The sequence below is a fragment of the Eleutherodactylus coqui genome, chromosome 1 (genome assembly GCF_035609145.1).
Source record: "Eleutherodactylus coqui strain aEleCoq1 chromosome 1, aEleCoq1.hap1, whole genome shotgun sequence".
Taxonomy (NCBI): Eukaryota; Metazoa; Chordata; class Amphibia; order Anura; family Eleutherodactylidae; genus Eleutherodactylus; species Eleutherodactylus coqui.
Genome location: NC_089837.1, coordinates 199,162,950 through 199,235,038, shown reverse-complemented (window position 1 = coordinate 199,235,038; position 72,089 = coordinate 199,162,950). Strand labels below are relative to the sequence as shown.

At 45.1% G+C, this 72,089-nt stretch overlaps 2 protein-coding genes across 3 annotated transcripts; both read right to left on the bottom strand.

Moving 5' to 3' along the window:
* Window positions 1-17,323: 17,323 nt before the first annotated feature.
* On the bottom strand, window positions 17,324-55,023 carry GNG4 (G protein subunit gamma 4). Its single transcript, XM_066605406.1, has 4 exons — window positions 54,786-55,023; window positions 54,520-54,609; window positions 28,042-28,149; window positions 17,324-19,580 (listed from the first exon to the last, which is right to left on the bottom strand). Exons 3-4 carry the CDS (start codon window positions 28,138-28,140, stop codon window positions 19,452-19,454), a joined length of 228 nt encoding a protein of 75 aa, XP_066461503.1. The 5' UTR covers window positions 28,141-28,149; window positions 54,520-54,609; window positions 54,786-55,023; the 3' UTR covers window positions 17,324-19,451.
* A 7,789-nt stretch (window positions 55,024-62,812) lies between these two features.
* On the bottom strand, window positions 62,813-71,009 carry LOC136629230 (uncharacterized). 2 transcript variants are annotated; one of them, XM_066605403.1, is made up of 3 exons: window positions 70,970-71,009; window positions 66,013-66,136; window positions 62,813-64,788 (listed from the first exon to the last, which is right to left on the bottom strand). In XM_066605403.1, exons 2-3 carry the CDS (start codon window positions 66,079-66,081, stop codon window positions 62,878-62,880), a joined length of 1,980 nt encoding a protein of 659 aa, XP_066461500.1. In that variant the 5' UTR covers window positions 66,082-66,136; window positions 70,970-71,009; the 3' UTR covers window positions 62,813-62,877. The 2 variants fall into 2 exon arrangements, with proteins under 2 accessions (XP_066461500.1, XP_066461501.1); XM_066605404.1 differs by lacking the exon at window positions 70,970-71,009 and having other exon boundaries at window positions 63,395-63,524; window positions 63,705-64,788; window positions 66,013-66,904.
* Between the last annotated feature and the right edge of the window lie 1,080 nt (window positions 71,010-72,089).

Here is a 72,089-nt window from a genome sequence, read left to right as displayed (position 1 = left end):
CCTTGGCGAGATGGATCCATTGGGCACACACCTGCAGCTACACCATGCCAGAGATGCTGCTGCCGGAGCCTCTCCCAGAAGACAATCCCTTTAGCGGGAAGAAAATCCTCAGCTAATATGTCTGCCTTCCAGCACTCCCACCTCTTCGCTACCTAATGTGGCCACTGGAGGGGCAGAATTCAGAGATTCAGTTGAACCTTCTTGTCCTATATACACTTTCCGGAAAGAAAATGTTACCACCCAGGCGGAATACCCTCCGTGGATACTCGTTCACCGACGCAAGGCTGTGGTGCGAGACTATATCCCAGAACTGTTGAGATCTTTTGTTATCCCTTTTCTATGATGATAACTTTGAGTTCAATTTTGTTGGAAGGTGTTCAATGGTGCCTAACCCACCTCTGCGGCCACCTCAACATAGATCAGCTACGTCCCCGCTGACTATACAGGACTCTTCCTCTTCAGAAGTAGACTCAATGCAGGCCTCTCCTTCCACCACCAGCACCGCTCTGTCTGAATATGATGAAGAGGTCGGTCAGATCCTGCAGAGCAGCTGGACCAAAGGCTCAGTAGTGGAAGTGTCGGTAACCAGCAGACCGTTTTGCACAGAGAATCTACATAAGACATACATGTATGACATTATGGAGAGGGCCAAGAGAGCACGTACTAGGCCACGACACACCGCCTTAGCAACCATAAACCCCTCTCTGCCCTCTCAGTAACTTATTAGCCTAGTTGTACCACCTGAGGCACTACTAAGACCCCATTGTCCCCTCCAAGACATTTATGGACCCCACTGTGCTTCGGCAATAAAATAAACTCGCTCACCTCCATCATGTTGCCACGGCTTCCTCTGTCCTCTGCCTTAGACTCTTTTGGCCAAGATTCTGCAGAATGATACTGGCTGCTTGACGATATCATTATTCCCCTGTGTAACAAAGAAGGCACCAGGCAGAGGAACAGGAAGTACTCGGCTCCCGGCAGTGCTGCTGTCAGCAGGGGTAGGCTGGGGGTCTGAAAGCATGTGCCCCCTGCAGATGTCTAGGGCCGCCATGCCTCCACTACTACAATTAGAGCCCTACAGCATCTCCACTACATGCATGCACAAAGGTCTGACAGCCGATGCCGCTCCACACTATACAGCATAATCCCACTATTGCCTCTCAGCTCCAGCTTAGACTGACCAAGCTGCAGGGAAGAGGAGCATGGTTATGCTGTATAGCGCGGTGCAGCGTAGGACGTCAGACCTTTGCATGCATTTAGTGGAGATGCTGTAGGGTTCTATCAGCCATTGAAATCAGCAAGAAAGTTGACAGCCTGGCTGGAACACTCATCTGTAAGGCTGCGTTCACACAGCGGAGGGCAAGTTGTGCCTGAGATTCTCTGGTGCAACTTGCATTGCACAGCACATGGACACCCCAGCTGTGTGCTGTGCAAGGTGTCCATTATATGTCCTATTATCATGCGAGACTCACAAGAAAATAGGACATGTGGCAATTTTTAAATCTAAGACTGGCTTTATATGGGTGTCAAAATCGTGTGAGATTTTTGCGCTACAAGACGAACCCAATTCTTTTGAATGGGGTCATACAGATGATCGATGTTTTCCTACATGGCCCCGTGATGCTATGCGGGAAACAAATCGCTGCATGCTGTATCTTGCTGCGTGCTCTCGCATTGTAGCTTCATTGCTTTCAATGGGGTCGGTGGCAGCAGCGCTGGCCCCATTGAACGCATTGGAAGAAACTCTGCGATCGTTTGCAGTGGCTGTCACATGAAAATACCTCGCATCCCTGGGGAATTTACATGGTGGGGAGAACGATATGAGGGTGGGATTCACGGCCCATACCACACTCGCCCACATGAACTAAGTGCAAAAACTATGTGCGCTAAATACAGAGAATAGATCCCATTGATTTCAATGGATTTATTCCCATAAGCATGTTTTATATGCAGAAAAAAATAGGTCCTGCTCTATAAGGGCGCCCACCCACTGGCGATTTTTTTTCCCTGTGAAATTCGCAGCATTTTTTTCTCTGCAGTGGTCTATGGGACTTGTAATGTTAAAATCTCGAACGCGCAAAATCGCAATTTACCGCGAAATCGCGATTTTGCGCGATCGCGATTTTAACATTACAAGTCCCATAGACCCCTGCAGAGAAAAAAATGCTGCGAATTTCGCAGGGAAAAAAATCGCCAGTGGGTGGCCGCCCTTAGGGCGCCCACCCACTGGCGATTTTTTTTTCTTTGCGTTTTGCGTTTTTTCTCAAGAGCAATTAGAATTGAATGTACTCCTGTCCACTGGCGTTTTTTTTTGCGGTGCGTTGCGATTTTTAGGAACTGTCAGTTGCATATGTGTCCTTATTTTTCTCCTAATACACCCATGAATGTCAATGGAAATTAATGGAAAAGCCGCGAAAACGCCGCGAAAAACGCACGGAAAACGCGGCAAAAACGCTGCGTTTTTCACGCACAAAAATCGCAAACGCCAGTGGGTGGGCGCCCTTATTCTGCGTTTTGTGCAGTGAAATTTCCATAGAAGTCTATGGGAGATGCGTAAATATTTAAGGCGAAGGATGAAACACTGCGCAAAATGCAGGAAAAGAAGACAGCTGGCCCTTATTAGGCTTTAATAGCCATTCAATTCTACAATAAGGGTGTGTGACTCACGCATGTGAACTGGCCCTGCTGTGAGGGTATATGTATATATTGCCATATGTTTTTATGCTTTTATACCTGTATGCAAGTTCTATTCAATTCTAAAATGAGAAAAACTTAATCTGCCGCCTTACATCAGATATTCCAAAGGCCTTGCAAGGCGAAGACAAAATGTATCTTAAACACCGCAAGGAAGAACCAGATACAAGGCCGTGTGCTTGGCTGTTTTCCCAGAAGCGCCGTATCTAGATAACGACTGTTCAACTACGTATATAACTTTCATTGTCTCAGGCCGGAAATCCGGACTTTACATATATGGTTATGCGGTGAATTTGAGCCAATGAGACCATCACCCATTCCTAGTGATGAGACCAAAGGGTATAAGATCCCATGTAATCTGTAATAAAGTGCGCAGTCATGTCCCCGTGTGAGGAACTATACCAGACCTCCGTGTGTGGTGTCTCTTCTTTACCACCGGCAGCGGGGCATTGGGGTGGGCCTGATTGGTGCTGTACGCAGAAATTTCCCTGACACTGCAGGCGCAAACATTACAGTACTATGAATCAACGTAAGTAAAACCCTGATTGTAGCCCTCTCCAAAACTAATTCATCCGCAAACACGTCGCGCTGCCGTGAGCATATTTGTGCAAATATTTGAGTGAAGCTGCCCTAAAACCATCGGTTCAAAAATCGCTCAATTGAATGGGTTCATTTTTCATGCAAGTCCTGACCACATCGGACATTGATAGAACTCGCACATGTCTTATGAATGCCGCCTAAAGGGCACCCTTAACACGCTATTTTGAAACTTGCCATACGCAGAAGAAAAATAGTTCTTGGTAACTGATAAAATTGAGACACACAAATCTTTTGAATACGGTTATATAAATGAACGATGCAGGGGAAAAAAAATCGAGGCATGTCCTATCTTTGTACCCTCAGAACTCATCGCCCTTTGTTTTTAATAGGGCTGGGAAAAGCATCACAAGTAGAGATGAGCGAACGTACTCGTCCGAGCTTGATGCTCGGGCGAATATCAGGGTGTTTGGGATGCTCGTTACTCTTAACGAGCACCACGCAGTGTTCGGGTTACTTTCACTTTCATCTCTGAGACGTTAGCGCGCTTTTCTGGCCAATTGAAAGACAGGGAAGGCATTACAACTTCCCTCTGTGACGTTCAAGCCCTATACCACCCCCCTGCTGTGAGTGGCTGGCGAGATCAGATGTCACCCGAGTATAAAAATCGGCCCCTCCCGCGGCTCGCCTCAGATGCGTTGTGAGTTAGCTGAGGGAAAGTGCTGTTGTGTTGGAGCTGCTGTAGGGAGAGTGTTAGGAGTGAGTGTAGGCTTCAAGAACCCCAACGGTCCTTCTTAGGGCCACATCTATCCGTGTGCAGTAGTGTGGAGGCTGCTGTTAGGAGTGTTGCACATTTTTTTTTTTTTTCAAAATCGGCTGTGCAGAGCATTGCGCCCTGCAGTAATACTACAGGGACAGAAGTGGTGGTTAGGCAGGGAGAGTGTTAGGAGTGAGTGTAGGCTTCAAGAACACCAACGGTTCTTCTTAGGGCCACATTTAACCGTGTGCAGTACTGTGCAGGCTGCTGTTAGCAGTGTTGCATTTTTTTTTTTTTTTCAAAATCGGCTGTGCAGAGCATTGCGCCCTGCAGTAATACTACCGGGACAGAATTGTGTAGGCAGGGCCAGAAGACATATATTATTGATTGAATATAGTCAGTGGGCCTTTTCTTTAAAAAAAAAAAGGGAAACATTCTATTTGGCCTGCCTCTGACAGTCCTCAGCGTTCTGGGTACGTGTGTGGTGGGTGGAGAACGTAAAGAAATCATACGCAGCCAGCTACGTTTAACAGCAGGCTTGCGCCAATTTATTTCCTGCCTGGGAAAAATCACCGCTCTGCTGCACTTCATATAACACTGCAGTTCTGTGGAACACATTTCTAATCTTATCTGATTGAATATAGTCGGTGGGCCTTCCCTTTAAAAAAAAAAGGGAAACATTCTATTTGGCCTGCCTCTGACAGTCCTCAGCGTTCTGGGTACGTGTGTGGTGGGTGGAGAACGTAAAGAAATCATACGCAGCCAGCTACGTTTAACAGCAGGCTTGCGCCAATTTATTTCCTGCCTGGGAAAAATCACCGCTCTGCTGCACTTCATATAACACTGCAGTTCTGTGGAACACATTTCTAATCTTATCTGATTGAATATAGTCCGTGCGCCTTCCCTTTAAAAAAAAAAAGGGAAACATTCTATTTGGCCTGCCTCTGACAGTCCTCAGCGTTCTGGGTACGTGTGTGGTGGGTGGAGAACGTAAAGAAATCATACGCAGCCAGCTACGTTTAACAGCAGGCTTGCGCCAATTTATTTCCTGCCTGGGAAAAATCACCGCTCTGCTGCACTTCATATAACACTGCAGTTCTGTGGAACACATTTCTAATCTTATCTGATTGAATATAGTCAGTGGGCCTTCCCTTTAAAAAAAAAAAGGGAAACATTCTATTTGGCCTGCCTCTGACAGTCCTCAGCGTTCTGGATACGTGTGTGGTGGGTGGAGAACGTAAAAAAATCATACGCAGCCAGCTACGTTTAACAGCAGGCTTGCGCCAATTTATTTCCTGCCTGGGAAAAATCACCGCTCTGCTGCACTTCATATAACACTGCAGTTCTGTGGAACACATTTCTAATCTTATCTGATTGAATATAGTCAGTGGGCCTTCCCTTTAAAAAAAAAAGGGAAACATTCTATTTGGCCTGCAGGCTTGCGCCAATTTATTTCCTGCCTGGGAAATCACTGGTAATACAGCATGCTGAGGGGTAGGGGTAGGCCTAGAGGACGTGGACGTGGCCGAGGACGCGTAGGCCCAAGTGAGGGTGTGGGCACAGGCCGAGCTCCTGATCAAGGTGTATCGCAGCCGACTGCTGCGCGATTAGGAGAGAGGCACGTTTCTGGCGTCCCCACATTCATCACCCAATTAATGGGTCCACGCGGGAGACCTTTATTAGAAAATGAGCAGTGTGAGCAGGTCCTGTCGTGGATGGCAGAAAGTGCTTCGAGCAACCTATCATCCACCCACAGTTCTGCGCCGTCCAGTGCTGCAAATCCGAATCCTCTGGCTGCTGCTCCTCCTTCCTCCCAGCCTCTTCACTCCACTACAATGACACATGCTCAGGAGCGGGAAGACTCCCAGGAACTGTTCTCGGGCCTCTGCTCAGATTGGGCAGCAGTGGTTCCTCTCCCACCAGAGGAGTTTATCGCCACTGATGCCCAACCATTGGAAAGTTCCCGGGGTCCGGGGGATGAGGCTGGGGACTTCCGGCAACTGTCTCAAGACCTTTCAGTGGGTGAGGAGGACGATGAGACACAGTTGTCTATCACTGAGGTAGTAGTAAGGGCAGTAAGTCCGAGGGAGGAGCGCACAGAGGATTCTGAGGAAGAGCAGCAGGACGATGAGGTGACTGACCCCACCTGGTTTGCAACGCCTACTCAGGACAGGTCTTCAGAGGGGGAGGCAAGGGCAGCAGCAGGGCAGGTTGCAAGAGGCAGTGCGGTGGCCAGGGGTAGAGGCTGGGCCAGACCGAATAATCCACCAACTGTTTCCCAAAGCGCACCCTCGCGCCATGCCACCCTGCAGAGGCCAAGGTGCTCTAAGGTCTGGCAGTTTTTCACAGAGACGCCTGACGACCGACGAACAGTGGTGTGCAACCTTTGTCGCGCCAAGATCAGCCGGGGAGCCACCACCAACAGCCTCACCACCACCAGCATGCGCAGACATATGATGGCCAAGCACCCCACAAGGTGGGACGAAGGCCGTTCACCGCCTCCGGTTTGCACTGCTGCCTCTCCCCCTGTGCCCCAACCTGCCACTGAGATCCAACCCCGCTCTGAGGACACAGGCACTACCGTCTCCTGGCCTGCACCCACACCCTCACCTCCGCTGTCCTCGGCCCAATCCAGCAATGTCTCGCACCGCACAGTCCAGCCGTCGCTAGCGCAAGTGTTTGAGCGCAAGCGCAAGTACGCCGCCACGCACCCGCACGCTCAAGCGTTAACCGTTGACATAGCCAAATTTATCAGCCTTGAGATGCTGCCGTATAGGGTTGTGGAAACGGAGTCCTTCAAAAGTATGATGGCGGCGGCGGCCCCGCGCTACTCAGTTCCCAGTCGCCACTACTTTTCCCGATGTGCCGTCCCAGCCCTGAACGACCACGTCTCCCGCAACATTGTACGCGCCCTCACCAACGCGGTTACTGCCAAGGTCCACTTAACAACGGACACGTGGACAAGCACAGGCGGGCAGGGCCACTACATCTCCCTGACGGCACATTGGGTGAATTTAGTGGAGGCTGGGACAGAGTCAGAGCCTGGGACCGCTCACGTCCTACCCACCCCCAGAATTGCGGGCCCCAGCTCGGTGGTGGTATCTGCAGCGGTGTATGCTTCCTCCACTAAAGCACCCTCCTCCTCCTCCTCCAACGCAACCTCTGTCTCGCAATCAAGATGTGTCAGCAGCAGCAGCGCGTCGCCAGCAGTCGGTGTCGCGCATCGTGGCAGCACAGCGGTGGGCAAGCGTCAGCAGGCCGTGCTGAAACTACTCAGCTTAGGAGATAAGAGGCACACGGCCCACGAACTGCTGCAGGGTCTGACAGAGCAGACCGACCGCTGGCTTGCGCTGCTGAGCCTCCAACTGGGCATGGTCGTGTGTGACAACGGCTGTAACCTGGTGGCGGCTCTGCAGCTCGGCAGCCTCACGCACGTGCCATGCCTGGCCCACGTCTTTAATTTGGTGGTTCAGCGCTTTCTGAAAAGCTACCCACGCTTGTCAGACCTGCTCGTAAAGGTGCGCCGGCTCTGCGCACATTTATGCAAGTCCCACACGGACGCTGCCACCCTGCGGACCCTGCAACATCGGTTTACTCTGCCAGTGCACCGACTGCTGTGCGACGTGCCCACACGGTGGAACTCTATGCTCCACATGTTGGCCAGGCTCTATGAGCAGCGTAGAGCTATAGTGGAATACCAACTCCAACATGGGTGGCGCAGTGGGAGTCAGCCTCCTCAATTATTTTCAGAAGAGTGGGCCTGGTTGGCAGACATCTGCCAGGTCCTTCGAAACTTTGAGCAGTCTACCCAGGTGGTGAGCGGCGATGCTGCAATCATTAGCGTCACCATTCCTCTGCTATGCATCTTGAGAAGTTCCCTGCAAAGCATAAAGGCAGACGCTTTGCGCTCGGAAACAGAGCCGGGGGAAGACAGTGTGTCGCTGGATAGTCAGAGCACCCTCCTGTCTATATCTCAGCGCGTTCAGGAGGAGGAGGAGCATGAGGAGGATGAGGAGGAGGGGGAAGAGACAGCTTGGCCCACTGCTGACGGTACCCATGCTGCTTGCCTGTCATCCTTTCAGCGTGTATGGCCTGAGGAGGAGGAGGATCCTGAAAGTGATCTTCCTAGTGAAGACAGCCATGTGTTGCGTACAGGTACCCTGGCACACATGGCTGACTTCATGTTAGGATGCCTTTCTCGTGACCCTCGCGTTACACACATTCTGGCCACTACGGATTACTGGGTGTACACACTGCTCGACCCACGGTATAAGGAGAACCTTTCCACTCTCATTCCCGAAGAGGAAAGGGGTTCGAGAGTGTTGCTATACCACAGGACCCTGGCGGACAAGCTGATGGTAAAATTCCCATCCGACAGCGCTAGTGGCAGAAGGCGCAGTTCCGAGGGCCAGGTAGCAGGGGAGGCGCAGAGATCGAGCAGCATGTACAGCACAGGCAGTGCAACAGTCTTTAAGGCCCTGGACAGCTTTATGGCTCCCCAGCAAGACTGTGTCACCGCTCCCCAGTCAAGGCTGAGTCGGCGGGAGCACTGTAAAAGGATGGTGAGGGAGTACGTAGCCGATCGCACGACCGTCCTCCCTGACGCCTCTGCCACCTAACACTACTGGGTGTCGAAGCTGGACACGTGGCCTGAACTCGCGCTGTATGCCCTGGAGGTGCTTGCTTGTCCTGCGGCTAGCGTCTTGTCAGAGAGGGTGTTTAGTGCGGCTGGGGGAATCATCACAGATAAGCGTACCCGCCTGTCAACCGACAGTGCCAACAGGCTTACACTCATCAAGATGAACAAAGCCTGGATTTCCCCAGACTTTTCTTCTCCACCAGCGGACAGCAGCGATACCTAAACAATACGTAGGCTGCACCCGCGAATGGAAGCATCATTTTCTCTCACCATCCAAAACGGGGACATTTCTGCTTCATCAATCTGTGTATAATATTCCTCCTCCTCCTCCTGCTCCTCCTCCTGAAACCTCACGTAATCACGCCGAACGGGCAATTTTTCTTAGGGCCACAAGGCTCACTCATATAATTTTTCTAAACAATTTTTATACGTTTCAATGCTCTTAAAAGCGTTGAAACTTTAACTTGAACCAATTTTTCGTTAAACTGGGCTGCCTCCAGGCCTAGTTACCACTTAAGCCACATTAACCAAAGCGATTAATGGGTTTCACCTGCCATCTTGGTTGGGCATGGCCAATTTTTTCTGAGGTACATTACTACTGTTGGTACACCAATTTTTTTGGGCCCTCACCTACAGTGTAATCAATCATAGTAATTTCTATGTTCTTCGCCTGCACTCATGGTACAGAAAGGTGTGTGGGGTTGGCCTACACTTTAGCTACATAAATGTAACTGGGGCCTTGTCTATACTGCAGCTACTGAAATGTGAAAGAGACTGTTATCTCCCTAAACTGCTGCAATGGGAATGTTACTGGGGCCTGTCTTGAGTGCTACTATTACTGAAATGGAACTAAGACTGCGCTCCCCCTATACTGCTGCTAGTGATATGTTAGTGGGGCCTGTCCCTAATGCTACCGCTGAAATGGTAATAATTCTGGGCTCTGCCTACACCGCTGCTAATGGTATGTCACTGGGGTGTGGAAACAGAGGCTTCACAAAGACATGATGGCGGCGAGGCCATTTCCCACCAACGCTGTTACTGTTAAGGTGCATATAACCACGGACACGTGTAGAGGACACATAGTGCCTCCAAAACATCCCCCTCCTCCTCCAACAATGAAAACATTCTTGGCAAATACCTTTGCATTGGTCCGTCTGGTGGCAGTCCAAGAATTTCACCTTTAACGACACAACAAGAGAGCACCACCACCATCCCCCTGCCACGGCCCACTTAATCCTGACCACATTCCGAAAACCAACTACATAAAACCGCGCTACCAGGTCCGCAGTCACCACCACATTACCACCAACGAGGTTACTGTTAAGGTACATATTACCAGTCAGACTGGGGCATGCAGTGTGGGCCGAAGCCCACCTGTATTAAGCACGACATTACTACCTCAGCTGTGTTGGGCAATGCAATGGGATATTTTTATGTACCGCCGGTGGGTTCCAGGGAGCCACCCATGCTGTGGGTCCACAGGGAATTATAAATGCATCTGTTTCCACTTCTAAAGAACCCCAGTCTGACTGGGGCATGCAGTGTGGGCCGAAGCCCACCTGCATTAAGCACGACATTACTACCTCAGCTGTGTTGGGCAATGCAATGGGATATTTTTATGTACCGCCGGTGGGTTCCAGGGAGCCACCCATGCTGTGGGTCCACAGGGAATTATAAATGCATCTGTTTCCACTTCTAAAGAACCCCAGTCTGACTGGGGCATGCAGTGTGGGCCGAAGCCCACCTGCATTAAGCACGACATTACTACCTCAGCTGTGTTGGGCAATGCAATGGGATATTTTTATGTACCGCCGGTGGGTTCCAGGGAGCCACCCATGCTGTGGGTCCACAGGGAATTATAAATGCATCTGTTTCCACTTCTAAAGAACCCCAGTCTGACTGGGGCATGCAGTGTGGGCCGAAGCCCACCTGCATTAAGCACGACATTACTACCTCAGCTGTGTTGGGCAATGCAATGGGATATTTTTATGTACCGCCGGTGGCTTCCTGGCACCCACCCATGCTGTGGGTCCACAGGGAATTATAAATGCATCTGTTTCCACTTCTAAAGAACCCCAGTCAGACTGGGGCATGCAGTGTGGGCTGAAGCCCACCTGCATTAAGCACGACATTACTACCTCAGCTGTGTTGGGCAATGCAATGGGATATTTTTATGTACCGCCGGTGGCTTCCTGGCACCCACCCATGCTGTGGGTCCACAGGGAATTATAAATGCATCTGTTTCCACTTCTAAAGAACCCCAGTCTGACTGGGGCATGCAGTGTGGGCCGAAGCCCACCTGCATTAAGCACGACATTACTACCTCAGCTGTGTTGGGCAATGCAATGGGATATTTTTATGTACCGCCGGTGGCTTCCTGGCACTTACCCATGCTGTGGGTCCACAGGGAATTATAAATGCATCTGTTTCCACTTCTAAAGAACCCTAGTCAGACTGGGGCATGCAGTGTGGGCCGAAGCCCACCTGCATTAAGCACGACATTACTACCTCAGCTGTGTTGGGCAATGCAATGGGATATTTTTATGTACCGCCGGTGGCTTCCTGGCACCCACCCATGCTGTGGGTCCACAGGGAATTATAAATGCATCTGTTTCCACTTCTAAAGAACCCCAGTCTGACTGGGGCATGCAGTGTGGGCCGAAGCCCACCTGTATGTATTAAGCACGACATTACTACCTCAGCTGTGTTGGGCAATGCAATGGGATATTTTTATGTACCGCCGGTGGGTTCCAGGGAGCCACCCATGCTGTCGGTCCACAGGGACTTCACAATAGGGAGTTGTACCTGCCTGTGTCTATAAATTAAAAACCGCGGTCTGACTGGGGCATGCAGACACCTTGACAGAATGAATAGTGTGTGGCACATAGGTTCCCCATTGCTATGCCCACGTGTGCAGCTCCTGATGGCGGTGGCACAGGATTATATTTCTCATTGCTTCTGTACAGCATTGTGGGCTATCGCCCCGCCCCTTTTAAAGAGGGTCGCTGCCTAGCTGTGCCAACCCTCTGCAGTGTGTGCCTGCGGTTCCTCCTCATGGCAGACGCACTTATAAATAGACATGAGGGTGGTGTGGCATGAGTGCAGCTGAAGGCTGCGCAGGGACACTTTGGTGTGCGCTGTGGACACTGGGTCGTGCGGGGGGGTTGGGCAGCATGTAACCCAGGAGAAGTGGCAGCGGAGTGTCATGCAGGCAGTGATTGTGCTTTGTTGGAGGTAGTGTGGTGCTTAGCTAAGGTATGCATTGCTAATGAGGGCTTTTCAGAAGTAAAAGTTGTTGGGAGGGGGGGGGGCCCACTCTTGCCGGTATTGTGGCTTAATAGTGGGACCTGTGAACTTGAGATGCAGCCCAACATGTAGCCCCTCGCCTGCCCTATCCGTTGCTGTGTCGTTCGCATCACTTTCTTGAATTGCCCAGATTTTCACACATGAAAACCTTAGCGAGCATCGGCGAAATACAAAAATGCTCGGGTCGCCCATTGACTTCAATGGGGTTCGTTATTCGAAACGAACCCCCGAGCATCGCGATAATTTCGTCCCGAGTAACGAGCACCCGAGCATTTTGGTGCTCGCTCATCTCTAATCACAAGTCGTGTGAGGTGCACGTGATGCAATGTTTCCCATTGAAAACAATAGCAAACACTTGCCAATCCTCCAGTGCGGCTGACAGCTGCGCCAGACGTTCGCCACTTTCCTAAAGTGATGTGATCACAATATCGGGTCGAGTTTCTCAACACAATATTGCTCTGGTCCGTGTGAAATTAGCATAAGGATGAGCCACTGCTGTGTGCTTACCCCCAGGTAAAATTTGTGCAGGGGTCCCACGGTCAAATCCCACCAACATTTGCATAGACTTTTAAAAACTCCATGCAGATGTTGCCCTTGGTTAGATTTGAACCTACAACTCCAGCACTGCAAAGCAGCAGTGCCAACAACTGAGCCACCACAACCATCCTTTCTGCTTCAGAGGAGGAGAACAACAGGAAGAATAAATACAAAGAGTAAAAAAACATCCATATGTTGCCTTACAATGCTGGAATTCTAGGTTCAGATCTATTCAAGGGCAATATCTGGATGGGGTTTTTATATTCTGTTCTCCTGTTTTGGGGCTGAACAGACAAGTGTCGTGGCTTAGTTGTTAGTGCTGCTTTGTAGTTGTAGCTTCAAATCTGTTCAAGGGCAACATCTGCATGGAGCTTTACAAAGTACAGGCAGATGCTAACCTTGATAGGATTTGAACCTAGAACCCTAGCACTGAAAGGCAAAAGAAAATATCTTTTGTTTATGGATTTTGGATATTTTAATAATTGCTCAACACTAGTCATGTGCCCCTAGACCTCTTTTGATGCCCCCATTATCCTATTTGCCTTGGCAGCGTCTGCCTGACACTGGTTGCTCCAGTTAAATTTACAGTTAACTGAAACCCCCAAGTCCTTTTCCATGTCAGTGTTCCACAGTGCTTTCCCGGGTACTCGAGATGCTCGTTACTCGAGACAAACACCACGCGGTACTCGAGTCAATTTAATTTCCCTTCCCCTCATGTTTAGCGCCATTTTCTAGCCAATAAACATGTGGGGAAGGCATTACCACTTCGTGCTGTGATGTGGCTGGCGGGATCAGGTGACCGCCAAGTACTTAAACTAGTCCTAGCTCAGACGCATGCTGGCAAAGGTTAGGAAAAGTGTGGATGCGGATATAGGGAAAGTGTTAGAGTAGCATCCTCTCTTCAAGAACCCCAACGATCCTTCTTAGCGCTACTCCTCATTGTGTGCATTACTGTTGTGGCTGGCTGGGAGCAGTAGTGCACCAATCTAAGCCTGTGTAGGCCATTTCAGCTATACTGTTCTGTGTGTGCAGTGCATTAGGCAGAGGTCTCACTGCTAAACAGTTCTCTAATATTTCCTAAGCCACTGCAGACCATTTCAGCTTTACCGTTCCATGTGTGCAATGCATTAGGCAGAGGTCTCATCGCTAAATAGAACGCAAATATTTCCTGGGCCACTGCAGAACAGCATTTCTGTTATTCCGTTCCATGTGTACAGTGCATTAGGCAAAGCTCTCATCGCTAAATAGTACGCAAATATTTCCTGGGCCACTGCAGATCATTTCAGCTTTTCTGTTCTATGTGTGCAATACATTAGGCAGAGGTCTCATCGCTAAATAGTACGCAAATATTACCTGGGCCACTGCAGATCATTTCAGCTTTTCTGTTCTATGTGTGCAATACATTAGGCAGAGGTCTCATCGCTAAATAGTACGCAAATATTACCTGGGCCACTGCAGAACAGCATTTCTGTTATACTGTTCTATGTGTGCAGTGCATTCGGCAGAGGTCTCATCGCAAAACAAGACGCAAATATTTCCTGGGCCACTGCAGATCATTTCAGCTATACCATTCTATGTGTGCAGTGCATTAGGCAGAGGTCTCATCGCTAAATAGTACGCAAATATTTCCTGGGCCACTGCAGAACAGCATTTCACAGATACCATTCTCTCTGTTGGGTGAAGTAGCCCCATTTATTAGCACTATCCACTGGCTGTATAGCTTTCTGCCCCTGTGCAGAGCGTCTCACAATACCCTTTCCTTGGGTGCGGTGAAGTAGCCGCAGATATTAGCACTGTCCACTGGCTGTATAGCTTTCTGCCCCTGTGCAAAGCATCTCACAATTCCCTTTCCTTGGGTGCGGTGAAGTAGCCGCAGTTATTAGCACTGTCCACTGGCTGTATAGCTTTCTGTCCCTGTGCAGAGCGTCTCACAATACCCTTTCCTTGGGTGTGGTGAAGTAGCCGCGGTTATCACCACTATCCACTGGCTGTATAGTTTTCTGCCCCTGTGCAGAGCGTCGCACAATACCCTTTCCTTGGGGAATTGAGTTAGCCGCAGTTACCAGTACTATCCACTGGTTTTAGAGTTTTCTCCCACTCCATACGGCCTCTCTTATCTCTGTGAGCGGTAAATGACCCCCAGGTATAAGCGCAAGACAGCAGTTTAATTTTTTCCAGTCACAGCATAGAGCCTCTACTATCTACAAGTCTCTGTGTGCCGTGAATTAGCCACAGTTCTCAGCGCTATACAGTGGGGTAATTTATTGGGGCCCTGCTCTATTCTTAATACCACATGATGAGGAGAAGGGATAAGAGTCGAGGACGTGGCTGCGGACGTGGTCATCCAAGTGAGGGTGTGGGCACAGGCCGAGGTCCTTGGCGGGGTGAATCACAGCTGGCTGCTGACGGATTAGGAGAGCGCCAAGTCCATATGCTCCCCAGATTGATATCACAATTTGCGGTTCCGCGTGGTAGACCTTTATTACAAGCAGAGCAGTGTGAGCAGGTCCTGTCATGGATGGCAGAAAACGCGTCCAGCAATGAATCGACCCCCCAGTCTTCTACGCAGTCCACTACTCCCAGCCTAGGCACTGCACCTCTGAATCCTCTGGCTGCTCCTCCCTCCTCCCAGCCTCGTCACTCCAGGAAAATGACATATTCTGAGCAGGCAGACTCCCAGGAACTGTTCTCGGGTCCCTGTCCTCAGTGGGAAAAAATGGTTCCTCTCTTACCTGAGGAGTTTGTCGTGACCGATGACCAACATTTGGAAAGTTCCCAGAGTCCAGGTGATGAGGCTGGGTACTTACGGCAACTGTCTCAAGAGCTTTTTGCCTATGAAGATGATGAGCCTCAGTTGTCTGTCGTTGAGGTAGTAGTAAGGGCAGTAAGTCCGAGGGAGGAGTGCACAGAGGATTTGGAGGAAGAGCTGCTGGACGATGAGGTGACTGACCCCACCTGGCTTGCTAAGCCTACTGAAGACAGGGCTTCAGAGGGGGAGGCAAGTGCAGCAGCAGGACAAGTTAGAAGAGACAGTGGGGTGGCCAGGGGGAGAGGCAGGGCCAGAGCAAAGAATCCCCCAACTGTTTCCCACAGCATCACCTCACGGTCGACAGACCTTTCCTTGTGGAAGTAGTGGCGTTGTCCCTTTCAGGACAGGTGCTTCGCTGCGAAGTGGGTTCTATTTTAGGGGATCAGGGTCTCCTGCACTTAACACTACCTCTTGTGTATGTCTGCTACTACCTCTAGCCACCTGTATAGCAAGTCTACACGTCTGTCCTGACTGCTCAGGTACCAAATCTCCACTTGGTTTTGTTGCAGTCCAGGACGAACATAATAATCCCATAATTCTGCTCCTCTGCTCCATATATTTCAGATAGGAACCCTAAACTGAGCCCTAATGCGGGTGTGATTTTACGCTTAGAAATCCTTTTCCGATTGCTTTTTACTGGATCCATTTTTTTGTTTGAAAAATAGTTCTATTTTACAGCTGCACATGCGCAGTTGTATTAAACAGACCTTAAGTAAGATACAAACAAAATATTTTCAATTTGTGTTCGTTCCCCATGGAGCACAATGTAAAAAAAATGTAAAAAAAATTTTTGGAAATTTCCATTTTGCCCAGTTTTCATTTTTTTGGATTAAAGAAAAAAGTCATGCATTTTTTGGTTTCTATCAAAAAAAACGGCCACCAGATAGAACTGAGGCAAACTAAAACTGAATAAATAAGTCCCATTGACATAAATGGAGATTTTATTGGATCCGTTTTTCTGCTCTCAGAACAGGAAAATAAAATGCTGATGTGAATAACTAGCTTTGGTTGGGTTCTCCAGATTACACACACTTCTAGTCCAAGCATTCTCATTTAATTTTGCTCAATATCAAATGCCTTTGAAAAGTCTAGATACAGAACATCCATAGCTTTACCCAAGATCGAGTCTAGGATGTATATCATAGGAAAATCCTGGATGCCGTACTTCCCATTCATAGTCTTGCCATTTCATTTTCAGGAAAATAAAGTAACTTTGGGCAAGCAGTTTCTCTGACCCTGGATGCCAGTCCAGGAGTATGGCTGACCACTGCAGCAATACTAGCAATGGGGCCATGTGATCACTTTGCCATATTAATATATCAAATAAAATTGTAGGACTTTCTTCACTCCCAAGTTGGGTGGGCTTAAAGGGGTTCTTGCAGAAAATGTGTACTGTGTACTGTGGATAACAGTAAATTCTCTTGACAGTCCCCATTGAATGACTAAATGCAGACACCTTTAAAACCATGAGTAATTGCTAATATATTATATAATTAGTAATTCCCTTTTAGTGTTAAAAATGTAAGAACAATAACATGCTTGAAATTTCTATCCATACACCCTTGGGCGGGATTCACACAAGCATATTTGCAAACGTATTTGTGCACCAAAAACTTGCTTATGCAATATGCAGTGAAAAGAACCCATTGACCTCAATGGGTTTATTCACATAGGCGGATTTTGTACACGCAAAAAAATAAAAAAACATGCAGCACGCCCTATTTTTCTGTGTATTTGCGCAAGGAAGCAGCACATATTGAACTAATTAGACTATTTGCCAATTTCAATGAATAGGAGAATTGGTGCGTGTTTTTAGAAATCACAAAAAGTACAGTTAAATTAACAGATGCACACACAAATACACAATACTTATTCTGCAAAAACGTGCCGCAAAAATACACGCAAATACGCGTATGCTAGTTTGAATCCGGTTTAAATTTTTTTTTGGCCTTTTTGCCTAATTTGAGTTGAAACCAATCATGCAATATGTCAAAGAAGAGGAAGGGATAAGTGTTCCTAAAAAAAGGTAACTCCACACAAGATGCATAATTCCAATATCTTTATTGTATCTCTGGTATACCTGTGCAGGCATTTTACATTACGGCCTGGAAACACTGACATCCCCAAGATAGCAAACTTTTCCCCTCCCTATTTAAGTTTAAAATATAAAACAGGTACAATTTTTGTATTGCTAAAAATTGACATTTAAAGTGCACCTCGGGTTCTAAACAAATTTCCATAAAGTGAATATAAGAAACTTCGTAATATATCTTCTTAGAAGAAATGTCTCTTTTGCCACTTATCAAGCTCCTTTCATCACTCACCCAGCATCCCTAAATATTAACTCATTCTGACTACACAGATAAAATAATCAGTCTCCAGAGAAAATACAGCTTTTCAGCTTCATAAAAATCAAATTACAGTTGTTTAGAGAGGTCTATAGAGAGGGAGGGGAGGGAAAAAGAAGGGAGCAGGAGACTAAATGCTATGTTGTCTCTAGGCACACAAAGAGAAGAGGAGACCCTGCTCCCCTACCTCTGTTGCACACCCTCATAGGAAGCATGAATGACATTATACAGCAGTACTGAGCAGTGTAGTTGTGAATCCAGCACTTGGGCGAAATAGAAAACATACCAGAGCTGTCAACAGCAGCATTTATGCGTCTCTGTCTCTCACTATTCAGCTATTCCTTCTCTCATTCAATTCTATGGACAACTGTAATCTGATCTCAGTAAAGCAGTCTTCCTTCTGGAGACAGATTCTGTCGGTGAATTCCAAGTCAGTGAACTGCTAAAGGGACAAGGGAAAAGAGGATAAGTGGCGAAAGATGGATTTTTTTCTAATAAGCTATATTACAAAGTTTTTTTGTATTTGCATGTACTATTGTTTTTACATTGCAAAGTTTCTTGTATCCACTTGTACTACCCTGTTTCCCCAAAAATAAGACCTACCCAGAAAATAAGCCCTAGCTGCATTACATTAAAAAAACCATTACGGAGCAGGCTCGGTCCACGTCCTCCCACTACTCTCCAGAGCTCCAGCGCGCTTGCTGCAGTCCTCAGTGCCCACAGAAGATCGCTTTCTGGTTATGGGATACATGAATCCTGCCTCCAGGAAGTTAAGCTGTGACTTGTTTATCAAGCGCTGCATTGATTGGCTAAGCAGTACTCGAGAACCAATGCGATAACTGTGATTGGTTCATCGAGTGCTGCCAATCAATGCAGGGCCCAAGAACCAATCACAGCCATCGTGTTGTGGAGGTGGGATTTATGAATTGGCCAATCAATGCCATGGCTTAGCGAATTCATAAATCCCACCTCCACAAAGCTATGGCTGTGATTAGTTCATATAGCTCTGCATTGATTGGTTCTCGAACACTGCTCAGCCAATCACAGCAATCGCTTCTTGAAAGCGGGATTTATAAATTCTGTAACCAGGAAGTGATCTTCTGTGGGCATTTGAGGACTGCAGCAAGCGCGCTGGTGCTCCAAAGACCAGTGGTAGGACCCGGACCAGGCCTGCTTGGTAAGTATAATAAGACATTCCCTGAAAATAAGACTCAGTGCCTCTTTTGGGGCAAAAATTAATATAATTGGGGGGGAAGCACAGTATTGTTTTATGGAAAGTTGTTTGTAATTGGAGGTACACTTTAATTCCTACTGGTGACAATCACAATTGCTTCAATTTTCCTAAGAACCACACTTTTTTTAACCAACATAACTGTATATAGCTCATTAAAACCTACTCAATGTAACTTCAACTAATATATGTTTGCAACAAAAAGATTTCACTCAAAACTAGATACATAGAAAAGGGAAGAAATTTTGGAGATTTAATTATACTCACCGAACTACACTAAAAAACAAAATCCTGATTTTGGCTGGAGATTTAATACTGTGTAAATCCAGAATGGCTTAATAACACTCAGTATAGTACTTTAAAGATCATAATAATAACTGCATTGTACCATCCATAGAGCTCCATGGTGCCACTAAGAGACATCTAATACAATATTTCATAAGATGTCATTTAATAACCACCAATACTCTTGCTTTCTTTTGCCCAGATACTTTGTAATACCGCTAAAGTTTATGAATATGCTATAATTTGAAAATAAGTCCCATAATCTCAGTATCATGCATAATGTCAATTTAAGAACAAACAAAAGCACTTTAAAGAATATTGCAAAAAAATTTCTTCTCCCTAAATGGATTTTCTGAGGCAGGCACTGGAAGAATAAGTGGATCTTCTCTAACATGAGCGTCACAATAGGACATCAAATCTGCTGCGGCTTTGGAGATCTAAAAAAAATAACAGTATTTCCATCAGTTTTTATACAGTGATTAAACCAATAGTGTTATACAAAAATAAAAGTTCCCAAATTTAAGAAAAGTTGTTGCACTGGTGCTCATTATAATAAACATTAAGAACTCCATTGCAGGTTTAAACCAACACATGAAAAATAATCATCTTTATTTATATAGCGCATGGGTTCGGTCCCCATTGGCGCATGTGTATGTTTCTGGAGTGTGGGAAGAACCCTGGTTACCCGGAGAAAAACCATGCAAACACAGAGAGAAGATGCAGATGTGGTTCTTGGTGGATCTTGAACCCAGGACCGCAGCGATGTAAGGCAACAGCTAACCACTAAGCCACCGCTGCTGAATTAAAGGTCATTTTTATGAGACTATCCTGCAAACTAGACCATAAAAGGGATGGGGTTTATGGTAATCGACATCAAAAAGTGGATAGAGGTGGATAGAAGTAAATGTAGTAGAAATCAGGGAGTACAATTGTAGTAGAAATCAGGGGAGTTGCTAGAGGTTCATGGGCCCGGGTGCAAAAGTTTATCTTGCGGTCCCCCCAACTTCTCTCAACTTCATAATGCAGAGACGTAGCTTGAAGCTCCTGGGCCTCAATGCAAAATCTGTAACAGGGCCCCCAACTATAATGCTTTATTCATAGTACTGGGCTCACTATATGGAGAAGAGAGGCCTTATGGGCCCCCTAAGGCTCGTGGGCCCGGGTGCAACTGCATCCCCTATAGTTACGCCAGTGCTAGAAATGCAAATGTATAGAGTACCATATAGATAGTTACACAGTGAAAGGACTTGATAAAGAGAACAAAAACTGATAATCATGCAGCATGGATTACCAGAAGTAATGATTTTTCCCCACAGACGTCATAATAAGAAGAACAATTCACATTATAAGGGTGACTACCCACTAGCGTTTGCAAATTTGCTGCGTTCTTTTACCCAGGGGTTTTCTAATGTTAAAAACGCATGGCGGCAAAGATCGCAATTTACCGTGATATCACGATTTTGCACGATGCACGATTAACATTAAGGCCGCCTGTCCACGGGCGATGCGGTATAGGCTGACCGCAGAGAATCGGGGCAATTTTCAGCATGCTGCGAATTGCCCCCCGCAAGCGGAGAATCGCAATGATTCTCCGCTCGTGGACAGGTGCCAGCGCTTTCCATAGCAATGCTAAACCGCTGGCGAATAAACTGCCGAGGACAGGGGGCCTAACAAGTTCATAGACCCCTGGAGAGAAAAAAACGCTGCGAATTTCGCAGTGAAAAAGAACTGTAGTGGGTAGTCACCCTAAGGCCAGTGTCACACAAGCGTATTACAGGCACATTTATGCGACCATAATACTAATGACTGTCTAGGCCGGACTGTGGGTCTACTGACTTGAATTCGGAGCATCATAGATCTCAGAGTTCAGAGTTTGGGTCAGTAGACCTGTGGTCAGGCTGACACACACAACCGTGATATGCTTGTGTTAAACTGGCCTAAGATAATATCATTGGTGTTTAGCATAAAAACGCAAATTATTGAGATTGATATGCATTCAGAATGTGGCATATACAATTCGATGTATGATAGGAGGCACAGAAATGATAAAATTGGATAGAATCAGCGCTAACTCCTTGGTTGCCGCTTTGTATACAGAACTCCCAAGGTCATTGCTTCTAAGCGGGAATTTACATACTAGATTTCTAGTCACTCCGTATAGTTCATGCGCACTAAATATTACATAGTTGTTATGGCGCCCCCTGCTGTTCTTTTGCTGGCAAGAAGAATCTTGCCTGTTTTGGATTTAACCGAATAAAGCTTTGAATTTTATACATAACCACGCTTCAGTGTCGGATTTTCTTCATAGACAGAGGATGGGACTAAGCATGTGTGACCACAGGCACAGGAGATGAACTTCCAAAGAGGGAATGATAAAAACAACAGAAAGGGCCATAAGATGTAAATGTAATTTCTAGACACAGAAGCGTTTTTTAAAAATAATTCCAATTGAAAACTTGCTATATTGTGCTTAAACCATTTAGGACCAAGCACCGTAAATTTATGGCACTTGGTCCTGGGCTTTAATCCCAGCCAATAGTAAAAACACAGCGGGGATTAAAGCCTCCTGCTTCTGCAATCAATCAGAAGCTTGTCGGGTTGTCAGCTGTTAGTCACAGTTAAGAACCCCTTAAGGAGAAGGGTTTTTCAACCCTTTCTGCCTTCTCCTTTCCTGAGTACACAGTGCTCAATGAGTGCCATGTACTAACAAGTGAAAGTGAAGTGTTTCTTCCACTACGCGAGCCCGGGGGTCACGTGACTGCTGGGATTCCCTGCTGTAGGAGGGCTTCAGGGTCCCAGCAGACCCTGATCAGCTCTGCCAGTGACTATTGTCACTAAAGGTGATGTTTTTCCCTGTAACTGGGGCTCCTATGGATGCCTTAGCTACAGCGGGAAAGTGTGTAATAATAAAAAAAAAAAAACACAACAACATGTAAATGTTTCCCAGAGGTCTTATGGGATGTCACGAGGGACATAGATAGTAAAAAAAATAGTTACATAAATAAGTAAAACAAAATTACTGAAAAAAATAATATATACATAAAAAAGAAAAAAAAAAAAAAGGCTGACGCCAACCAAAACCATCGCCGTATGCATCCTGTAATTCAAAACCATATATACTACTACTCAAATTGTCCGAAACAAAATGAGGAACCCGTTCCCCTACTTTAATTTAGCGTAATTACACCAATATACTATTTTTTCCCCCCAATAAAACAAAAAAAACATTTTAAAAAAGTCAGTGAAAAAGATATATATAAAAAAAACCCAGCCCTATGAGTCATAGGGGAAAAAATTAAATAAAATACAGGGCTGTTAAACCACCCCATGGGTAAATTCGCTAAAATGTGTCCGGTTCTTAAGGGGTTAATTTAACAGAGTAGCAGCCAGGATGGGACATAAATTCAATCCCACTCATTTAACCCCAAAGATGCCACAGTCAGTGCTGTTCACAGCATCTGAGTGGTTTACAGAGGGAGGAGCTCCCTCTGTCTCCTACAATGCAATCACAGGGTCTTGACAGTTGTTGTGTTAGCTGGAAACCTAACCATTGCCTCTGGGCCCATATGTATGGTCACCTATGAAGCCCTGACAAAGGCAGGGTCTAATAGGCTCTCATTGAGTAAAATGACATCCATAATACAATGCACTGCATAAGCAGTGTGATGTATTATGTAAGCAATCAAAAAACTGCATTTTCAAGCACCCTTGTGGGACTAAAAAATGTACAAAAAATAAATATAAAACAAATGTTTTCAAGTATAAAAAAATCAAAGTGCAAAAATAACAAAATCTACATTTTACCAATAAAACCTGATTCATTACAGGAAGAAAAAAAACTGAAAAAGAATGTTGCCACATTTGTAACAGTCCACACAATAAATTTGTTATTGATCTCACATAGTGGATACTCTAAAGAAAAACAAGTGGTCAACGTATACATCATCTTTTTAACCACAAATAGTGCATTGCCACATCTGAGAGAACCCACATAAATTTGGGAGTGTGTCACTCTAGTGGCACATCATGTTAACCCCTTAGTGACGGCCCTATTGCCTTTTTACGTCTTGCCTAAGTGGGCTTTAACCTAGAGGACGCAAAAATATGCATCCGCTAAGGATTAAAGCCACGTGGGCTGTGGAAGTGACATCTCCATGCTGTCGGCTCCCAGAAGTAGCCGTCACCATGGAGCTGTCATCAGGGTCCACGGGAAGCTCCCCCCGGCAATGCGATCAGCGCTATCCAACGCATAGCGTCAATCGCAATAGGAAAAGTTATAAAAACTTAAAAATTCAACTGCCCTGATGGATCTGATCCATCAGGGCAGCTGAGAGTACTCACCCCGGTCCTCCGTGATGTCCGGTGATGATCTGGTCCTCCTGGACCTGACACCACTCTTCTATGCATGCCTGCCAGACGTATGACGTCACGCGCAGAAGGCCAGGAGCCCCGGCAAATTTGAAATCTCCTAGCTCCCGGCTGCTGAAGGTAGCCAGGAGATGTCACAAGGGGCCATAGAGGAGTCGAAAAAACGTTTCAGCTGCCTTCCTGGATTGGATTCATGGAGCAGCTGAAAATACTCTCCCTGGTCCCCAGTGATGTCCTACGGCGATCGGGACCTACCGCAGGCTTCTGTGCATGCGGCGCACATGCGCCGCAGGTCAGAGAGCTCCGCGAATTTAATATCTGCCTGCACCCGGCTGTCAAAGATAGCCGACTTCAGGGAGATGTGACTGCGGACCACTGCATGTGGTTCTCTGTCACAGGATAACTGTTATCCAACGGATCTTACCATGGCTTCTGCGCATGCGCCTGTCAGCAAAATGGCGGTCGCATTGGCAAAAGTCTAGGATTGCCTAGGAAACAAAAAGTCTCCTTGCTCTTGGCTACCGGTAGCCGATGTCACGGGGGCTGCAGTGAGCAGTTCCTGGTCACGTGATCGTCGTTATCCAATGGATAATGGCGATCACGTAAACGCAAAAAAAAAAGTTTTACGTTTCATCTCCCCTAACCTATGTAATCAGTGAGACGAGATGAAACTTTATACCGGAGGCCTCCGCATTTGAACCTCGACATGATCTTCTTCCACAGACCTTACCTGGATTCTGTGAATGCGCCTGTTAGCAAAATACCAGACACATTCGCAGGAGCCGGGAAGCCCAGGCAATTTAAAATCTCCTTGCTCCCGGCTACCAACAGTTGCTAAGAGCCTGGAGCAGTGACTGGTGACCTCGATGAGCGGTCCTTGGTAACATGATAAAAAGACTGGTCTCACACAACCGGATAGGCGTTACGGATTCCGCATGCGTTTGATCTGCGGTAATACGCAGATCAATCAAATGCATTGGATTACACAACTTTGCTCACATTAGGGGGTTGGAACTACGTAATCCACTCGCAGAGAACAGAACGCAGCAGTTTCTATTTTATCGCGGATATCCGTGACATAAAGCCCGTTGTGCTCCATGGTCGCGGATATACTTGCAGCCCAAACGCAACTACATTATGTATGGGCTGCGGGTACCTGTGTCATCGCTAAGCGATGCGGCGGAAAATATAAACAAAAAACTGTGTACTGCGCATGACTGCCTGTGTGAGTAGGCAGTTAGGCGCAGTACATTACGCAACCGTACGCCTGGCCACAGCTGGGATCCGCTGCAGGCCTCCGCAAGCGGATTCCACATACTGCCAGGTGAACCCGGTATTATTCACATTGCTACCTGTAATACGTAATTTACAAGAAGCCCCGGGAACGCTCGCCTTCCTGGAGTTTCAGGAGCAGCTTGTTGAGCCCCTTCTGTGTGAGACCGCCGCACCTCAGCAAGCTTACGAAGACTCACAGAGCGACACTTTTTACACCCCATCCCTGACGCTGAGGTCAAGAAATACCCCCCAAAAAAGCATGGGAGTAGGTGGGATATCCTGTTTTATCGCCTCATGTACCCATCCCAACCAGCCTCTGTAATTACACCAGTCTTTGGACATACCTCACAGTTTACATTCTTACATTTATCTAAGATTTAGGGAACGCCAAAAAGGTCGCGGAGGGGGAGGATTATTTTTAGGGAGTCCATTTTTATTCTACACAAGTGTGCAATGGGGCCTGGAATTTATTCAGTTGTACCCTGAAATCCAACGGGTGTTCCCTCCATTACAGGCCTAGCCGTGTGTCCTGTAAGCAGATTAGGGTCACAATGGGTATGTTTCTGAGGACAGAACAAACAGGGGGATCCATTTTGAGGGGCAAGTCTTCATTTATATGTGTTCTTTACATATTAAAACTGTTTTTAAACTGACACAATTGCCAAAAAAATGAAAATCATAATTTTTTTCCTTCTGCTTTGCTTAGATTAATTCAAATACTGTGGGGTCAAAATACACAGTACATCCCTAGATAAATTTGTTAAGGAGTCTAGTTTTCAAAATGGGGTAATTTGTGGGAGTTCTCCATAGTTTTGCCCACTCAATGGCTCTACAAGTGGGCAATGGACTCTGGAATTTATTCAGTTGTAACCTGAAATCCAACGGGTGTTCCTTCCATTATAGGCCTAGCCGTGTGTCCTGTAAGTAGATTAGGGCCACAATGGGTATGGTTCTGAACATGGGCCAAACTGGGGGATCCATTTTGGAGTGCAAGTCTTCATTCATATGTGTGGGTTTTACAAAAAAATCATTTTTTTAAATGACATAATTGCCAAAAAAATGAAAAGCGTAATTTTTTTTCCTACGGCTTTGCTTAGATTCATTCAAAAACTGTGGGGTAAAAATACGCAGTACACTCCTATATGAATTCGTTAAGGGGTCTAGTTTTCAAAATGGGGTCATTTGTGGGGGTTCTATATCGTTTTGGCTGCTCAAGAGCTCTACAAGTGGGCAATGGGGCCGAAATCACCTTAAAGCAAAATTTTAGTTCTGGGCTCTATGGCTCAATACAGTAAGAGGGATTATGGAGATGGAGGACCTCACTGCGGCACTAAAGGGCACACAGGAAAGGTTCAGGAAAATATGGTATCACTGGATGGTGTACCAGGAAACTGAGGAATACCGCTCGTTAATGGATCGCTAGCAGATAGAAGCGAAACCCGACTACACAGCCTTATCCTGCGCAACATAATGACCGAGTCTTATTCCCCCCCCCCAAAGGTGTCCCCCCGGTCAACCCCCTTTGTGTCATGCCCGTTTGACGGGATATGTTAGTTTCTACTGTATAGAAAGAAAAGAAGTACAGTTGACGAACAGAAGAACACTAAGCCTGGAATGTTGCAATATGTTAAGCCTTTTCCTTACTTACAACAAAGAAAAACCGTTCACACTCTTTAATACTGTTATATTCACAATGTTTGCATGATGGTACACAATGAACACACTTTGTAAACTGTAACCAAATATAATCTGTAAAAATTAAAAATAAAGAATTAAAAAAAAAAAAAAAAAAATTTTAGTTCTGAAAACCACTGGCTGTGCCTTTCGGTTTGGGCCTCGTTGTGCATGGAGACATAATAGTAGGGCCACAATGGGTATGTCTCTGAACATGGGACAAACAGGGGTATCCATTTTGAGGTGCAAGTATTCTTTCATATGTGTGCTGTACAAAGAAAAACTGTTTTTAAAATGACACAATTAGCAAAAAAAAAAAAAATTCGATAATTTTTCCTTCTGCTTTGCTTAGATTCATTCAAAAACTGTGGCGTCAAAATACGCAATACACTCCTAAGTTAAATCGTTAAGTGGTCTAGTTTTCTCTATTGTTTTAGCCACTCAAGGACTTTGGTCCTGCAAAATTTTGGTTCTGAAAACCACTGGCTGCACTTTTCATTTTGGGCCCTGTTCTGCATACGTACATAAAATTAGGGCCACAATGGGTATGTTTCTGAACACAGGACAAACGGGGGTATCTATTTTGGGGTATAAATTCTCATTTTCATGTGCACTATAGAAAAAAAAACCCTGTCTTTAAAATGACATTTGCAAAAATATAACATTTTATTGCATTAATTCCTGAGAAAAACAGTGGGGTAAAAATACTCATGACACGCGACAGTGAATACATTAAGGGGTGTAGTTTTAAGAATAGGGTCATTTGTGGGGGTATCATTCTAACGCCTTTGCAATCTTGGCTTGGTGCAGGAAAACAGTGTTCCTCAAAATGTTGATAATCAATGTTAAATTTGTACGTTTCCTAAATGGTTAAAAAAAAGAACATTTTTCAAATAGGTGTCCAGAATAAAGTAAACAGATGGAAATATATATCTTATCAAAAATTTGTACAGTATGTTTGCACATATTTGAGATCTTGCAATAGAAAATGTGAAAAAAAATGATAATTTTTTTCAAAGTTTTACCAATTTTGTCACTTTGTGGCAAAAAAAAAAAACAATGTTAGAATCACTTGGATATGCAAAACCTTTACAGAGTTATTCTGTCAAAATGACACGTCAGATTTCCAAAATTTGGCTCCGTCACTAAGGCGCAAACAGGCTTGGTCACTAAGGTTAAAGGCACTGAAAGGACTTGCAATATTCACTCTGCATGATCCAGTGCATGTTGATTTCTGGAAAACATTTGTACAGTCAAAATGCTCACTACCCCTCCAATGGAACACCTTGTGGGGTGCAGTCGATAAAATAGGTTATTTTCGGGGCTGACCTCTGTACTGGTGCCTCAGGCTCTGCAAAAAATGACATAGCACTCGAAAACCAATCAAACAAAACTGTGTCAAATAATTTCATAATAATAGATTGACCAACTGAGGCTTACAACAATAACTAAAACTGCTCTTATAGGACAGGCTGCAGCCCCCTGACAAGTGATGCATAAACTATTCATGTGTAAAGCTTTATTATTTTCTATACTGAATATACACAAGTGAATGGTTTAGTATACGTGCACTAAAAATACCTTTATCCTGTCCATGCATGCTTCCATTTTCAGTTGCTCCACTGCTTTCCGTGCCTGAGAGATGCTAGTTGTGCTGTTGTTAGAAAGTACTTCCTTCATGGTTTGATCCTGATTATTAAAGAGAGCGTTATATTGTTGTAATTAGAGACACAATTCAAATGTAAAGTTATCAAAAGAAGACTACTAGTATGTATGTTACTTAACGGCTTCTTAATCTGTATAAGGGCGCCTACCCACTTGCGTTGCCGATTTTCGCGCGTGAAAAACGCGGCGTTTTTTGCAGCCCTCCATTGACAATCATGGGTGCATTAAGAGAAAAATAAGGACACATATGCAACTGACAGTTCCTATGTGAAAAACCCCCACGAAACGGAAAAAAAAAAAACCCAGATGGACAAGAACACATTCTATACTAATTGCTCTTGAGAAAAACGCAAAACATCACAGGAAAAAAAAAAATCGCCAGTGGGTAGGCACCCTAAAGTGTAAAGATTCTGCTCAACGGAGACCATAACAGCGTCTGACGTGGGCACTAAGGGTGCTTTCATACTAAGCGATCCCCAGGCCATTATAAACAAGTGCTGATCAATGGCACTCATCCCTATCCATCTCATGTGGCAGAAGATTGCTGGAATGGGGATGAACAATTGATAACACACACTTAGGGCTTACTCACTAACTTATATCGGTCACACTTTCACGGCTGGCCAATATATGCGACCATTTGATGCATTGGATTCCAATGCATCAGTTCAGATTGCTGATTTTTCCGGTGCGTAAAAATGGCTGACCGGAAAAGATGCATACAGTGTGCATTCCAGTTGGCCGTTTTTACGCCGGCGGGAAAAGATAGTTCTATAACTATCTTCCAGGTGGGATACGGCAGCCTGTCTCTTAGACTTCTATGGGAGCCTATGAGAGCTTCTAGAAAAGGGGGGTGGCAGGGAGTTTAGCAGCATCTCTGCTAAACACCCTCCCCCTCTCCACCCCTTGCCGGCCATTGGCAAAGGGAGGGGGCGGGATGGGGCGAGAGATTAGCACACTAGCTCACACCCCCTTCCTTTGCTGGCAGGCAGTAAGGAGCTGAGAGGAGGAGGGAGTTTAGCAGCACCTGGGCTGTCTGAATTGGCACATAAACGGGAGTTGCAGCTGTGACTCATGCAATCTTTGGCTGCGAATTGTAGCACCTGTGTGAAGGAACTCTTAAAAGGGGTTTTTCTGACTTTTTACTATTGATGGCTTATACTTAGGCATCCTTATCCTACAAGCAGCCCCTACTAATCGCTAAAATGAAAGAGCAAAAGCGCTGTGTCTATTCAGCTGTTTCATTCACTGCTTGGAGAGGTTACAGGCTCCATAGAAAGTCTATGAAGTCCATACACTGCTCACAGTGACTGCTGAATAGGCACAGTGCTCAGCGTAGCGCTTCTGCCAATTAGTTTCACCAATCGGTGGCGGTCTCAGCACCTAGATCCCCACCAATCAAAGCTTCTCATGTCACTATGACTTGTCAAAAGTTTTGAAAATGTTTTATTATATTTTAAATTCTGCAGGTTTGAGCTGTCAGATTTGTATGTTCCTTCAGCAGTTCTCTTCTAGAAAGAATGCTATTGGGATATCTGGACTTGCAGAACAAGGCTGCACAACAACACACTTATACCTCAAACAAATTCTGTACGCAGAACCAGAAAATGAAGCTGGTAATGTTTATCCAGTTATGAATTCATAGCATCTTTTATATTTCATTGTAATACACAGCAGTTACTTGGAAAATAGTAACCATACTAAAGGGACAGTGCAATTACTACGTTTAGGAAGCCTATTGCTGAAATTGTGACCGTTTCATAATATACTGTTTGATATTTAATATATCAAACACGGTGCCAAAAACTGTACACAATATTCCATGTGTGGTCTGACCAGTGACTTGTACAGAGGAAGAACAAAGTTCTCATCATGTGTGCTTAGACCTCTTTTGATGCACCCATGATCCTGTGTTGCCTGACACTGGTTGCTCCCAGTTTAGTTTACCATTAAAGGGGTTGTCCCGCGCCGAAGCGGTTTTTTTTTTTTTTCAATAGCCCCCCGTTCGGCGCGAGACAAACCCGATGCAGGGATAAAAAAAAAAAAAAAACGGGTAGTACTTACCCGAATCCCCGCGCTCCGGTGACTTCTTACTTACCTTGTGAAGATGGCCGCCGGGATCTTCACCCTCGGTGGACCGCAGGTCTTCTGTGCGGTCCATTGCCGATTCCAGCCTCCTGATTGGCTGGAATCGGCACACGTGACGGGGCGGAGCTACGAGGAGCCGCTCTCTGGCACGAGCGGCCCCATTCAGAAGGGAGAAGACCGGACTGCGCAAACGCGTCTAATCGGGCGATTGAACGCTGAAGATTAGACGGAGCCATGGAGACGGGGACGCCAGCAACGGAACAGGTAAGTGAATAACTTCTGTATGGCTCATAATTAATGCACAATGCACATTACAAAGTGCATTAATATGGCCATACAGAAGTGTATAACCCCACTATGTTTCGCGGGACAACCCCTTTAACTAAAATCCCCAAGTCCTTCTGCATGTCAGGGTTTTCCAATGATTTCCCATTTAGTGTGTAATGGTGACATATATTTCCTGCCCATGTGCATAACCTTACATTTATCAGTGTTAAACCTCATTTGCCACTTTTCTCATCCATGCCTACAGTTTATCCACATCCGTTTGCAACTGTATACTGTCCTCCTCCTCATGTTAATTACATTGTTTTGTATCATCAGCAGATGTTGATATTTTACCATTTTACAACCCCTCCACAACGGGACAAGGTAATTAAGGTTGCCTGTGGGTCACGCTCTGTAAAGCTTTCCATAGGGTTGCTATGGAAAGCGCAGCGCCAGCATCCACGAGCGGAGAATCATAGCGATTCTCCGCTCGTGGTAATTAAGTCGCGGCATGCTGAGATTGCCGCGATTCTCCGTGGTGAGTCCATCTATTATATAGGCTTATCTCGGATATCTGTCAGCTCTCCCCCCTCCTCTCCCGCGGCGGAATATCGCTAGCGATATTCCACCGCGCCCATAGACAGGTGGCCTTAATCTTTTCAGGGTAGCTCTGCACTTCTTCCTCTTGGGTTAGAGTGGCGAGAGTTTACTTTATCATTCTGCATTTTACCTGACATTCCATTTTCCTGAGTAAATACACTTGTAAAAAAAATTTGTTTAACTGACTTGGTTTTCCCTCAATGACCTTCTACAATTCTTCCCTCATTACTTTTTATAGGGCCAACACTTCCTGTTTTAATCTTCTTACTACTTATATAAGTGAAGAACAGTTTAGGATTAGTTTCTCTCTTTTTGGCAATGAGTTTGTCTCTGCCTTTGCTGCTCTTATTTTCATTTTACATTACTTTTTTTCCTTCTAGCTTTTCTTCAGCACCAAGACTAGAAAACAGTATGAGGACCGGAATATTTAATTAAGATCTAATAATATATATATATATATATATATATATATGACGAAAGCCCTCACTCACTCACTCACTGACTCGCCACTAATTCTCCAACTTCCCGATGTCGTAGAAACATGAAATTTGGCACAAGCATAGATTATATTCAAAATAGGAAAAGCTAATGGGTCCCAACTCGATTATTCAATTCTAGCGCAAAAGAATTAGCATCAAAATTTTACGTACGGAATCTAATTCTCTCACTTCCCGATGTCATTTTGTATAAAAGAAACATCGCATGGTTACCTCCACGTGGTGTTTCATGGGTAACGCAAAGAACCATGCAAAATGGTGAACATATTTTTTTCCCGGTATCTCTAAAGTAACCACGACTTCATAAGATTTTCCGTGTGAACACCAGATAAACACCAGTACCAAATTAACTTGGGCGAAGCCGGGTGTATCAGCTAGTTATCCAATAAAAGGAAAGAAAGTGGCATTTCATGTGAAGAATAATTTTTTTCAAAAACTGAAAGACAGGTGGACATGATTTACTGACCTTGGTGAGTTGTGCTAGGGAATTAGAAGGTGGTGTTGTATTACAAATTTACAAGGGCAGCTAATCCCAGTCAAAACTTTGGGAAATTTACTGCTAGGACCTTCCAAACTAATAAAATTAAAAAATACCTTTTATTAAATTCCTTTAAAAGAAGAACAAAACAAATACAAACAAATAGGGGGAAGATTAGGATTAAGAAGGCCACTAGTGACTAGTGACCAAACAGGTTGGAGTCGTATAATAGGACTCAACCTTAAAAAACGACAGCAACCGCCACTTCTGAAATATGAACAATGGGAAATCGAGTCATGTGATGAAGCTCAATTGATGTACAACATTGATCATAGATCCAGAAAAGTGATCAAATAAAGTAGAATCACTCTAAATCTGGTATCCTAATGTGCGTCGTATAGTGGGAAGGACTTGCACATAAGGAGTTTGCTCTTAAAGCAAAAATGCGCGTTACCCAACGCGTTTCTCCCAACAGGTGGGTTCCTCAGGGGTTACAATGCGCTAGTTCCAACCAAAAGGTTGGGTTGTGGCTAAATTTTTATAAAGTGTGGAAGCCACACATAGTCCAGGACTGATAATCATGGACCAGTGGTCGCCAAAATGATCTGTCTCTAAATATAAATGCAATGCAGCGAAGAATTCCAGTGCACCGCAATTTACAAAAGTCAGAAAAGAATGACCTATGACGTGGCAATGATGGTCACGGTAATGGTCATTAAGAGGACAAAATTATCCTCAAAGTACAAGATGAGATCAAAAAGAGATATATAAGCCGTCAGATGCTATCAATAACTTAAGCCCTTAAAGTCCTCAAGATAGATTTACAGCTACCTAACTGATAAGAAACTATCTGAAGTTGCTAAATAGACTGATAATGCAACTCGAGTGAGTAGCTGAAGGGGACTAGCCCCTAGGTCAGGACAAAGAACTTAAAATCAAAGAAAATAAAGACAAAACGGCGGCATGTCAGTCCTTGTGGTGGAGTGACAGCATAATGGTGAGCTAGTCCAAGGAGCTTTAAATAGGGTTCATTAGGGAACACCTTTTGATGGGTGTGTATCCCCTGAGCCAATGAGAGGCAAAGTGGGAGGCGTACCACTCATGCTATGTAACCTAGGTAACAGGTAAACATGTTTCATACTGAAGAAAGAGAAAAAAAAAAAAAAAAAAGGGATAACAGGTGCAAGGAAGGGGGCCAGCAACCGCTGCTGTAATGTGTGACTGATGTGTCAACCGATCGCGCTATACCGTCGCTACTAGCTCCGTAACCCGGAGGTATAGTAAATGGCATAGCGACGTCAGCGCGGGGGGCGTGATTCCGCTGACGACGCCGGAGGTCACATGACGCTAAGCGTCATCGACCGCGTATTGGTCACATGACGCCGAGCGTCACTGACAGTATCGTATGATACCCGAGGGGGCGGACCGCATGAGGACCACGGAGGCGTGGTTCCACTGACGGCGCCGGTGGTCACATGACGCTAGACGTTGATGAAGGCGTCATGTGACACCCAAGGAGGCGGACTAAGTGACGGCAGCGGCGTACTTGGAGACAAAGCCATGGCAACGGTAGTGTACAAAACTCGGAGCATAAAAATGATGCTGTAGTGGCGAAACAAGATCACTGGTAGTCGCTGTTGGGACAATACTCGTGGATGTAAACCATTAGAGTTGAATATAATGATTCATTTTAAGGATAGTTATATGCAGTACATTCTGCCAGGATCATCAGATGTATCCAGTATTAATAAACTCTAACGGATATAAGGAGCATCACGTAGATGATTCTGATACGTAAACCGAGTAAGGGAGTAATCAGAGCGTATGTACACGCCGATAAATATTAATTGGAGTAGATTTAGTTATCCCGCACTACCCTTGCACCATTGATGAGAATATATATTTAATGATCAGTATTATAAAATGCCTCGGACTAGCATGAACAAATATGATCACAGATAGTTATGAGACATCTTGTACGTGGAAATTTTCTCATAGGTGGTGTGTAGCATAATAGCTAACTATTTTTAAAAAATAATAAACGTCTTTAGTTCTTCTGATGAAAAGATATTGCATTAATACTCAACACGTCGGTAGAGGCAGTCATGCATGCTATCAATCAATGAAGCAGTTGAACGACAACTGTTCGTTCAATCCAGTTGGAGAGACAGAGCGTAGTCTGTAGATCCAGTTTGCCTCTTTTTGTAAGAGGAGCTGATTAAGATCTCCGCGGCGACCGTCAGAACGAATATGCTCAATGCCTTGGAAATGGACATGTGATTCATCGCCCCCGTGTATATCCCACATGTGTATTGCAAGTGGTGTCTTATCCTTGCGTCTTATATTCCCTACGTGGGCAAGAACACGGCGACGGAACTCCTGGGCCGTCTTGCCCACGTAGTTTAACGGGCATGAGCAAGTGGCTAAGTATACGACATTTTTTGTCCGGCAGTTAATGAATTCACGATTAGTGAATTCCTTTGCTGTATGGGCACTTTTGAAAGTTGGACTTTTTTTGATAAATGGACATGCTGCACATCCTGAGCATTTAAAAGTCCCTTTCCAATTGTGCCTGCCCAACCACATACTTGTTGGCATTTCCTTTTGGAAATGACTTCGTACCAGACGGTCACGCAAATTGCGTCCACGGCGAAAAGTGATCAATGGTGTTGGAGGTAGTATGTCACTCACATCCTCATCATCCTTCAGGATGTCCCAGAAACTGCTTAAGATATCCTTGACGGCAGTAGAACCAGTGTCGAAGGTGCCGACAATTCTGGTTTGATTGGTTTGTTCCCTCCTCCTTTTTTGCAATAATTCCCCACGATTTCTTTGGGATGCAAAATTGTATGCCTCAAGAATTACCTCTTCTGGATATCCCCGCTGTCTAAATCTAGAGGATAATTTGACAGCTTCGGCTTCGAATTCATTCGAATTATGGCAGGTTTTCTATCTAACAAACTCAACATTGAAAGTTGGGTTACTGAGGCTAACGCCGTATTTTCCCAGGAGGGATACAATCCCAATACGTCTAGTACTGACATACATGCATGCTTCAAACAACTTACCAAACTCTATCGGGAGTGCATTAGGGGATGGTGGGAAGTCCAAGGACTAAAGAGATATTTAGAAAATAAAATTGTCCCGAGGGGACTTCGAAATCCGATACTACCTCCCCCCAGACTCAGAAGCAATGAGTTCTTAATTAAATGGGAGAAAGAATCTACTGAGGCCTCTCTGAGATTGATACAGCTTCTAATCAGTGAGGAACAACAGACATTGACTAAAAACCAACAAAGCCTAGACGAGAGTCTAGAAGCCGTCAAGAAATTCTCGACAGATCCCGAGTTTTCTGTGAAAGAAAAAATTTTACAAAACAATGTCGAAAAGTACACCTCCCAAATCAAAGAACGTAAACACGGTCAATTCAATCGGGATCTCATTGATTTTAAAGAAAATCGAGCTTACACGGATAGATCATGTTCTGATACCGATATAAGCTCATCCGATCTCGATATGTCTGAGAGTGATATTCGAGGTAGAGGTAGACATTTTTCATATCCCCGGAGGCACAAAAATAAGCCCCAACAAAGGGGACGGGGCAGAAATAAATACCCCAGCCCCATTGCGGATCAGGGTTTTTTAGGTGCCCCTACCTCTCGTTACCCGTTACGAGAGAGAAAAGCCCTGTGACCACTGCTAAAACCCACCGTAACAAAACTGCTCTGGATACTCCCACTGATAAACTACAAATTTTGAATCTCTCAGGAAAAACATTAACATCTGTTGAGATTGACGTATTGGAGAGGGGGTTGTCCTTCGTCCCGACGAGCCCTTTTAATCCGTTCGTCTGGACGAAGGACATCTCCCTCTTCATGCGTCGCCTTAGGTGGAAGAAACATTTTATCCAATTGGATAAAAAATTAGCAAAAGAGTACGGGCTCTCCCCATCAGATATGCCCATCTTGAGGGATCTCCAAGACCTTGAAAGAGATATGAATAAAGTCCCCGGAAAAGGTCCATTTACGGATCTTAGGAATAAAAATACTTCCAACCCCCCTACACTGCATTGTCCCTTGTTGGATACTTTTGAAAAAATCGTCCTTAAGGAGATCAAAAATCTTAATCCCAGAAACTGCAGAGGTCCCCAAAACCTGACCTATGAAGAGTCATGTGCATTGCGAGCGTTGGAAAGTAATCATGAAGTGGTTATTAAACCATCTGATAAAGGTGGTAACGTTGTAGTTCTCAACAGAGATGACTATACCAACATGTGCCTATCCTTATTAAATGACGTTGACACATATGAAAAAATTCCCTCTGACCCTACTCTAAAATTCTCCAGCGAATTGCTAGCTATCACGGAGAGGGCATTGACTTCTAAACTTATCAGCCCTAGAGAATTTGAGTTCATTGTGCCCAAACATCCGAGGATAGCGACGTTTTACACCTTGCCAAAGGTACATAAGGGACTATCGCCCCTTAAAGGACGCCCGATCGTCTCTGGCGTTTCCAACCTCAGCCAACATGCGAGTACCTACGTTGACCACCTATTGAGGCCTTTCGTCACCTCTTTGCCCTCACATGTCGAGGACACTCTCGACATGTTGCGCCAGCTAGAGGGCATCCATCTTGACTCAGATGTGATTTTGGCGACCATGGACGTAGAGAGCCTTTATAGTTCTATTCCTCATGAACTAGGTTTGAAGGCTACGGAATATTTTCTTAGTCAAAAAGGCCAATATTACTATGAACACAATCAATTTGTTCTGGCACTACTAAGATTTATTCTTACTCGCAATTACTTTCTCTTCCAAGATGTCTTCTTCCACCAGCTCAGGGGCACCGCGATGGGGACACCATGTGCCCCATCCTACGCAAATCTGCTCCTGGGCTGGTGGGAGGAACGACACGTGTTCATCGAGGAGAATCATCTATATACCCAAAATGTCCTGTTATGGGCAAGGTATATAGATGACATATTTATCCTCTGGTCAGGCACGGCAATTACTTTTAACCAGTTTGTGGAGAAATTAAACATCAACTCCTTTAATCTACATTTTACGGCCGAAAGTAATGAAAAATCTATTACCTTCCTCGACCTCAAGATTACAAAGGAACATGACGGCACTCTTTCTACAACTACATTCCGTAAATCCACTGCCACGAATACTTTATTAACTTGGGATAGTCATCACCCCTACTCATTACGTAGAGGGATCCCAAAAGGGCAATTTTTACGGATTCGCCGCAACTGCTCTTCTGAAAATGAATTCGAAGCCGAAGCTGTCAAATTATCCTCTAGATTTAGACAGCGGGGATATCCAGAAGAGGTAATTCTTGAGGCATACAATTTTGCATCCCAAAGAAATCGTGGGGAATTATTGCAAAAAAGGAGGAGGGAACAAACCAATCAAACCAGAATTGTCGGCACCTTCGACACTGGTTCTACTGCCGTCAAGGATATCTTAAGCAGTTTCTGGGACATCCTGAAGGATGATGAGGATGTGAGTGACATACTACCTCCAACACCATTGATCACTTTTCGCCGTGGACGCAATTTGCGTGACCGTCTGGTACGAAGTCATTTCCAAAAGGAAATGCCAACAAGTATGTGGTTGGGCAGGCACAATTGGAAAGGGACTTTTAAATGCTCAGGATGTGCAGCATGTCCATTTATCAAAAAAAGTCCAACTTTCAAAAGTGCCCATACAGCAAAGGAATTCACTAATCGTGAATTCATTAACTGCCGGACAAAAAATGTCGTATACTTAGCCACTTGCTCATGCCCGTTAAACTACGTGGGCAAGACGGCCCAGGAGTTCCGTCGCCGTGTTCTTGCCCACGTAGGGAATATAAGACGCAAGGATAAGACACCACTTGCAATACACATGTGGGATATACACGGGGGCGATGAATCACATGTCCATTTCCAAGGCATTGAGCATATTCGTTCTGACGGTCGCCGCGGAGATCTTAATCAGCTCCTCTTACAAAAAGAGGCAAACTGGATCTACAGACTACGCTCTGTCTCTCCAACTGGATTGAACGAACAGTTGTCGTTCAACTGCTTCATTGATTGATAGCATGCATGACTGCCTCTACCGACGTGTTGAGTATTAATGCAATATCTTTTCATCAGAAGAACTAAAGACGTTTATTATTTTTTAAAAATAGTTAGCTATTATGCTACACACCACCTATGAGAAAATTTCCACGTACAAGATGTCTCATAACTATCTGTGATCATATTTGTTCATGCTAGTCCGAGGCATTTTATAATACTGATCATTAAATATATATTCTCATCAATGGTGCAAGGGTAGTGCGGGATAACTAAATCTACTCCAATTAATATTTATCGGCGTGTACATACGCTCTGATTACTCCCTTACTCGGTTTACGTATCAGAATCATCTACGTGATGCTCCTTATATCCGTTAGAGTTTATTAATACTGGATACATCTGATGATCCTGGCAGAATGTACTGCATATAACTATCCTTAAAATGAATCATTATATTCAACTCTAATGGTTTACATCCACGAGTATTGTCCCAACAGCGACTACCAGTGATCTTGTTTCGCCACTACAGCATCATTTTTATGCTCCGAGTTTTGTACACTACCGTTGCCATGGCTTTGTCTCCAAGTACGCCGCTGCCGTCACTTAGTCCGCCTCCTTGGGTGTCACATGACGCCTTCATCAACGTCTAGCGTCATGTGACCACCGGCGCCGTCAGTGGAACCACGCCTCCGTGGTCCTCATGCGGTCCGCCCCCTCGGGTATCATACGATACTGTCAGTGACGCTCGGCGTCATGTGACCAATACGCGGTCGATGACGCTTAGCGTCATGTGACCTCCGGCGTCGTCAGCGGAATCACGCCCCCCGCGCTGACGTCGCTATGCCATTTACTATACCTCCGGGTTACGGAGCTAGTAGCGACGGTATAGCGCGATCGGTTGACACATCAGTCACACATTACAGCAGCGGTTGCTGGCCCCCTTCCTTGCACCTGTTATCCCTTTTTTTTTTTTTTTTTTTCTCTTTCTTCAGTATGAAACATATGTTTACCTGTTACCTAGGTTACATAGCATGAGTGGTACGCCTCCCACTTTGCCTCTCATTGGCTCAGGGGATACACACCCATCAAAAGGTGTTCCCTAATGAACCCTATTTAAAGCTCCTTGGACTAGCTCACCATTATGCTGTCACTCCACCACAAGGACTGACATGCCGCCGTTTTGTCTTTATTTTCTTTGATTTTAAGTTCTTTGTCCTGACCTAGGGGCTAGTCCCCTTCAGCTACTCACTCGAGTTGCATTATCAGTCTATTTAGCAACTTCAGATAGTTTCTTATCAGTTAGGTAGCTGTAAATCTATCTTGAGGACTTTAAGGGCTTAAGTTATTGATAGCATCTGACGGCTTATATATCTCTTTTTGATCTCATCTTGTACTTTGAGGATAATTTTGTCCTCTTAATGACCATTACCGTGACCATCATTGCCACGTCATAGGTCATTCTTTTCTGACTTTTGTAAATTGCGGTGCACTGGAATTCTTCGCTGCATTGCATTTATATTTAGAGACAGATCATTTTGGCGACCACTGGTCCATGATTATCAGTCCTGGACTATGTGTGGCTTCCACACTTTATAAAAATTTAGCCACAACCCAACCTTTTGGTTGGAACTAGCGCATTGTAACCCCTGAGGAACCCACCTGTTGGGAGAAACGCGTTGGGTAACGCGCATTTTTGCTTTAAGAGCAAACTCCTTATGTGCAAGTCCTTCCCACTATACGACGCACATTAGGATACCAGATTTAGAGTGATTCTACTTTATTTGATCACTTTTCTGGATCTATGATCAATGTTGTACATCAATTGAGCTTCATCACATGACTCGATTTCCCATTGTTCATATTTCAGAAGTGGCGGTTGCTGTCGTTTTTTAAGGTTGAGTCCTATTATACGACTCCAACCTGTTTGGTCACTAGTCACTAGTGGCCTTCTTAATCCTAATCTTCCCCCTATTTGTTTGTATTTGTTTTGTTCTTCTTTTAAAGGAATTTAATAAAAGGTATTTTTTAATTTTATTAGTTTGGAAGGTCCTAGCAGTAAATTTCCCGTGGTGTTGTATTACGGAGCGATGGTGACAGATGGAGATGAAAGTAGCACATATAAAAAAAATAACTTTACTTAACAACTGTTTGCTTGTTACTCCATGGGAGGGTATTCGCACTTTAGGCATTTCTTAGTAACTAATATTAACATCACTCTCAACAAATGTCAGTAGGTACACTGTGTACAAACTGTGGCAGCAGCAAAGCACCTATACACTTATCACGGCTGTTGGCCACTATCGAATCTACTTCATGTAACACAGAACTCTTACCGCCCTGTAGGGGCTACGTCTTCGTCCGCTAGACATTGTAAACGTTACAATTTCCCTAATGGTCGGACCTACCTTTTTCTCAAACTCCTTATCTCACACTAGTTGATCTGCTGTGCCATTACCCAAGCAATTGCATATTATGCATAACTGGCTGTAAGAAACACATTATCAACAAAATACTTGAGAAATAATTGCGCTTCTTGTGCAAAGCTTCTATATCACAAAAACGCTCCGCGTCTTGCAACCATGTGTGTTCTCACCCTATTGTCCCATATTCCCATGCTAGACCTCTAGTAAGTAACTCAGTCCCAACTCTTCGCTTGTATTCAAACCCATAGCCCTTTTCATGTGTGCACACTAGTGTTTTCAGAGGCCGGCTTCTCTTACGTGCGTTGGTGGCTGGTATAACATCGATCTCATGCGATGCTTCATATCGCATTTCCAGTCTATCTTTTCATCGAGTTGGCTCTCTAACTTCAGCCCCTACTCCTCCAGGGTCCTTTCAGCCCTCCTCTTCCCCATGATCATCAGGGCCTTTGGTGAAAGCATCTGGTTCCCTGGTCATCAGGGCCTTTTCTAATGCTTCTTACCAGCATGGGGACAGCACTCCATGGTGAATGATCTTCACCACTTCTCTGAAGGTCTCTGCTTTACAAGCGAGCTGGCCCTTTATCTGCTGGAAACAGCACACACTCCTGCTGCTGTCTTTTCTCTCTGGAGCTGTGATACAGCTCCTTATTCTATTTATATTCCCAGGATAGCCACTGACCGCATATTGGCGAGTGAGGTTTAGGACCTAGGACTGTTCACTTAAAGGAGATGTCCCGCGCCGAAACGGGTTTTTTTTTTTTTCAACCCCCCCCCCGTTCGGCGCGAGACAACCCCGATGCAGGGGTTAAAAAAACCACCCGCACAGCGCTTACCTGAATCCCGGCGGTCCGGCGTCTTCATACTCACCTGCTGAAGATGGCCGCCGGGATCCTCTGTCTTCGTGGACCGCAGCTCTTCTGTGCGGTCCACTGCCGATTCCAGCCTCCTGATTGGCTGGAATCGGCACGTGACGGGGCGGAGCTACACGGAGCCGCTCTCTGGCACGAGCGGCTCCATAGAAGACTGCTGAAGACCCGGACTGCGCAAGCGCGGCTAATTTGGCCATCGGAGGCCAAAAATTAGTCGGCACCATGGAGACGAGGACGCTAGCAACGGAGCAGGTAAGTAAAAAACTTTTTATAACTTCTGTATGGCTCATAATTAATGCACAATGTATATTACAAAGTGCATTATTATGGCCATACAGAAGTGTATAGACCCACTTGCTGCCTCGGGACATCTCCCTTAACTTTGAGTGAGGGCAGTTTTTGTAGGTGGTGATGTTTTAGCCACATCACCGCCTACATTACGATAGGGGCGGTCCCCTCTCACATAGCCTTGCCATTGAAACGCTAATATTGATTAAATGATATTAATTAGAGAGTAGCAGTAGTTTCCATATGGTATTTGTTGATGACGTGTGGTTTTTATTTATTCCTGGTTTAGATATGTTTTAAGTATAGTAAGCAATCATATGATTAGAAAAGTTGTAGGTGTATAATCTAACCCAATGAACTGTGAACTCCACTTATGTGGCTTATTAACTCCTTGAGGTAGCAGACTTTTCCTTCTTCTGATCCCCGCTTTCAAAAAAATCTTAAATTTATTTTACTGGTTGAGAGCCATATGAGGGTTTATTTTTTTATGGGACCAATTAACCCCTTTCCCCCATGTACATGTACGTTACAGAGGTGGGGCTGGTATAAAGTGGGCTTGGGAGCAGAGCTCGCTCCATACCAGTTGGGTGTCGTCTGTTTCTAAGAGCTAACACCCGCCACAAACAGAAAAATGTCAACATAAAAATAATCTAAAAAAAGAGTTTTCGTTTTTGGAACCTAGGGGTGTTTCAAAAAAAAAAAAACAATCCCCCAAAATGTACCATATAATGTATTGAATAAAAATAAAGTATATTTTTCTTCAAGAAAACAAAAAAAAACAACTTTCTGCTGAGATATATATATTTAAATAAATAATTATTTTTTTTGCCTTCATTGGGTCTGTGTAAAGGCTTGTTTTTATTCAAGGCAAGCTATACTTTTTACTTGTACTATTTTAGGGTACATATGACTTTTTGATCGCTTTTATTAATTTTTTTCCTGGAGATTATGTGAACAAAAAAAAACAAAAAACAGCAATTCTGGCACTGTGCTTGACTGGATGCGGTAAAACAAAATTATGTTTGATTTCTTTTTTTTTTTATAGGGCCTAATAAGAAGAAATCCATGGCAGCATTAGGCGAGCTCAAAAGGCCCCATGCTGCCTGCCATGGCTACCAAATTGCACTGCAGGATCTTGATGCAGAGGGGCCATTTGGGAGGACAGAGGAAGGCCTCTCCTTCTGTTAAGCCATTGTAATACCGCTGTGAGCACCTACAGTGGCATCTAAAGGATTAACAACCGCCGGCATAAGTTATCTTTGATCCCGGCTGCAGGAGTTGTATTTGACAGCCAGCACATGCTGCTTATGGAGCAGGCTTGTCTCCCCTTCTCCTCTGCCTGCTCCTTACAAACCCCACACACAGCTGCCATACTAGTACAGGGAATGTTGTCAAGGGGTTAAAGCATTTCAGGACTCGGACAGACATTCATTGTCATTTCTACCTGAAGAAGTGATTGGTCCCAGCGCATAACACATAGCGATAAGGCCTGTCTTATTTATTTTTTAACAATATGTTTTAATAATTAGCCCTTAGTGTTTATACTTGGGTGCTGCGATTTGTGATGTTTTGTAGCCCATGTTTCCCTATGGAGCCTTCCTTTGTGTTGCATCGCCTGAAAACATGGTCTTTGTGCAATGCAAATTTTACAGTAGGAATTACTACTGTTTCTCCTAAAATTACCCCTAGCTACATAAAAAAAAAAAAAAAAAAAAAAGAATATATCACCTAACAGGCACTGTCCGCTCCACCGCACATCTGCTCTGCAGCTCCGCCACACTTTTCTGTAGTCTTCACCAGTGCTTCCTGGTCAGGGTTTCAAAAGCCCCGCCTCCAGAAGTTCCGTGGCTCAGCCAATCACTGTAGCGCTCAATGAACTAATCACAGCCATCACATTGAATGGCTGTGATTGGTTCATTACGTGCTGCAGTGATTAGTTCTCAGGCGCCAGGTTTATTTTCAGGGGAGGGCTTATATTTTAAGCCCCTCGAAAATCCTGTCCATTTATTGTTTGTCGGCTGCATTTACACTGAACGATCATTCATTTTAGCTAGTTTGAATGATTTTTTTGGTGACATAAAAATGCCCTTCTGCAAGAAAAAGAAAAGATTTTGGTGTGCTGAAATACTAAAACATGAAAGAAAAACAAAACTAAACTTATTTTGGCCTCACCATGTCATAGAATGAATTTAGGCCGCCTGCAGACGAGCGGGTCAGATCCGGCGGCGAGGATTCTCGCCACGGGACCCGACCCGAGCGCCAGCAGGGACGAGTGCGTACTCACCCACGGCCGGCGGCCCCCGCTCTTTCATGTGCCGGCTGCTGAGCAGCCGGCGCATGCGCAGACCGGAGCCGGCGGCCGGGTGAGTGACGTCTCTGCGAGCCCCGCACAGAAATAGGACATGCCGCGGTTTGTTTGCCGCGCGAGACTTCGCACGGTCGTCTGCATAGGATTGCGTTTGTTAACGCAATCCTATGCAGGCTTTGAGCGGCGGAAATCCCGCCTTGGGATTTCCGCCCGTGTGCAGGCGGCCTAAACTGCGATTTCTACCACATGGTAAACAGCAAAAAAAAAAAACTTGCAAAAAAACTATGAAACTGCATTTGTTTTTGCATTCCTCATCAAAAATAAAAATTATAAAAGCAAATTAATAAATTACATGTACTCCACAAGGGTGCCATTGAACATTAAAGCTGGTTCGGTGAAAAACAAGCCCTCATACAACTATATCAACAGAAAAGTAAAAAAGTTATGGCTTTAGAAATGTGACAATGAAAAAAAATAATTCACAGCTTTAGAAAGCAACACATGTAATAACTGCAGGGCGATATTCAATGGAGACTGCTGATGGACGGATCTGGCCTCATGCCTCTCTATTGGCAGCCACGCTCCGTGAATTAGACTGTACGCAATGAGGAGGGGTGGCACTTTACAAGTGAGGACATCGGTGCTGCTCTGCTGCTAACATTATATTAGTAAATGGATTAAATAGCCTGTCCTGCACATTTGTAATAATTCAATGTGCCCAACCAGTTAGGGAAGTGTCATCTTCCTCGCCTTCAGCGGTCTTTACAGACACACATTTCCCTACCTACAGATTGTCTTTGGCTATCAAAGAAATACAAAAACGTGAGAGCAAATATAGTAATAGTACAATTTTGTCTCCATCTAGTGGTGACTTTATATATAGCAATTACCTTACATCATTTACATATATAAATGTATTGCATCTGCAAATCTGGAGTAAAATAATCCGATTTATTTAAACAGATACAACAACTAGGCTTGTTGCTTACAACAACCAATCGCCTGCAGCTTTTATTTATGGAGAAAAGTTTACAAAATGAAAGCAGAGCTCCAATTCATTCCTAGAAACAACTAGACTGGTTTGTCCGTTAAACAGCTTTGACAAATACACTGACGTGCCAAAAGTCATAAAGCAATAAAATGAAGTGTCTGCACTCCAGATATAGAATATATATTTTAGAAGGGGACTTACTTATTAGGTGGGGAGTCTGTCAGGCAGAACTCCACACTATATAGGTCCACTTCAGCCTTAATGTACAGATCTGGTGAAAATCCCAAATAAGAGAGCAAAAGGAACCGTATACCCAGTTCAATCACCTTAAGAGAGTCACTATAGAAGTGTACACTTACTTCACTGGAAAGGGGGGGGGGGGTAATATCTGGGACCAACCATTTCCCCCCAATCCGGGTTCATTTCAAATACAGTGCAAACGCCAATATGTCCTTTTCTTTATTTTTCACAAAGTGGCATAAGACGGAAATACATACCCCTTGATAAAGGGGTCTATGTACCCCAAAATGCGTTGCCCTGTATGTATTTCTTTCTAATGACATGTTGGTTTCTGATCCTCCAGTGAAGTAAGTGTACACTTTTATAGCGATTCTCTTAAGGTGATTGAAGCGCAAGAGAACCCGTGCTTTTTTCTCTTTGGTATTCATCATGCCAAAAGTCATGGGATAGCAGGATATAAATGGATTATGAATGTGTGCTACCTTAGGTGATGACTTGTGCAGGCACTTAACATTCCTCCATGCACAATGTCACGTATGTACTGGGAATATGTCAAAGAAGGTATTACTACCCACAGTAGGCAGCACTTTGGCTGCCCACGGGTGCTTAACAATCGGGACCAACGGCGTCTGGCAAGAATTGTCCGTGCAAACAGACAAGCAACTCCTGCAGAAATCACATCCACATTCAATGTAGGAGCTCATACACATATCCTGCAGGTCAGTGCAGCGTTCTTTACCTTCCATGGGATATGGGAGCAGAAGATCCACCAGAGAGCCTCTCATAATACCATGGCATCGGACGCAGCACCTTAAACGGGCTTATGAGTTTGCAAACTGGGACCCTGGAGGACTTGCAACAGGTGATGTGGTGCGATGACACTTGGTACCAATACCATTTAATTGACCATAACTGTAGATAGGGGCATACCTAAAGGCTCATGGGCCCGAGTGCAAAAGTTTATCTTGGGGCCCTCCAACTTCTCTTAACCCCTTAACGCAGAGGTGTAACTTGAAGCTTCTGGGTCCCAATGCAAAACATGTAACAGGGCCCCCAACTATAATGCTTTATTCATAGTACTGGGCTACCTATAGGGAGAAGAAGGGCCTTAAGGGCCCCCTAAGGCTCCTGGGCCCGGGTGCAACTGCATCCCCTTTAGTTACGCCAGTGACTGTAAAGCAATGCTGTGGTGTCACTGTATAGGGAAAAATAGTGAGAGGGACGTAGTGCTATGGCCTGTTCATTCTCAGGATTATGGAGATCTTAGAGGTCGCTCCCCATCATGAAGTGATGGCATATGGCGATTACTTTAGAAGATGGGAATACCCTTTATAACAAAGACTGTCATAAACTGAGTGGCAGTTGGAGGCTCAACAATAACTTTCAGGACTGCAATCTTTGTGCACCTATTATGACCTGCCAGAAGCAAGGCCTAATAGGAGATTCGCAGCAATACTTCTGTAGTCTAACAGCTTGCAATCTCATTTAGGTTCTAGTCTCCACATAGGACTTATATAAAAGGTGGAAAACATTTAATTAAAAAAAATACAAAAAAAACCTCACTGCCTTGAAGATGATGAAGACGTCAAGACATAGAAATTGTCATATATGGCCACGCTCACACATTATCTTCCAGGATGCAGTACATTGTTACATTCATTTTTCTTTCCCTTTCTATATTCCTATTGCGTCCAGCAGTTACGAGATGTTAAAATATGATTTAGGCTCCTCAATTTATAAATCCCATCTGAAAAGTGTGCAACAAATGCTCCTCTGCCAGTTATGAGGACCCGTAATGCTTGAACTAAAAGGGTGCCATATACACTAGATCAGTGATGGCGAACCTTTTAGAGATCGAGTGCTCAAACTGCAACCCAAAACCCATTTATTTACCGCAAAGTGCCAACACAGCAATTTAACCTGAATACCGAGGCTGTGCACATGCGATGCATCGGTGGATGCGAGACGTTTTTCTGTAAGAAACGCTTCCCATCACTTCGGTAAGGTCGTGATCCTTTGCCGCCTAAGAGGATCGGCAAGAGTTTTCCACTGTTTTCAATGCGAAACTTCGCATTGCACTCGTTTGCACATCGCATGTCATGCAATGTATTTTCTTGTCAAATTGAAAACAATGGGTTATGCGTTCCGAGGGAACATCCCAAAGATAGGACATGCCCCGATTTTTTTCCAGCACCCTGATGCAGGAAAGAGAATGAATTAAAGAAAATCGTCCATGTATATGATCCCATTCAAAAGAATGGGGTTCATATTCATGTGTCTCGCAACACACAAATCTTGTGTTATTTTCTCGGCCCTGTGAAAGTGGCCTAGGTCAGCTTGAGATATGCTGCCACGTACAGAGTGACCTCAGTAGTTCTAGTGTCTCCCACAGAGGCCTCAGTAGTTCTAGTGTCTCCCACAGAGGCCTCAGTAGTTCTAGTGTCCCCCACAGAGGCCTCAGTTGTTATAGTGTCCCCCACAGAGGCCTCAGTTGTTATAGTGTCCCCCACAGAGGCCTCAGTTGTTATAGTGTCCCCCACAGAGGCCTCAGTAGTTCTAGTGTCCCCCACAGAGGCCTCAGTAGTTCTAGTGTCCCCCACAGAGGCCTCAGTAGTTCTAGTGTCCCCCACAGAGGCCTCAGTAGTTCTAGTGTCCCCCACAGAGGCCTCAGTAGTTCTAGTGTCCCCCACAGAGGCCTCAGTAGTTCTAGTGTCCCCCACAGAGGCCTCAGTAGTTCTAGTGTCCCCCACAGTGGCCTCAGTAGTTCTAGTGTCCCCCACAGAGGCCTCAGTAGTTCTAGTGTCCCCCACAGAGGCCTCAGTAGTTCTAGTGTCCCCCACAGAGGCCTCAGTAGTTCTAGTGTCCCCCACAGTGGCCTCAGTAGTTCTAGTGTCCCCCACAGAGGCCTCAGTAGTTCTAGTGTCCCCCACAGAGGCCTCAGTAGTTCTAGTGTCCCCCACAGAGGCCTCAGTAGTTCTAGTGTCCCCCACAGAGGCCTCAGTAGTTCTAGTGTCCCCCACAGAGGCCTCAGTAGTTCTAGTGTCCCCCACAGAGGCCTCAGTAGTTCTAGTGTCCCCCACAGAGGCCTCAGTAGTTCTAGTGTCCCCCACAGAGGCCTCAGTAGTTCTAGTGTCCCCCACAGAGGCCTCAGTAGTTCTAGTGTCCCCCACAGAGGCCTCAGTAGTTCTAGTGTCCCCCACAGAGGCCTCAGTAGTTCTAGTGTCCCCCACAGAGGCCTCAGTAGTTCTAGTGTCCCCCACAGAGGCCTCAGTAGTTCTAGTGTCCCCCACAGAGGCCTCAGTAGTTCTAGTGTCCCCCACAGAGGCCTCAGTAGTTCTAGTGTCCCCCACAGTGGCCTCAGTAGTTATAGTGTCCCCCACAGTGGCCTCAGTAGTTATAGTGTCCCCCACAGTGGCCTCAGTAGTTATAGTGTCCCCCACAGTGGCCTCAGTAGTTATAGTGTCCCCCACAGTGGCCTCAGTAGTTATAGTGTCCCCCACAGTGGCCTCAGTAGTTATAGTGTCCCCCACAGTGGCCTCAGTAGTTATAGTGTCCCACACAGTGGCCTCAGTAGTTCTAGTGTCCCCCACAGAGGCCTCAGTAGTTCTAGTGTCCCCCACAGAGGCCTCAGTAGTTCTAGTGTCCCCCACAGTGGCCTCAGTAGTTCTAGTGTCCCCCACAGTGGCCTCAGTAGTTCTAGTGTCCCCCACAGTGGCCTCAGTAGTTCTAGTGTCCCCCACAGAGGCCTCAGTAGTTCTAGTGTCCCCCACAGAGGCCTCAGTAGTTCTAGTGTCCCCCACAGAGGCCTCAGTAGTTCTAGTGTCCCCCACAGAGGCCTCAGTAGTTCTAGTGTCCCCCACAGAGGCCTCAGTAGTTCTAGTGTCCCCCACAGTGGCCTCAGTAGTTATAGTGTCCCCCACAGTGGCCTCAGTAGTTATAGTGTCCCCCACAGTGGCCTCAGTAGTTATAGTGTCCCCCACAGTGGCCTCAGTAGTTATAGTGTCCCCCACAGTGGCCTCAGTAGTTATAGTGTCCCCCACAGTGGCCTCAGTTGTTATAGTGTCCCCCACAGTGGCCTCAGTAGTTATAGTGTCCCCCACAGTGGCCTCAGTAGTTATAGTGTCCCCCACAGTGGCCTCAGTAGTTATAGTGTCCCCCACAGTGGCCTCAGTAGTTATAGTGTCCCCCACAGTGGCCTCAGTAGTTATAGTGTCCCCCACAGTGGCCTCAGTAGTTATAGTGTCCCCCACAGAGGCCTCAGTAGTTCTAGTGTCCCCCACAGAGGCCTCAGTAGTTCGTGTCCCCCACAGAGGCCTCAGTAGTTCTAGTGTCCCCCACAGAGGCCTCAGTAGTTCTAGTGTCCCCCACAGAGGCCTCAGTAGTTCTAGTGTCCCCCACAGAGGCCTCAGTAGTTCTAGTGTCCCCCACAGAGGCCTCAGTAGTTCTAGTGTCCCCCACAGAGGCCTCAGTAGTTCTAGTGTCCCCCACAGAGGCCTCAGTAGTTCTAGTGTCCCCCACAGAGGCCTCAGTAGTTCTAGTGTCCCCCACAGAGGCCTCAGTAGTTCGTGTCCCCCACAGAGGCCTCAGTAGTTCTAGTGTCCCCCACAGAGGCCTCAGTAGTTCTAGTGTCCCCCACAGAGGCCTCAGTAGTTCTAGTGTCCCCCACAGAGGCCTCAGTAGTTCTAGTGTCCCCCACAGAGGCCTCAGTAGTTTTAGTGTCCCCCACAGAGGCCTCAGTAGTTCTAGTGTCCCCCACAGAGGCCTCAGTAGTTCTAGTGTCCCCCACAGAGGCCTCAGTAGTTCTAGTGTCCCCCACAGAGGCCTCAGTAGTTCTAGTGTCCCCCACAGAGGCCTCAGTAGTTCTAGTGTCCCCCACAGAGGCCTCAGTAGTTCTAGTGTCCCCCACAGAGGCCTCAGTAGTTATAGTGTCCCCCACAGAGGCCTCAGTTGTTATAGAGTCCCCCACAGTGGCCTCAGTAGTTATAGTATCCCCCACAGAGGCCTCAGTTGTTATAGTGTCCCACACAGAGGCTTCAGTAGTTATAGAGTCCCCCACGGTGGCCTCAGTAGTTATAGGGTCCCACACAGAGGCTTCAGTAGTTATAGTGTCCCCCTTAGTAGTTATAGTGTCCCCCACAGTGGGCTCAGTAGTAATAGTGACCCCCACAGTGGCCTCTGTAGTAATAGTGTCCCCCTATATCAGCCACAGTAGTAATAGTAACCCCTACAGTAGCCCTCAGTAGTAATAGCGCCCCTTAGACCGATATACTTACCTTCTCCTTGTCTGCAAAGCGCCACTGCTTCTCTGCTTTGCGTAACTGCGGGCGGAACCATGGAGGATAGGTCAGAGGAGGAGGTACCCAGTTGCACTCACTGCCATCAGTTTGTGTACCCGTATCAATGCCATTGAGTGCTTACAAGCCAAGGAGCCTCGGCCCCCCGGCTGGTAATCACTTTCATGGTGACCCGAGGTCCCGAAAGGTAGACTATCCTACCTAAATCGGGACGTGTGGTCACCTTATTCTAGTAGTATTAGTAACGTATTTATTAATGACCAATGAAATAGCAATATTTCCAGAGCATACAAAACTATGTAAAGACATTAACACAAGAGAGGAGAGAATGTGGTTGCAAATAGATCTGGATAAACTGGAGGCTTGGATAGAAAAGTGGCAAATGAGGTTTAAGGCCTCATGTCCACGGGCACTCACGGTTTCCAAGTGTGGAATCCCACATCCATGAGGCCTAAAAAACATTTTCTTACCTGGCCAGAGACGGTGCTGGTCTCCTCAATCCACAGCCGGATCTTCTTTCTTCTGCACTGCGGATGCGATTTGCACGCTGGCCGGCATACCGCGCGCATGCTCAGTACTTTTTTGTTTTCTGAACTCCTGCTTTCTTGTGGATCTGCAGCATGTCCACAGTGTCAGCTGCGGGTGTGCCGCGGATCGGACAGCTTTTTTATTGACTTCACTGATAAATGTAAGGTTAATCACCAAGCGTGTCACAGCAAGCCCACACAAAAAAATCCCACCTGGGAGAGCAGAAAAGTATATGCATGCTTCATGCTCTACGGGTGGATCCGGACCTCAAGACCCATGTACAAACAGTCTCAAAGTTTCAAAGTTGTAGAGCAACAGCAGAGGTGCAAACGAAAAAATGAGTACTCACATCGAGTTCTTCATATGGAATCCTTTATTCTATACACAGATCACCTGCTTATCCTGCAACGTTTCGACTGCATGCAGCAGTCTTTGTCAAGCAAATGTAAGGTTATGCACATAGGTAGGAAAATACATGTCACCATTACACACTAAATGGGAAACCATTGGGAAAAACTGACATGGAAAAGGACTTGGGGATTTTAGTTAAAGGGGTTCTGACACGAATAATGTTTTTATGCTTTAGCAGCCATTGTTCCCTGGTCTGCCTAATGGACACAGGGAACCCACGATTAATGGCTGTTAAAGCATAAAAACATAATACTTACCTTGTGTTCTGTTGTTGTTGTTGTCATCAGGGGCTCATCTCCCAGCAGGCAGTCTTCTTCCTCCGACGAGCTAAGGACGGGCCGCCCCACTCCGGGATTTCCGCGCATGCGCAGTGGAGAGGTGCCCTCTGACAGGAGTCAGGACGGGCCGCGTCTCCACTGCGCACGCGCAGAATCTTGGAGTTCAGCCAGGACGGACGGGCCGCCCACAGCAAGCACTGCTTGTGATCTGCTTACTGTGGGCGGCCCGTCCGTTCACCTCGGAAGTGGCTGACGGACGGAGCAGAGCAGGAAGGGGTCATTTTGACCGCTCCTGCTCTCCTTCTACAAGCCACAGATGAAGAAGCGGGATGGAGGGGACATGCCTGGCGATCGGTCCTGGCCAGGCAAGGTGAGTAAATTTTTTTTATTTTTTTTTTATGTCAGAACCCCTTTAACTGTAAGCTTAACAGGAGCAACCAGTGTCAGACAGCTGCTGCCAAGGCAAATAGGATTATGAGGTGCATCAAAAGAAGTCTAGGGGCACATGATGAGAACATTGTTCTTTCTCTTTACAAGTCACTAGTCAGACCACACATGAAATATGGTGTACAGTTTCGGGTACCAATACTTAAGAAGGACATATAAGAACTTGAGCGGGTACAAAGACAGGCCACTAAAATAATAAATGGCATGGGCGGACTACAATACCCAGAGAGGTTATCAAAATTGCAGTTAAATATTACATGTTATAATTGCTAATTACTTCAGAAGGGTCGGTGATCCAGGGATTATTCCAATTGCCGGATTAGAGTTGAAAAGGATTTTTGCCCGTAAGGCTGCATTCCCACGAACGTATATCGGCTTGGCTTTCACGCCAAGCCGATATACGTTGTCCTTGTGTGTGGGGGGGGGGGGGGGAGGATGGAAGAGCCAGGAGCAGGAACTGAGCTCCCGCCCCCTCTCCGCCCCTGTGCACTATTTGCAATGAAAGGAGGCGGGGCTAAATTCCGGGAATTAGCCCCGCCCCCACCCCGCCTCTCCCCATTGCAAATAGTGCAGAGAGGGGGCAGGAGCTCAGTTCCTGCTCCTGGCTCTTCCATCCTCCCCCCCCCCCCTGCACACGAGGACGACGTATATCGGCTCGGCATGAAAACCGAGCCGATATACGTTTGTGTGAATCCACCCTAAAAGTGGAAAATTGGCTTTTTACCTCATTGAGGGTTTTTTTTTGCTTTGCCCTGGATCAACATTGGGGGAATAATAGGCTGAACTGGATGGACATGTGTCTTACATACTATGTTATTAGCGGTATGTTCCGAGTCTACTCTGAAAGCAGTTCTAATAGGAAAGAAGAGTCAGGTATGAAGGATTTCAACATGCACCAGGCTGTAATCAGTTGTGGTACTCAACCTTAAAGGGGTTGAGCTAACTTTATGATTGGTGGTGGTTTAACCGCTGGGACTCTCACCAATCCCAAGAACAGATGTCAAGTCGGTCCTCGGGTGAATGGAGAAGAGGTTGAACAGGCACACCACTGCTTCAGTCACTTCAATGAATGTTGGAGATTGCCAAAGCTCTTGACTTTCGCTTCATTCACTCAGGTACTGATCAGAACCTTGTTCTCAGAGACGGTGGGGCTCCCAGCGGTCAGACCCCACTCATCATAAAGTTATTCCCTATCTTGTGCCTAGGGGATAACTTTACAATTGGCACAACCCTTTTAATCCAGGGGAAAAAAATCTGTAGATAACTGTGTGCCCGTAGGATGGGTTCAGGCGTACCGCTGGGTGTGCTGCCCGCCTGCTGATAGTTACATTGTTGCAAATCTTTCTTTTTTTATATATCATTCACACAACGGCGCGCTGATTGCTTTTTTTCAGGAAAACAAATGGATGGACTATTTGTAGGACCACTAAGCGGCAGTACCGGTACTGCCACAATTCTGGATCTGATACTTTGCTGTGTTTTACAATTGGGGAGGTAATAATAGTAAGGTTAGGTTCAGTCTTGTCCCCTCGTTTCCCCCAATAGAGCCTGTCTCCCCCCAGTCCCAGCAGGACCACCTTTCCCACAATCGGCCCCCTTTCCTAGATATCCCCATGAATTGTCCTGCTCCTCTATATTCCTGTATTACAGTCCGCTTACACCAAACCATAGATCACTTGGACAAGCGAACGCTGTCGGGGCTGGGGCCGCCTGTTCATACTGAAGATACATCGTCGGCTCAGTCATACAAAAAGTCGTTCCCATTCGCAGTGCGAGAACGACGGAACGAGCGCGGCTTTAACTGCACAATTAGTGAACGAGCCAACGAGGGTTTTTCTCTCTGCGTAAAATGAAAGACGAATGAAAAGCGAACAATTCATCATTCATGGTTGGCTGCATTCAGACAATTATCATTCATTTTCGCTCGTTCCATGTAAAAGGGCCTTACGGCGATGAAGCTGGAAATGTTCTTTTTCAGAGACTTTCTGATAAATGGAGAATATACATGGTAATTATCAACAGTCGGAGAAGTAGAGCGACACCCGGCAGCCATTCTCATTCCTCACGTCAAGTCTTAGAGACCCTTTCCAAAATGAAAAACCAGTGTTGCCGTGGGCGACAGTCTACCTCTCACAGATATAAGGCCACACAAGGGGCTGAATGGGGTCGCCCGAGCGGCTACTAGCCACAGCTACACTGGTTCCACCAATATGGCCGGGGAGCTGTAGACGGTGCCCACGACCAGCTGGTCCCCCTGGTGATGGGTGGGGCTGCCATGCATCATTGCTATGGAAACACATAAGGTGAAGATGGCACTCACCGGCGCTGGCCGTGCTGTGGCGGGTCCGCGGCTTCTCTCTCATGCGCGGCTTGTATTAGCTCTGGTAATAGACCACCCACGGGAAGGCAGCTGCAGAGGCAGAAGACACGAGCTGTATTAGGCTGCTACTCGGTGACCTAGATACGGAACGCCGCCTCGCCGTGACCGTCAGTCACTTCTTGAGCCATAGGACGCCGGCAGCTGAGGGGAGTCTCCCTATTGTCCACGGTCGTGTGAGCCGCACAACAGACAGCAGCGCAACTTACCGGACGACAACATGGTGGAGACTGCAGTGAACGAGCCGCCAGGGAGCCGCTCAGGGCACTTCCTCACACCGGCGGGGCTTCACTATAGTAACGCGCTGTTCTGTGCGCCCACGCCTCATCCAGCCCCTCACAGAAATAGCACCTCAGCCTGGCAGGCGCTCCCCATGGCGGCGGGCTGACCCTTTCTGAGCCGGAGCCGCTAGACCTCCAATTTCCTCAGCCTCCAATAGAAATGACAAGGGGGGCTTCTTGCTTCCTCCTTAAAGGGATGGTCCTGGCTAGAACAACGGATACCTGCTCTTAAAGGGGTTTTCTGAGCACCTCGAGGCAGTGGGGGTCGGAGTATGTAATAACATAAAGCTTACCAAATGCTGGCCCTCGCCCGCTCGCGTCTCCGTTTATATCAGCTGCCGTGGTGACATGGATTGGTTCCCCGTGTGACGGCCGCAGTCAGGCTACACACGAGCGAGCGCAATAGCGAGCCGAGAAACCGATGCAAGGCGCTTTTTCGTCAAAAACACCTCCCAGCACTCTTGTGAGGTAGCGACCCTCTGGGGTGGCCGTCAACCGCTTCGCAGGATCGCCAACATTGTTTTCAATGCGAAAGCTCACATCACACACCATTCAGAGGGAAGCGAAAAGATAGGACATGCAGTGATGAAAATGTGTTCTTCCATCACTCATGTATATCCTCACTCACCTCTCAGGTGTCTCCTCACACCCCTTCTGGGTGCTCTCCTTGGGGAGAGACCACGACATCCCCCGAACCACTCACCCCTTAGGTGTCTCCACACACTTTTGGGTGCTCTCCTTAAGGAGACACAACACCCCTCCTGACCCCATCCCAGGCCTCTCACCAGCCAAGCCAGAAACCTACTGCACACTGATGAGGGGCAATCACCCTGAAACGGCTGTCTGTGTATGGATTTCTGACTTGGTTTGCTATTCCCAATCATTGTTTTACAGACATAAAGTCGTACATTGATTTGCAGGAATGCTGCCATCCAGTAGGTGGCGCTGCAGAGGTATTATTCCATCTCCCTTTTTTGCATAAATTACCCAGAGGAGTGTGTATGTCCCTATAAGTGTTCTCACACCCCTTCTGGGTGCTCTCCTTGGGAAGAGACAATGCCATGTCCGCCCCACCCACCCCCTAGGTGTCTCCACACACAGTTTGGGTGCTCTCCTTAAGGGAAGATTACACCCCTCCTGATTCCATTCAAAAGATAGGGGTTCACATTCTCATGAGAGTTGCGCGTCTAACACTGCACACATCTCGTGCCGAGCTATCAGGGACAGCATCAGTGGCATCCCATTTTCCTGCCTCAGGGCTTTTACATTAGAAGCCCACATGACCTTTTGGTGGGGTAACATCACCTGTCAGATGCCATGGTGGCGGACCACCAAAAGGGAGGTGCAGCAACACAGTTCGTATATTATTTGTAGATAGTTTTGGGCATGGGGGACCTAAAACTGTATCAGAGTAACTGGGAAAACCTTTAAGATAGGCCGATTTGTGAGGTTCTGCTTCCAGGGACCACCACGACAGCTGATTGCGGGGGCCGCACCCACGCTGCCTCTGCTTCATAGTTTACAACCGAATACGATTCTGCTCATATTCAGACTTTTCGTAGTGGCCATTCTAAGAACTGCACGCTTGTCATGACAGATCTCGCGCTATCCGGCTGTCACTGATAGCCAGCCTCCCGCTGCAACATCAGGGGTGCATCAGAGATGCGCACCCCGCTGTTAACCCCTTCCAAACCACAATCTAAGTATATCGCAGCAGGGAAAGGGTTCACAGAGGGAGCGCGCTCCCTCTGTGACTTCAGCCGGCTTTCGCGATGTTATCACAGAGAGCCTGGCTGGTTGCCATGGCAACAGGACGCCAGATACCGACGCCCTGTATTGCCATTGCCTCTGATCGCTGTAATAGGTGATAAGGCATTGCAGGAGAGATGTCCTGCCATGCCTTATCGTAGCGATCATCGGTGCTGCAGTGTAAGTCCCTCAGGGGGACACAGATGGTGTAAAAAAATAAATAAATAATGTACAAAAATTAAAAATGTAAAAAAACACCCTTTTTTATGCTTTTTCTCATATTAGCATTTAAAAAAACAAAGAAACGCATATTTGGTATCGTCTTTTATTGTAAAGACACGTACAATAAATAAAACACGCTTTTTATCCTGCATGGAAAAAAGGGTAAAAAAACGCTAAAAACTGAGGCAAAATGCACATTTTTAGCATTTTGCCTCCCAAAAAACGCAATAAAAGTGATTAAAAAAACATATGTACCCCAAGATGGTACCAATAAAACTACAGCTCGTCTCGCAAAAAATAACCCCTCACAGAGCTCTGTCCATGGAAAAATAAAAAAGTTACAGGACTTTGAATGCAGCGATTTAGAGAAAAAAAAGATTTCCATAAAAAGAGTTTTTATTACAGAAAAGTGGAAAAACCTAAAAAAAGTAAGAATTTTGGTATCGTTGTAACCGTACCGACCCGCAGAAAAAATGGATTGTGTCATTTATGCTATATGATTAACGCTGTTAAAAAAAATTAAAAATCTATGGCAGAATTGATGCGTTTTCTCTCCCTGCGATCATAAAAAAAAAAATTCAAGTTTTACAATACAGTCTATGTACCCAAAAATGACGCCAATAAAAACTACAGTTCGCCATGCAAAAAACAATCCCTTATACGGCCGCGTCGACGGAAAAATAGAAAAGTTATGGCTTTTGAAAAATGGAGATGAAAAAATAACAAAAATTGTTTGGTCCTCAACGCCAAAATAGGCCGTGTCATTAAGGGGTTAATGGCATATCCTTAGTATTGGCTATCGATTTTGTAAAACCTGAATAATCCCTTTAACGCTCCATATTTGCATGGTTAAAGGATGCCAGAATGCTGGTTATTTCAGATGGGAAGAAATATAAGACTGTAGCTGGAGATAAGTATTACAAATAGCGGAAGGAACAGCAGTAGAGAATTTAACCGAATTCACCAATGAAGGTTCCATACGGTGTTGTGCACATGGCTTCTTGCCTTCTTCACGCAGGTGTGGCCTTGGACTCTTGAGCCACAATGCATAACAGCCAGGTATAGGCCGTTAGGGGGCCTTTATACGGAATGGAATATTCTGCAGGTCGCTGTGGAATGTTCCACTGTCAAAACACGCAGGTCTGAATGTGGATTTGGGTGCAGATTTGCCAGCATCGTTTTGCCATTTTCAATTGTGAATCAAAATCCACGTCAGACTTGCAGATTTTGTTACAGAATATTCCATCCCATGTGAAAGCACCCTTAATAAGACTCACTGAGTTCCTTTAGTTTCATCATCTCTCATCCAATCTGTATTTGATTATGTTAAAGGGCTTCTCTGGGCTGCAAAATAATTTTTTAAAATTCAATCCAAATCAGTTCAAACAATTTAACTAGCTGGACTTATCTGCTCTCAGCCCTGGTGACTCGGCCCTACTTCCCCACAGTTCTCCCGGTCTTTGTTGTGGAATGGATACCAAGTGACCGGTGCCGTCAATCGGAGGCAGCAGAGGTCGGGTGCCATTCTCCTGGCATATCTTCTCAGATTAGTTTGCAATCAGGCAACTGTTTTAAAGGCCCATTTACACTGGACGATTATCTCTAAAAATTCGCTAATCAGCAATCGTTTTAGCGATAATCAGTGTGTGTAAATGGACGCGGGGCACCCACATTTCGAGCACTTTTAGGTGATCTTTAAAATCAAGCTCTCCTAAAAATCATCACTCACTTTTATCTTAGTTCTCCACGGGGGAGTGCTGATAGTATTGTTTCCCCGTGGAGAACAAAGGATCTGAGCGCAGATAATAGCCTTGGGCTCAGTGAAGGCTTCATTTGCATACATAATTGGTATTTAGGTAGCTGAGTAGCTAATTAATTACCAATTATTTTTTATGCAAAATAATCGCTCAAAGCTGTCACTTAAACTGTCGTTTGAGCGATCTTTGAGCAATTATCTGCTCGTGTAAATGGGCCTTAAGAATGGGAGGTTAGGACAGGAGATGTATAAGACTTAACTGCATGGTATGGGACTACCAGCGAAGCAGCTGTAGCAGGCTCATTACCAGCTCCATGGTGGTAAAACGTTGTGCGATCCATGCAGCTTTTACGCATACGACCATATCACGCGGGCGTGCATCATGTGCGTAATACACATTGAAATCATGGCCGTGTGAATGAGCCTTAAAACTGAGGATCAATCATAAGTTTGAACAAATCAACATTTTAATTTTTGCCGAAGTCACTCAGCCCTAGCTGAACATATATACGTTTTTGACCCTTTTGCTGGGAGGGGACCTCTGGACAATTTTCCCTCTTTCAACAATAATAAGACCTAGATTACAAAATAAAAGTGACACACTAAACCCCCATACCCATATATGAGGCTCATCCCAAACTTTTTTGGCCTAACTATAAAAAATCTTTTACATTTTTCTTTTCCTTTTTTTCATTTAAACCTAGTCCCTGATATTTTGACACATTTGATTCACTGGTATTTCAAGGCTAAGATATCGGTGGCATAGACGTTTTTGTCGAAGCTTTGCAAAATTGCACAAATTATGTCATCGTTCTTGAAATGCATCCCTTCTTGTATTGCTTTTTTTAAGATTTGGGAAGAGAGGGAAGTCTGAAAGTAGGGTGGGTGCAGCATGATTTCATAGCCACAGATATAAATGGTAGCCACAGCAATGACAGCCTTGTGGTGGGGCATGTTGTATTGGCGAAGGTGGACGCTTTCTGGCAACTTTTCGTGTTGCTTCTACTTGATCACCTCAGGCAGTTGCAGCAGCAAGTTGGAGTAGTATGCTCCCATCACAGTTTGCCACTTTGGAAGGTAGTCCAACCTCACCCTGCCCTCAAGTCCCAACTGTTGCTACAACTGTCTCAGCTGAGGGGACTGACTTGACCTTTTTTGGTGGAGGGGATGAGGGATGTATCCATTGCATGGAGCTTTGTGTGGACTTTGGCTGTAAGTGGTGGACCCAGGTCTTGTCGATGGTTATCTGGACCAGTTCTGAACAGCTCGAAATTCTACTTTGATACATTGCACCTAACAATGTTTTGGTCCTCAGTCAGAAGTTTCGGAGCCTATCTTAACATTTTCTGGCGTAGCCACATCAACAGGTTGTCCAGCACAGTGGTCGTCTTCAATGCTGGTTCTGCCCCTCTTGAATTCTGCCACCCATTTTTTCACTGTTCTATATGAAAGGGCATGGTCTCCAAGTGTTGTCACCATGTCAGTATGGATATCTTTCAATACTAAACCTTTCAGGTTCTCAATTATGGCTCAGTGTTTACATTTTTCAGTTTGAGTACATAATAAATACCTCTTGGAGGTTTACTGCGGAGGAGGGTTATGCAATAATTGTGCCTGTGTCATACTCCACTAGTCAAGAAAACAATAAACTGTTAAAAACACTCTGCGCTGCCAGAGATGGTGAGCATAAAAAGATTTTAGCCTCTAGAGGCTAAAATCTTTTTATGCTCACCATCTCTGGCAGCGCAGAGTGTTTTTAACAGTTTATTGTTTTCTTGTCTTTTTTGGGGGCTCTCTACTGAGAAACCCCTCTCCACCCTGCAGCTCTCCCTATGTTTAGGTGATTTGAGAACGGTGACTTTAAAAGGGAACATCAGGACCTTGTGGCGCACATTCCATTTGTTCTTTTTGATACTCCACTAGTGACGATAACCCCACTTTTCTGGCGTTATACTCTATCATCAAGTAAGTCTGAACCCCCTGTACCACTGAGAAGACATCCAAGGACTGCCACTTCAGAGGACCCCGATTCATCTGATGCTCAGTGGATTACCCCATAAAATTTTAGTCCCCAGATCCGTGACTTTAGTGGGAACTCAGGGATACAATTTAATACAGGAGGGCCCAGAGCGGTGGACTTTTTTAAGATTTTTTTTTCCAGATGATTTTATTGCCTATGTTGTTAGCCAAACAATTTCTATACCTAGAATTTCATCTGAGAAAACCCCAACTCCAGTTTTGCAAACCCCCCTCTAACTCTTTGGATGTATCAGAAATCACAACATTTTCAGCATTCTATTCTGTATGGGGCTAGTAAAGAAGCCAAGCATTAGGCATCTTTCACTCGGGCAACAGCGATATTGGCATAACAAAATTGTGGCGATTTCGCAGCTGAGTTCCCGTGATTTTGTAGCGTCAGTAATGCGTTTTTGTTGCGAAGAATCACTCATTGCTTTGCTGCTGCCAGTGATTTTATTGTGAGATGGTTAAGCCTCCCCCTCTCCTTCCTGGTAGTGGTAGAAAAAATTGTATGGGAATTGGTGCCCCCATTACTGGATCTGGGTTACCACCTCTACCTGGATAATTTTACAGCAGTATTCCCTTATTCCAGATCCTTGTTTCCAGAAAAAATGTTAGAAAAAATCTGAAAAGCCTCCCTAAGTTGCTAACACATCGTGGGATGCTCTTTCTCCTTTTGCCACTAAAAACCTACATATTACTAAAAAAAAATAATTTTTTGTTTTCAATTTAAAATCTAAAAAAATAAAAATAACGAAACATCTGTGGTGTCCGATTGCTCACTACACCCCTCGATCAATTCCCTGAGGAGTCTAGTTTCCAAAATGGGGTCAGTTCTTGGGGGTTTCGAATGGACTGTTATCTTTGGGGCACTGCAAACATAACATAATTTATTCACATAACCACCTTCAGGCTACTTTGCATCAAACAGTGATTGTCAGCAAAAATCGCATAAAAACTAAAATGCATACTCTAGTAGATGCTGTATGCAAACAAATTGTGCTTCTGCAGAAACAAGAAAGAATATAAGGGGTTCGGCTATCTAGCTAGATTCCTGAGTGGTGGACCACAGCTGATTAACTATTGAAGACCTGTCCTGAGAATAGGTAGACAGTAGTACTTGCTTCCATACTGTTACTGAACAAAGCATACACAATACAAGGCCAAATAATACTGTCCCACCATAACCACTACATGGTAATTCAACAAGGGCTCCTGTCCACGGATGTAGCGATATCCCGCAGCGGATCTCCACCGCGGGAGCCGCCGCCGGGGAGCAGGGGAGAGCTAACAGTTCTCCCCACTGAGCCTATCTGACAGGCTCACCACGGAGAATTGCGGCTAATCGCAGCATACTGCGATTTAAAACCCATGGGTGCAGAATTGCTATAATTCTCCACTCGTGGACAGCGGGGCTGCGCTTTCAATAGTAGTCTATGGAAAATGGTCACTGCTTTTCCTGCGGCCAGATTATTGCTGCAGGAAACTCAGTGAAGAATCGCCCGCAGACAAGCAGCCTTACATTACATAATAAAAACCACTATACAAAAAACAACATAACCACCATACAGTTGTCTTACCTGCTCAAGATTTTGGCAATTTTTCAACCTCATTAACATACCAGTTAAGCACACAGTCTGAGGTAAGACAAATATAAAACACGAGTTTATTCACTCTTTAGTATATGAATATAAGTGAAACAGTTAATTAACATATAGGCATTGAGATCACATGGGTAACAAAGATAAGCATCAATACATCACCGGATATTGTAGCATCACTCCGCAATCGGGGGATCTCCAGGTACGATTGGTAAGAGGATCCGGGAGTACGCCGGTACGTCTAACGGCCACAAGATGAGTCCCAACCCCTCCCTGAAGATCACCCTTATTTATACTACTGTTTGGTTATGTAACATATTCGCTTCTGCGCAGTATGATAAAACACGTCATTCTTAGGTAAATAAAGCGGTGCACGTGTTTTGGCAATATATATACTACTGCATAGTTTCTCTATGAAGATATCCATATCTGGACAATATTACTGTGCAACATCCCGTAACTATGAGTCACTGTAACTGGTCTTTTGCCTAGACCATATATGTCCAGAGCTTCTGTAGAATACCTCAAAGCAAGTTAAAATAGTAGACTAGTAATAGAGATAGGTAAGCGCACATACAGCAATTAGTTATGATTACCTTCTACCTACACCTTTTGACACAATCTCTCAATCAATCATGTCTCAAACGTATCACAATCGGTCCTTAATCATTCACTATTTGCCGTATGATACCATTAAAATTTGGGGTTTTCTACAGAATACCTTATATGCCATGAAACAATTCCATAGCGATAAAAGTATTACAACTATGGCCAATGCCAAAACAGGATGTATTAGCCAATTAAGAGTGGTTTGTGCAGATGATGAATATCCCATAAAGATGTCATACCAATGGTGTGACGTGGCATCAGCAATAGCCGATCCCATCTTTACAATTTTGCCAGCTATTACAGTAGTACTTAAAATATGCGTTGCCAAAGATTTATTAAGCAATTTAATATGTTGCTGTACTTCTTCTGTGTCTTCTAACAACTTTTTGAATTTGGTCAAATTTAGATCCCAATTTGACACATTTAAAGGCAGTGGTTGCCAATTGACAGCCACTGTCTTGTCTCGTTCAGGTAATAACACAAAGGTCTCATTTTCCCAAACAAGTGCTGATACGTTTCGCAAGCATCCTGAAAATGGGACAACCATCCCAGGTACAACAGGATAATTACTTGCCAAACATACCTCCTGTGGGGCTATTTCAACCATCATCTTAAAAGTGAGTGGCAGCACAGTCCATTCACATACATTGATCGTATTTTGTAATAAGCATGGTTCATAAACAGCCGATTGGACCTTGCATATGGTCCCTTCTAATGTATCATCACACAATGATAAATCATGAGTTCTATTTTGGTCATCAATGTAAATCCCGTTAAATCTAGGTACCCAGAAATGCATATCTTCTGGAACACCTATAAGTAAGGGGAGAACTACAAACTTACACATCACATTCTTTTTAGTAACATTGTATATGAATATGGTCCCTTTACATAATGTATCATTGCAAACCATTTTCTGCGCCTCCAACTGTATCCAATCAGTCTCAGTTATAGTCTGATTGAACACGGTCCTCCACACCTGTTCATTGCCAGTCATGAGCATAGTTTGAAGTGTGTTCTTTTGTTGTTGCTGATAAATGGTCTGCAAGGTACATATTGACCAATTAACATAGTTAGATATGTTAGAATTTATTTCATATGAAAACCTATTAGATGCATCTTGCAAATCAAGCATTATTGTGTCCACATCCGTTTGCATACTAAAGGGCTGCCATATAGTGGGCATCCAGTTAGCCTGCAATGTGAGCACATCTTTAATACCACTTCCCGCGTTATGCATTCGATTAGCTAAAGTCTCTATATCAAAACCATTAATAGTCCCAGAAAGCGCTCCGTAGCCTCCGAGTAAGGTATCATACCAAGCTCGACGGGAACGCTTGGTAGAACAAGTCCTTGAGGGTGGAAACTGCACGGAAGCTTGTATAACAGTCTTTTGAGCATCTCGTCCCACCAGGCGACAGGTGGATGGAACCCTTTTTATATGTCCAGGATCTATTTTAGAAGCATTAATGTTCACGAATACCAGGAACTGGCCCCACATGGCCCGATTCTCGATCTCCGTTGCATTTCCACACGTAATTACTTCTGTCTCATTTAAGGGAAATGAAAACTGCACTCCCGTATTTGTACAATTCTGAACATATTGTATCACCAGGGAGTAATTGAGATATGGCAACTCTTTTGGTCTCTGACAGCAGGACACTTTCACAAGTGACGTAATGTTTATTTGTCCCGTTGCCTTATGCAGTGCATATGAAGGACGGTAGGTCGAACTTATATGCGATAATGGATTTCCACTCCAGATAGTCCCATCAAAGGTAATATTCACGATATAACATTTCTGGTTGGCTTCACAAGTGAAGTTGTCTTGCTTCCTTGTTCGGGTTGAATTCCTCCAGCCCCACGAATAATCATTCCTTCCGGTGTCATTGACGCGGATCCCTGGCGTCCACGCATCACCTACTGCGAACACCGAACACATGACGCCAAGGATTCCAAAAATGATTATGTGATTCTAGAGAAGGCAAGGAAACAAGCATTATTCCCGCAAATAGCACTTTTCTTGTGGGACATATTCCCATTTCTCTACTCCGGGTCGCATAATAAGCAAAGTTCGATCTTTCCCCACAGCAATAACTTCTGCTGGGGAGGGCGGTCCTTGGTGATTCTGAACCCATATTTTGGCCCCTACATTAGTAACATTAGTTGAGCCAAAGCCTTTATCTCCTCTTACTGTAAGTTCAGTGGGAGCCGCCCCTTCTTCCACTTGTGTCAGATACACTGGTATCAATAGCAGCTGTGCCATGCGCTCCTTTTTTCCTATTATCAGAGGATCTGTTCCTAAATTTATCATGATTACTTTAATTTCCCCCTGATAATCTGCATCTATGACTCCCCCTAGGACTACTGCACCTCTCAGAGCAAAACTTGATCTAGTAGCTATCTGCCCGAAGTGATTCTCCGGGATCTTGCATCCTATCCCTGTGGGAATAGTACTCACCTTTCCCGGGGCTATCACCACCGTATCAAGAGCGTATAGATCCAACCCTGCAGCGGCAGGAGTGGCTCTATAAGGTGCCTGCGCATCTGGATTAATTTCCAGTACAAGATTGTCTCTACTTTAGCTACATCTATACTGAGATTGGGTGTTAGCATGCGCATTAAGGGTGTCATAGAATCAGTGATGGGCCTGTTGTTGATAATCTGTAAAGCAGCAGTCAGATTATCTCTCCATTGACCATATTTGTCGGTCTCAGTGAGCTTCTTCAGGGTAGATTTTAATAACCCATTCATTCGTTCCACCAGGCCCGCGGCCTGTGGATAGTAGGGCATATGATATACCCATTCTATGTTGTTTTTACTGGCATACTCTTTTACCTGATTTCCGGTAAAATGTGAACCATTGTCGGTCTGGATCTGCAGGGGAGTCCCATAATACTGGGTAATAACTTCCAGAGTACGTAAAGTACTCCATTGTGTTGCTGTTTTACATGGGAATCCCACCATCAGACCTGAGAATGTATCTACTGCTGTACAAATATACTTACATCCTCTGCTCTCAGGGAGGGGCCCTACAAAATCCATCTGCCAAATCTGCGCTGGCAACTGGCCTCTCCCTATGTGTCCCATTACTGTATGAGGCACTTCTCGTTTTTGAACATGTTGACATACTGGACATTGCGCGATTACTTGTTTGATCATGTCCACTGTCAATGGGATACCTCTTTCTTGTGCCCACCTGTAAGTGGCCTTCTCTCCCAAGTGTCCACTTTTTTGGTGAGCCCAAACAGCTGTACCTTGAAGCCATGCTTCCTTTTCCTTGTCAGGTTCTTGTACGGCAACAGAGATCGATGCTGCCGCATCTGCTTGAGAATTAAATAAACGTTCCAATGAGTCAAGAGGGACATGAGCATCAACATGAAACACAGTACTTTTGGTACTCCTAATGAATTCCTCTATATCTTGCCAAAGCTCCTTCCCCCACAATTCCTTACCATGAATGTTCCAATCGTTCTTCTTCCATCCCATGATCCAAGTGGCCAAACCATTGGCAACTGACCATGAGTCCGTATACAAGTGACATTCTTGCCCTTGTTCCTGCTTCAGAGCTAAGAATACCGCACAAAGTTCTGCATATTGACTACTCTTACCCTCTCCCTCCATGACCAACGTCTTGTCTAATTTTGGATTAAAGGCTACACTTTTCCATCTACGCCTTCCACTGATATACTTGGCCGAACCATCCGTGAACCAAGCATGCTCTTTTTGGGAGTCTGTCAACTCAGAGTAAGGTATTCCCCACTTTACTGGGGATTCCTCCATTTGTGCTACTGGTGTAACCTGACCATCTGGAGGGATATCAGCTATCTTTTCATGCAGGGCAGCTATCCCCCCTTCACCTTTTTTCGCTCTTTCTGAGATGTACCATTTCCACTTAATGATACTCTGCTCCTGGGCATGTCCTATCCGGTTGGACTTTGGATTAGATAATACCCAACTCATGATGGGTATTTGCGGCCTTAGAAGGACTATGTGTCCTGTTGTCAATTGTTCAGTATCCACCAGGGCCCAATAACATGCCAACAGCTGTTGCTCCAGTGGAGTGTATTTTTCTCCTGCATCTGGTAATTTTCGATTCCAGAAGCCTAGTGGCACTCTTTTGCCCCCTTGCTTCTGCCACAATGACCAGTTTGCATACATATGCTGAACTGATACATGAAGTTCTATCTCACCATCTTGTAAAGGCCATAAATCTACGGCCTGTTGTATGGCTTCTTTTACTGCCTCAAATGCAACCTGTTGCTCCTCTCCCCACGTGAACTCATACTTCTTACGAGTCACCTTGTAAAGAGGAGCAAGAAGCTGCCCCAGATGCGGAATGTGTTGTCTCCAGAATCCAAACAATCCTATGTAGGATTGTGTTTCCTTCTTGTCTTTTGGAGTGGGAAAATTTAAGATTTTCTGCCTTGCCTTAGGGAGAATCTCCCTATGGCCCTTATTCCATTGAATTCCTAAGAATTTCACCGTCTGAGAGGGGCCCTGCACCTTGCTATCATTTATTTCCCATCCTTTTTCTCGCAGATGATGTAACAATCCGTCCAGTTGTTTCTTTACAGATTGTTCATCCGGTCCCTGAATCATTATATCATCGATATAATGTGAAAACTGCATTTCTGATGGTAAATCAAACTCATCCAAATGTTCTGCCACCGTCCGGTGACAGATGGTTGGACTATGTATCCAACCTTGTGGCAATCGAGTGAACGTATATTGACGTCCTTGCCACGTAAAGGCAAACTGATCTTGTGCCTTTTCTTCTATTGGAATTGTGAAGAACGCTTGTGCGATATCAATCACAGCGTACCATTGTCCACTGTGACTTTGGATCTGCTCCACAATTGTAATGGTGTCTGGGACAGCTGCTGTCAAGGGAGGTGTTTGTTTATTCAACTCCCTGTAATCGACAGTCATCCTCCAAGACCCATCACTTTTCTTCACAGGCCATACCGGATTGTTCCATGCTGTGGTTGCAGGCCTCACAACCCCAGCATCGACCAAATCCTTAATGGTTTCTCCTATTTCCTTGTGACCTCCAGGAATTCTGTATTGCTTCATAGCAACCAGTTTTCCTGCAGGAGGGATATGTACGGGTGGCATTTTGACCTTTCCCACCGTAACTGGACAAGCTTTTATCCCTATTTTCCTTACGCCAAAGGCAAACTTACCATCTTCAAGGTGTAGTGTCAATCCTTTTAGAATATCTATGCCAATTATATATTCCGGAATAGGTACTACTAACACCGTGTATTTACGTAAGGGCAGATTGCCCAATTTCAAAGTTACCTGTGTCTGTACTCCTTCGGTAACTTTTCCTCCCAATCCTGAAATATTAACTTTTGGACCTTTAAACTTTTTGGGATTTCCATAAATCAGAGTAGCCTCCGCCCCTGTATCTACTAAAGCTGGGACCCTTTGGACATTACCCCCTTTCCAATGTATGGCTAGCGGGACGTAGGGTCTGTCATCCCGCCTAACCCAGACAGGGGCTTGGCTTGCTACCTATGCGGAATCAGAATCTGATTCCTCCAGGAGCGGAGCAGATGGCTTCAAATGGTCATGCACTTGGCTAGCTACCATTGCAGCCATCTCCTTCCATGGATAGATCTTTTGAAAGTCCTCCCATTCTAATTTCTTAGGTTCTAAATTAGTGACCTGCTTCTCTCTCTTTTTAGAAGCTTTTGGGGCCACTGAATCTTCCCTTTTATCCACCTTTTTGTTGGATAATACCTTCTGTTTATAAAGACGCCACAAATCACCTGTATCTTTTCCATCAATGGCGTCCTTGGAGACTCCAGCTTTCAGGAGAGCCTGAAACATATCTCTACGAGATACCCTTGGCACTCCTGAATCACCAGTCCCCTGGGAACTAGGATTCCTAGACCTATCACGATCTGTTCGCTTTTCCTCTCTATCCCAGTTTCCCATATCTTGCAATTCCCGCATTCTAGCCACGACCGCAGACATTGGCTCATTAGTCATGGATAGAAGTAGGGTCATCATCACGGCTTTATAAGCCGGAGGTGCAGTCTTAATTAAACGATTTCTAACTCCTGCTGTCAGCCGAGTCTCCAAATAATCTTCCATATGCTCGATGATAGTTAATGAGACCCTCATAGCTTCCTCCTTCAACCTTTCAATGCCATCCCTGATAGTGTACCAAGGTTTGTCATTGATTGGAATGTCTGCCTCTGTTGGGAATTTATTAAGAAACCCATTGGTTACTATATTAAACAGGGAAATAGCACTTTCTCCTTGATGATTAGGAAAATATTCTCTAAAATTTCTACTGATTACTGGATCTCTGGTTAGAGTAACAAATCTCATTGCATCTTTTGGATCCAACATTACCCCAGTCGCCCCGTGCTCAAATAGACGGACCAACCATGGTATGTCAGATTCCCCAGGCTTTTGCCTAAATCTACTCAGTATATCATCAACTTCTGACTGAGAGAAATCCTCTAGGGTAAGCCTGGTGCGCCTATGTGGCACCAATTCTTCTTGCACCAACAGTCTCCCATCGGCATCGTACATATAGTTTCCCTGATCGTCATACCTGGGCAACCTTTGCCCATCATGACCTACGATAGGCTGGGTATCGGGTCCATATTCAGTAGTTTCCTTCCTTCTGCTAATGGGCTGGGCACGTTTTAAAGCAGGTGGATCAATTATTGGATTGGGTGGGTCTTCCCAATCCCCCTTATGCCAGTCCTCCTCCCCCGAAGAAGATGAGGAATCCCATAAGTCTCCATCCCACTTATCTGGGTCCCAGTTCACAGAAGCAGAAGCTATAGCTTTCGATACCTTTCGCTTATCAAATTTACCTTTGCGTCCCTTATATTTATTCTGAGCAACTTTTACAACAGCCTTTTCTGCAATATTCTGGTAATGTTCTATTTTTTCCTTTATCAGCCTTTGGTTACATTCCAACACCACTCTCTTTCCTTCAGATTCTGCTAACTTTTGTTCCGCCTGATTAAGTTTTCTTATAAGTTGGGACTTCTTTTTATGGATATTCCTATAGGCTGAGGCCAATACCCAATTTCTCCTACCCAACTGAACTGCATCACCTGCCTTGGCAGGGGTCTCCTCGAGTACCTTAACAACATCGAGGGGCTCTGAATCTTTTAGCTTACTATCCCATGATTCTGCAAGCCCATTATGCATCAACTCCTGAGCTAATATATCATAGGGACCCTTGGACCAGCCGGGGATGTCTATTTTCTGTTCAGATTTAACCTTTTTGGTTCTTTTTGTAAACATATTGTTGTCTTATTGGCAAAGTGCCAATTGGTGAAAAATTTTTTGCACAGAGGTCCCCCTCACCGCGAGAAACCACCCTGCAAATTGGCACCAATTTCCCAAGTCCTGTCTCAAAGTTACAGAACTCCGAAAGTTTTGGCAACGTGCCAATTTGGTGAAACTCTGCACAGAGTTCCCCTTTACAAAATTTTGGCAACGTGCCAATCTGGTGAAACTTTGCACAGAGGTCCCCCTTAAGGCGAGGCACCACCCTGCAAACTGGCACCGATTTCCCGAGTCCTGTCTTAAAGTTACAGAACTCCGAAAATTTTGGCAACGTGCCAATTGGTGAAATTTTGCACAAAGGTCCCGCTTATTGCTAGACACAACCGTGCAAACTGGCACCAATCTCCCAAGTCCTGTCTCAAAGTTACAGAACTTATAAAATTTTGGCAGTATGCCAATGGGTTCAACAGGGACTACTTGCTGCGACTATCAATGTGTATTTACTATTATTACTCTATCACTTATCAAAGCAAAGTTATAACCATTTGAACCCCTTGACAATGGGCCAAAAATCTAATATGGTGACAGCAGCCCCCCGTGCACTGAGAAGCACTGTCACAATACCAAATTATACAGTAATATAACCTTACCAAAGACAACAATATATATATATATATCCTGCCAGACTACGCCAATTTATGTCTTACCTGCTCAAGATTTTGGCAATTTTTCAACCTCATTAACATACCAGTTAAGCACACAGTCTGAGGTAAGACAAATATAAAACACGAGTTTATTCACTCTTTAGTATATGAATATAAGTGAAACAGTTAATTAACATATAGGCATTGAGATCACATGGGTAACAAAGATAAGCATCAATACATCACCGGATATTGTAGCATCACTCCGCAATCGGGGGATCTCCAGGTACGATTGGTAAGAGGATCCGGGAGTACGCCGGTACGTCTAACGGCCACAAGATGAGTCCCAACCCCTCCCTGAAGATCACCCTTATTTATACTACTGTTTGGTTATGTAACATATTCGCTTCTGCGCAGTATGATAAAACACGTCATTCTTAGGTAAATAAAGCGGTGCACGTGTTTTGGCAATATATATACTACTGCATAGTTTCTCTATGAAGATATCCATATCTGGACAATATTACTGTGCAACATCCCGTAACTATGAGTCACTGTAACTGGTCTTTTGCCTAGACCATATATGTCCAGAGCTTCTGTAGAATACCTCAAAGCAAGTTAAAATAGTAGACTAGTAATAGAGATAGGTAAGCGCACATACAGCAATTAGTTATGATTACCTTCTACCTACACCTTTTGACACAATCTCTCAATCAATCATGTCTCAAACGTATCACAACAGTGACCATAGATTTCTATTTGGAAGTGCTGACCTGACCTATTTTTATCTTTTTTTATACAGTGACCATATAGTGGTAGATATCAGTTCTACAAAGGCGCTCTGTTGACCGTATATAAAAATAATGACGTAAAAACACTGCATACATAAAGAAGAAATAATGATGTCATAATTATGGTTACCCTTAAAAAAATGTACCATAGAAATAGCACACCTAAAACATTAGTTACAGATAGTACCAAAGAGGCAACACACCACATTGTATTCCAGACTGTAATGGTGCACCAGATGGTAATAGAGCACTTTGCAATAAAAGTGACATCTTTTGTACTCCACAAAGTAATAGTGCCCCCACATAATTTTAGGGATATTAGTGTCCCAAAACCTATACAGTACTCCCTTTAAGATGCCCATACACATTAGACTAAAGTAGATGGGATTAGATTATTTCAACTAAAACAATTTGTTGGGTGAAATTTGGCAATGAACGATCATACTAGCTGAATGATGGCAAACTGACAAGAAGTTGATTGTTCTCGAAATTTTTGTTCAATAGTCAAATTAGAGTTTGTACGTCTTCATGAACGATCTTTCGTCAACAAATGATCTTCCTTTGAAAGAACCTTT

What these genes read in the sequence shown, in the direction of transcription:
- GNG4 (XM_066605406.1), bottom strand. Translation starts at nt 28,140, where the DNA reads ATGAAGGAAGTACTTTCTAACAACAGCACAACTAGCATCTCTCAGGCA. An exon ending in CATGCATGGACAGGATAAAG is followed by an intron (nt 19,581 to 28,041) that starts GTATTTTTAGTG and finishes TATTTTTTTTAG; the next exon opens with ATCTCCAAAGCCGCAGCAGA.
- LOC136629230 (XM_066605403.1), bottom strand. Translation starts at nt 66,081, where the DNA reads ATGGCTTCAAGGTACAGCTGTTTGGGCTCACCAAAAAAGTGGACACTT. An exon ending in GGAGAGAAGGCCACTTACAG is followed by an intron (nt 64,789 to 66,012) that starts GTGGGCACAAGA and finishes TGCCTTCTCTAG; the next exon opens with AATCACATAATCATTTTTGG.